This window comes from Malaya genurostris, chromosome 2 (assembly GCF_030247185.1).
Source record: "Malaya genurostris strain Urasoe2022 chromosome 2, Malgen_1.1, whole genome shotgun sequence".
Classification (NCBI taxonomy): domain Eukaryota; kingdom Metazoa; phylum Arthropoda; class Insecta; order Diptera; family Culicidae; genus Malaya; species Malaya genurostris.
The window spans coordinates 12,506,151-12,578,239 of NC_080571.1; the positions used below are offsets into that span (position 1 = coordinate 12,506,151).

A 72,089-nucleotide genomic window follows, 5' to 3' on the forward strand; every position below is an offset into this window, starting at 1 on the left:
ATATCGAGGTGGTAGACGAGTTCGTGTATTTGGGCTCACTGGTGACCGCCGATAATGACACCAGCAGAGAAATTCATAGACGTATTTTGGCAGGGAATCGTGCGTACTTTGGACTCAGAAAAACCCTCCGATCGAGAAAAGTACGCCACCGCACGCAATTGACCATCTACAAAACGCTAATTAGACCGGTTGTTCTCTATGGCCACGAGACCTGTTGGTAGAGGACCAACGCGCCCTCAGTGTTTTCGAAAGAAAAGTACTGAGGACCATCTATGGCGGAGTGCAGATGGAAGACGGAACGTGGAGACGGCGTATGAATCACGAATTGCAACAGCTGCTAGGAGAACCACCTATCGTACGGACAGCTAAAATCGGACGTCTACGATGGGGTGGGCATGTCATAAGAATGTCGGACGACAGCCCAGTGAAAATGGTTCTTGAATCTAATCCGACTGGTACAAGAAGAAGAGGAGCGCAGCGAGCAAGGTGGATCGATCAAGTGAAGGGTGATCTCAGAAGCATCCGTGCCTTGAGTGGCTTACGACGAGCAGCCATGGACCGAGTTATGTGGAGACGTATGCTTGATACAGCAAAGGACACCCCAGGCCTATAGCTGTTAGGTAAGTAAGTTTCTTATGATGAAATAATGGTGGTTCAGAAAAGAAACTTTTATGAAGACGTTCGCGATGGAGAGTGACGAGTTGAGTTCAAATTCCGATGAATACCATTGCCTTCCGATGGATATCGCTGAATGCGATACTGATATGTGTTCTGTTGGAATCTCCTGCTTCTTCCGCTTGCGGTAACAAGCTTTGTATTTCGCTTGGAGATTTCTCGATCGTACCATAATGAACACAATGACAACGACAGCCAAATTCGAAATGAATGGCTTCTGAGCTGGTGCTATGCATTTTATATAGCAAATCTGCAGAAAGTTTACTACAAACTACAACTGGTTGAAAAATGGGCCGTATACAGTATAGTGAAGCAAAATTTCGCATAATTCTTTGGGTATAAAATTATGGTTCTAAATGGCACCTTAGAGAATTTTGATGTCGATTATTTCATTTTGGATTTTAATATTTTAGTAAAAGATACTATCAAAATGCTGTACGGGATTAATTTATGGCATCCCAGAAGAGCCAAATTATATAATTTTATAAGATATTAAACACTGTTGCGAATTTAGAACTGTGAAAATTGCAAAAAAACTGATCAAATTATCTTAGATTTGCCCTACACTGATAATTTTAATTTTCGATTTACAAAGAAGAAATCTTTATAGTTCTTTGGGTAACATTTAGAGCCATTAGAAGGGCTGATTTTGCATATCGTTCCACATTGTTGTTCATTTTTCAGTTCGCTTTCACATCTCATCCCAGTCAGTGGATAAAACTAAGCCGTTCGGAATGGAATAAAATAATCACAGTATTGTGTAGTGAGTGAAAACAGAACGATTCCGAAATGAGTTACAAAAGTTACCGCTCCCACTGGGATAGAATACAATTATTGTTGATTTCGGGCAGTGCAAAATTTGATCTTCGATCCGAGAACTTTAAGGTTTACTTAAGAAGCAAATGCATCTTGATCTCAAACCCGTGCATAAAGTTCCACTGAGAGACAAATCGAGAATCACTCAACAACAGTGATAGTTGTTCGTAAGAATCGGTTCATTCGAAAATAAATAAAAAATTTAATATAAATTCAAAAAAACTAATTATCATCTTCAATTACAATAACTCCATATCTCTATCTCGGTAACCGGCTGCCGAGATGTTCAGGAAAATAACTATAGGTTTAAAAACTAACATTTCGTTAGAAATTAACCAATGCATTTCGATTATTATAAATCAGATGCCTATTATGAATGAGTTGCAATTTTCATTTTTGTAGATTATTCTTCGAAAAGAATTGTCTTTGATATCGTGTTTCGGGGTAAGGGAGAGGCGACTAATAATGCGCGGTACATATTAATGCGTATTTCATTGGGAGCTCCTGTTAATGTTTATCACTGTTTTTTACGATAAACATTGAGTTTTGGTTCTATCAACTTTATTCGGTTACATTTCACCTTCCCTGTTAATTTCATACCAATATAGCAGACGTAAATAAGAAATCTGGTATTATCCTAGCGTTTCTGGATCGTGGAAAATATGCATTGTATCGTTTATTTCTTAGGAAATCACGTTTTTCTTGGTTTAGTAACAACTTTCAGACCAAACCGATATTATCGTCATTTATTTTAAAATTTAACATCAATTTTCAAGTTTTAATTGTGATTAGAAATTACACACTTAGTCGTGTAAATTTACGTTTTTATAGATATACATTAATGGAGTGTCTTAATTCACTTTACAAATCAAAGCATGTAAAGATAAAACATATCACTAACTTCACAACTAATTTTGCTGAAGTTTACATCGTATCTGACACAAAAATTATTTATACATGTTTATAGATGTAATATTGTGTCATCACTGAAAAATTGACGGTATGCTTGAATTTACGTCAATCGTAGTGTATAATGTTTGTATATTTATTATGGGGATCGTGCAGCCATAATGCAACATTTTCGTCTTTTAAACGCCGAAAAATTAGACCAGCTTGAAATATCAAAACAGTGAATGGAGCAGTCGAAGCGGGAAAAAAATCTGATATAAACACAGTTCGAGAAAATCTTGTGATTTTACATCTTAAAAACAGCACATAAATGGAGCGTCGTATTTCATACAAATTTATATTTAAGAACATGTAAAATTGTGTTATTTGGAAATTACGTGTCTTGAATTCGAATGAAAATTACGTGTCTTGAATTCGAATGAAATGAAAGATCGATAGCAGCAGCGCGACTTGAACCGAGAAACATTAGATCACAAGCACATCGGTTACCTGACTGAACCGCAGAGCTCATATCTGTTCTTTGGATAATTGATAATTATGAATCCATACAGCGGCACTTGGTAGCCGAGTGCAAATTACACTCGGAGCATGTAAAATTCTGTGCAAGTTGAATATTGCATCAAATGAAAAATTAAGTATTTGTGAATTGTATCGTTTGTAGAATTCTGTCATCTGAAAAATTCATAATTTTTTTCTGTGAACTAACCCATTAAGAAATAAGAAATATCTTCAAGAAACAATATTTACAGTATCGAAACAGATTTTACCTTGTCATTATTTCAATAATATAAATGGTTGTGATAAGCCCAAGTTTAGCTAGTTCACAAAAATGCTCAACTCTGCATTATACGGGGCCGAGTGTCAATGGAAAATTCAACCTAGCCGCGTAACGTTTACTGTTATGATTTTGAACGATAATAACTCAGTCATATGTTGATGGATTGATGGATATAGCATTGAAAAATCGGTTTAAACCACATGGGTGCCAATCACAGAATGCCATAATGTCACTTCACGCCTTGCATTTCATTCAGGGTTGCCACATATACAGATTAATCTGCTTTTTATAGATATTTCAGATAAAATCGAGACCAAGTACTGAAAAAAAAATAAAAAATTTATTAAAAGAGATGGTAAGCACTACTACCAATCCCATCAGTTAATGACAGTTTCCATATGTTTACTTTTTCTTGCAATTATTATAGCGTATTTCTTCATGTTTTCTAAAATTTCTTCTTATAAGGGATAAATTATGGTCTTGGTCATTATGTAAGCTATTTAAATAGGAAGTATTGACAATTACTTATTAATATATGAAAGAGAAAATATACAAAGAGAAGCAACCGACATTTCTCCTAAAAATAAAGATTTAAATGTGGCAAATCTGATTTCATTCAGCCAGCGACTGCACCATTAAAGAAGGTGACAAACGATTATAAATACACTCTCCTACTCAATGCTTGATCGGAGAAATAGGTATAAAGCGAGAGAACTAGTGTTTGATGGACAGAGAAGATGTTTGGATATAGGGTATCGGTCGGGTGACGGCCAGGATGTAGACCATGTTCGATGTACGTTGCTACTATGTCTGTGAGTTTTAGTGTGGCTAAAGCAAGATCAGAGTGGCGAAATGGTAGCGCGTATGCACGGAATGCATAAGAACGCAGGTTCGAGTCCTGTCTCTGAGCGTATCTTTTTCCAAAAATTCATCTTTTCTGTTAGTTTTTCTTTCACTTGGCTTCTCCAATATATATTTCCGCTCAGTCATTGCAAAAACTGAACGTTATCTTTTCTTCATACCATCTGAAATATGTTCAACTTTTATGGTACAGTTTTCACAAATATAGAGGTTTTTTCTGAAAATTGAGGTTTTCTAAAATGTTTAGTATGAACGAGCATTAAGGTGAAATTCAGTGCCAAAATAAGGCGCGCAGCATTTAAACCGCATGAGTTGTACGAATCATCGCATAAAGCGTATCGCGTAAAACCAACACATATAAATATATAATATTTCCAGCGATTGAGTGCAGTAGGGTTTCGACACGTTTTGTTCAATAGTAAGTCAGGTACCTACTATGTATGGATATAAATCATAAGTATTTTTAGTTGTGTATGTTCCAAAAACCAAAATTCTTATTCCATGCCATCAGAAATATGATCAGATTCTTGTTTTGAGATATTTAGGCCCATACGAGTCCCGATGTTCAACTGAATGAGTATAAAAGGTAAACCATGGTCAAAAATCGAGTATTTGTTCGTGTGCTTTGGACAGAACTGGACGTTTTGGAGGACCTTCAACCAGTAACCGCAAAAATTACCCTTCTCCATGGAGTAAAGCTTTAATTGCTCAGGTTGTGCTATCATTCACTTTCCGGACATCGTGACGAGCAGTCGGCTCCAAAAAGCAGCAGCAACAACTGCTTATAAATAATCGCATTCAGCTCCTGAATACTGGATCTGGATTCGGGAGTTGAATTTTATATTGGATTTTGGATTCTGAGCTTAATTTCAGGATTAAAATTTGGTCTAAGAATTCAATTTCAGAATTTGTTTATGTACAATCCATCGCCACCATATTATATCAGTTTCTGAAGTGATAACACCTTATTATTTGTATTAGCTAGAATACGTAATTGTCGATGAAACCAATGTTTGAATGTATTAGTTTTATTAATTTGCGCCTGTAGATCAAATATAGTTCAGTTGTTCGTTATAACCCGTAGAATAAAGTAGTTGCTCTCCTAACTATCGGTGGATTTATTCTCATCATCCAAGGCCTACATCACCATCGTCCGAGACGATCACTTATCTCGGAACATAAGGTCCTTCGAACCGGATGGTCGAAGACACCGAGGAATCAGAACCAGTGCATTCGGCTTGATTTGGATGCTGGTTGGTCATTTTCATCACTTTATCACCACATTTCAATGCATGGAAGCGTCATTGTTTTCGGCTGTACACGATTGAGACGCTACAGTACTGGCGGGAACAATGGATAACCAATAAAGTCGGCTTGGGTTGGATCATCAAACGGAAGATATATAACATTACGGTTGGCATAATACATCAAATATTACAAGTTTTGGTCGGTTTGGGATTTTGCGGAAATTATTGTTGCTCAGGTAAAAATTACACAGTATATGTCCCAGCCGAAGCTTGGACGAACAATTCGATACTATACCATCTTATTTTATCACTGCTACAATCCAAACTTACACAATCTTCGGTACATAACCACTGGAGAACTCGACTGTTCGCGCTAAGGGCAGATTCAGCACCGATTCGATTCTACGTCAGCACAATTACGCTTTCGCCAAGGACTTCGTGGGATAATAATTCTTCAAAAGTAAGTGCTACATTGTATATGTCCTTGTCGAAGCTTGGACAAACGATCTATACTACAACTATTTGTTTCCTTTCTGGTTGTTCGAGACTTCTGCAAAATGTCAAAATCAACATCATCGAAAAAAGGACCGTCATTGCGGGCCATTACTACTCGATTGAAAGGACTGCAAGCATCATTCGATAATATACACGGCTTCGTTGAACGGTTCCACGATGACGTCACACCAAGTGAAATACAAGTTCGATTGGAACGCCTCGATACACTATGGGAACAAATAAACGACACGATAAATGAAATACTGTCACACGATGAATTTTCAATAGACCCCTCGGCGATAATGGAGGAACGGAGTGTATATGAAAATCGATTCTACGACGATAAATCCTACTTAATGGATAAGTATAAATTGCTAAACGAGGCACCAATTCTTGATCAAACCTCAAGAACAAATGTCTCGTTTGCGCATGGTTCTGCTCCGCATGTACGGCTTCCACAAATTACGCTTCCAAAGTTTAGCGGAAACATGGATGAGTGGATAAGTTTCAGAGACTTATATACGTCTTTAATTCACTGGCAGACGGAGTTGCCTGATGTTGAAAAGTTACATTATTTACGTAGCCAGTTGCAAGGTGAAGCAATGGCGGTAATCGAAGCACTACCGATTACTTCCGCAAACTATCTAACAGCCTGGGAACTGCTTGTGAAGCGGTATTCAAACTTCAAGATTATAAAACGGAAGCAAATTCAGGCTATTTTCGATCTGCAGTTATTAAGGAAAGAGTCTGCTTCTGAATTGCATTCATTGTTGGAAGGCTTCGAAAGGATCTTAAAAACATTAGATCAGCTGGTACAACCTTGTGACTATAAGGACCTGCTGCTTTTACACATCCTAAGTTCGAAATTAGATAGTAATACTCGCAGGAGTTGGGAAGAATATATTTCAGCGAAGGAAACAGAATCTCTTAAAGATCTCATCGACTTTCTTACGCGTCGTGTTCGAGTGTTGGAGGCATTACCGACTAGAGGATTAGAACAACGGTCAGAACCTCCTCAGCCAATTAAAAGACAGCGGCCCTTCCAACAGCAACAAGCTAGTTATAGTGCGGTTCATCAGAATAGCTTTAAATGTCCGGCTTGCCCAGAGTCTCACCCTTTGTACAAATGTGCCGTATTCGGGCAGTCGTCTGTTTCGGAAAGAGAAGGTTTATTAAGGACCCATTCCTTATGCCGCAATTGCTTTCACAAGGGACATCAGGCTAAGGACTGCAATTCGAGAGTTTCATGCAAGAATTGCAAGGCACGACATCATACCATGGTTTGTTTTAAAACGCAGAACAGTAGCAGAATAAGGCATGATGTTGAATCTACGCAGAACAACACATTGATTGACTCAGTAGAAGTTCCCGAAAGGAAACCTAATTCGGTTGGAGCATCGGAGCAAAGGGTAGCTCATACGGCAGCGGTCGATAATTCTGAACATTCTTCGCATTGCGTTTCGACACCCAAGGTATTATTGGCAACGGTGATGGTAACGGTACAAGACGAAGCGGGATACCATACTACTGCAAGGGCATTGTTAGATTCGGGATCTCAATGCAATTTCATTTCTCGTCGGCTTTGTCAACAATTCAAGCTACAACAAAACAAGGTACAAGTTCCTGTAGTTGGAATTGGTCAATCAGAAATATTGGCCAAATACGAAGTACAGTTGACTGTTTCATCCAGAACAAGGAACTTTTCGCGATCACTGCCATTACTAGTGCTCCCGAAAATTACGGTGAAGCTTCCAATTTCGGATATCGATGTTGCCGATTGGAAAATCCCCAACTACATAAGGCTTGCAGATATAGAATTTAATCGATCAAATCCAATTGATTTGATATTAGGCGGAGGCTCATTTTTCGAAATATTCAATACTGGAAAGCTCATGGGATTGGGCGACGGCTTACCAAATCTGGTTGATTCCGTCTTCGGCTGGGTAGTGGCCGGAGAATATACAAAAATATCATACAACTCTCCTAGGGTTTGTAACATAGCTGCAACTACACCTTTGGAGGAACTTCTTCCCAGATTTTGGTCCTGTGAAGAAATCCAATGTAGTAATAATATGTCGCCGCAGGAGATACGATGTGAAAGACAATTTACAAGAACAACCCAACGAGAAGTCGATGGAAGGTATATCGTGACCTTACCGAAGAATGAACAAGTTATGACGAAACTGGGAGAGTCCAAGGAAATTGCATTGAACAGGTTATTTGCATTGGAACGGCGCTTGAATAATAATCCGATACTGAAGGAAAGATACGACGAGTTTTTGAAGGAATATTTATGTTTGGGACATATGAAAAAGGTTGATATCAATGCAGATTCCCATCACAAACGCCTTTACTTGCCACATCATCCTGTCGTAAAAGAGAATAGTACCACTACTAAAGTCAGAGTAGTGTTTGACGCATCCTGTAAGACTACCACTGGTGTCTCCTTAAACGATTGTTTGATAGCCGGACCAGTTATTCAGGACGACCTTCGTTCAATAATATTTCGAAGTCGAACGCGGCAAATTATGGTTGTTGCCGATGTCGAAAAAATGTTTCGGCAGGTTTTGATCGCAGCGGATGATAGGTGGTTGCAAAACATACTATGGCGATTTGATTCCAACGATACTCCATCGACGTACGAACTGATTACAGTAACATACGGAACCAAGTCTGCGCCTTATTTAGCCACACGTACATTGCAGCAGCTAGCGCAGGATGAAGCATCGGAGTACCCTTTAGCATCCAAATCTGTACGAGAAGACGTTTATATGGACGATCTTATTTCGGGCTCTAATGATATGAAATCTGCATTGGAATTGAATAAGCAACTAGTTTCCATGATGTACAAAGGAGGATTCCATCTAAGAAAATGGGCTTCTAATTGCCCAGCCGTACTTCAGGGCATACCAAAGGAAGATATGGCAATACATGATTCGGCGGTACAGTTAGACCCTGATCCAGCTGTAAGGACATTGGGACTTTCTTGGTTTCCTGGAACGGATGCACTGAAGCTGCACTTCAATATACCAATCGTGGAAATCACAGAAAGGCTCACGAAGCGGAAGGTGTTATCTATCATTGCGATGCTATTTGATCCCATGGGATTAGTAGGAGCTGCAATAACAATGGCCAAGCTGTTTATGCAACTTCTTTGGACTTTGCCCGGAACGAATGGTGCCCGGCTAGATTGGGACGAATTGCTCCCTTCAGCAATCGAATTCGACTGGAGGAGGTATTACGCTCAACTGCCAGCTCTAGATAACATCAGGATTCCGCGTTGTGTGGTACTGCCTAGAACAATTGAACAGGAGATTCATGTCTTTTGTGACGCCAGTGAAAGGGCATACGGAGCCTGCCTTTATTTGAAAACTATAGATACATCTGACCAGATGATGGTTTCCTTGATGGCTTCAAAGTCACGGGTCGCACCTTTGAAGACTCAATCATTTCCACGGTTGGAGCTTTGTGGGGGCTTAGTTGCAGCGGAATTATTCGAGAAGGTTAAAACGGCGATAAGATTCGAAGGGCGAGTGGTTTTCTGGTCCGACTCTACGACAGTCTTGCAGTGGCTGAAAGCTCCTCCTGCCACATGGACAGCCTTTGTAGCTAACCGTGTTTCAAGAATTCAAACACTAACTGAACTAGGTCAGTGGTTACATGTTCCGGGGAATCAAAACCCGGCTGATTTAATATCCCGAGGAATGTTTCCAGAAGAAATAGTGAACAGCGTATTATGGTGGCATGGACCGAGTTGGCTTAGAGAAGATTCATCTAATTGGCCTGAGCAGCCGGAACTATCTTTCACACAGAGTAACCATAATGAAAGGAGGCGCACATTAGTGGCACTGACGGTATCAAAGGGAAAGGAATTTTGCAAGGAATATATACAATCATTTTCTAGTTATACTGATCTTCTTCGGAAAACTGCATATTGGCGTCGATATTTCACCAATTTGAAACATAAGCTGGACGGTAAGAAATTGAAGGTTGGCTTTCTAACCAGTGAAGAGTTAAAGCAGGCAGAGTATGCATTAGTTCGCCGAGTACAAGAAGAAACATTCGAGCAAGAGTTGAAAATGCTAAATAAGGATGGATGCGTATCTCGTTCTTCGAGTATAAAATGGTTCAACCCGTTCATCTCAAAACATGATCAAACTATTCGAGTTGGTGGGAGGCTGTCTCATTCACAACAAACAGAGGAAATGAAACACCCTATGGTGTTACCTGGGAGACACCAATTTACACGGTTGCTGATATTGCATTATCATAAACGTTTATTACATGCAGGACCTCAGCTACTTCTCGCAACAATTCGTCTACGATTTTGGCCTTTAGGTGGTCGCAATATTGCGCGAAATATAGTCCATAATTGTGTAACATGCTTTCGTTTCCGTCCAACGGCTATTCAGCAATTCATGGGAGATTTGCCATCAGTACGTGTCACACCTGCTCGTGCTTTCTCTAAGACAGGTGTTGATTATTTTGGACCCGTTTTCTACCGACCTGGGCCGCGAAGAGTCGCAGTTAAGGCATACGTATCTCTATTCATTTGCATGACAACAAAGGCGGTACACATGGAACTGGTATCAGATATGTCTTCTGAAAGATTCATTCAAGCTCTTCGTCGGTTTATTTCTCGACGAGGAAAACCATCTGATATGTACTCCGACAATGGGCGAAATTTTGTTGGAGCGAGGAATCAACTTTTAGAACTCTTACGGAATCTGCGGACGAAAGAATACTACGAACCGATTATGAGAGAATGTTCTAGTGAAGGAATACACTGGCACTTCAATCCCCCCAGTGCCCCACACTTTGGAGGATTGTGGGAGGCAGCCGTTCGCTCAGCAAAAGCTCATTTACTGAAGGTGCTTGGGTCGAATCCAGTTTCGTTTGAGGACTTACAAACTTTACTTACGCAAGTGGAGGGTTGCCTGAACTCTAGACCGATAACAGCGCTTTCTGATGATCCTACCGACTTGGAACCGTTAACTCCAGCTCATTTTCTCATAGGGGCATCATTGCAGTCTGCTCCGGATCGTGATTATTGTGTTATTCCTGAAGGTCGACTACGATACTGGCAAGCAGTTCAACAACGCCTGCAACATTTTTGGATTCGTTGGAAAACCGAATATTTATGTCAGCTACAAGGACGTATGAAACGCTGGAAACCTCCTGTACGCATCGATGTTGGAAGACTGGTAATCGTAAAAGATGATAACTCTCCACCGTATCGATGGACACTAGGCCGTGTTTATGAAGCACATCCAGGACCAGATGGAGTGACACGTGTGGTGACAGTTAAGACAACTAGCGGAGTTTACGTACGTCCTGTGGAGAAGTTATGCTTACTACCGACAGCTACTGAAGAAATGTCAACATGAGCTACTGAAGAAGAAGTAACTTCAGGGGCGTGGGGATGTTTATGTACAATCCATCGCCACCATACTATATCAGTTTCTGAAGTGATAACACCTTATTATTTGTATTAGCTAGAATACGTAATTGTCGATGAAACCAATGTTTGAATGTATTAGTTTTATTAATTTGCGCCTGTAGATCAAATATAGTTCAGTTGTTCGTTATAACCCGTAGAATAAAGTAGTTGCTCTCCTAACTATCGGTGGATTTATTCTCATCATCCAAGGCCTACATCACCATCGTCCGAGACGATCACTTATCTCGGAACAGAATTCAAAACTAAGATTCTGGAGCTGATTCATAATTCTTGATTCCGGATCTAGGTTTTGGAATAGATTTTTTTGATAATTTTTTTGAACTGAATTTAGTAGTTCCTTCGGAATTCAAATCCATGGTTCTGATTCAGAAATTCAGTTTCAGAACCCTGGAACAAAATTCAAAATATTTCTTTTAGATCTGGATTCTGGAACTAAATTTTAGATCTCAACTAGGAACCTAAATTTTGATTTTCTGAGCAAGAATTTAGGAGGTTTTTGTGTAGCTAAATAGTGATGACATAAAGTACTCAACAGTTGTGAACATCGGATAAATTACATAAATCAAAATTGAAATATTCCCAAAAAATTAAATCTACAAATAACATTATTGCAAAATTCACACAAACAAACATGTAAATTTTATCCATAATCACGTCCTTTAGTTATGTCAGTGACATTACCTACCTTTCTTTTTATTAAATCCTCGCTAAATTTGCTTGCTGGGTAGTAAAATTTGCACTGTGTGCGGTATGCTAACGCCATTTTCTGCCTGTAGCACACCGTGTTCACTTGAGTATATTAAATACCAATTAGCTGCTGATTTTGATTCTTCGGTAACTAGCAAACCAATTTAGAATGATCGGTGATTGATTTTTCGGGCCTAATTTTAAGTGCTTGTATCTCTGTGATTTGTTGATCAATGTTCCACATTAACTTGACATTACTTCAATATTGTACGCTGAAGAATGGATTGATTTGTCGACGGAGTAGTATGCATACTGGAATCTCCATTCACGAGCAAAACGGTAGCTCACTATAAACTATTTTCCAACACAGGCACATAGCTACTACTATTAAACTACACCATAATCATGTAACCAAATTGACATGGTCCGACCAAGCAAAATATTTCGACCACAATATATGCTATATATATCTTCTATTGAATTGATTCACTGTTTATATAATTATGAAGTTCGTGCGAACCGTAATTGGTAAAACAATTGCCCCAGTTAGGAGTTAGCTACGGGTTCAAATTCTGTCCCTGCGGTAACATTTTCGCGGTTTTCATTACATAATTGCATTCTCATGTCAATTTTGCAATTTGTTTTCCCCGTTAGATAATGATCATAATAATTTTCTATTTTGCTATTCTTCCCCGTTTCTGATGAAATTAGATTTGGAGTGCGAAAATAGCCTTCTAAAATACTCTAAAACTTGTTGGCCTTAGTCCTCAACGGTGCGAACGATGAACAAGGTAGATCAAAATCGTTCGTTTTGACCTGGTGTCCGTCCGTCCGTCTTGAAGCAGAACTGCTCACAGTGCGGATTAATTCAACACTGAAGTAACGTCCCACAGCAAAACTAAGAAAAACAGATTGAAAAAAGACGACGGAAGTTTGATTTGTCCTTCAATATACTGTCAGCTGAGATCATCATGGCGCTGATGTTCCCCCAAAGGCAGCGAAAGAGACAAAAACAAAATCTCAAATCAACGTGTGACGGCAAAGCCGAAAGTGAAGATAGACTTGCGATGCGGTGTGTGTTGTTTTTTCTATTGAATGCTGTGTTGGCTAATTAAAGCGAAGTGCGCTTGGTTCTTCTAGGTAATTAGACTGTTTCTTTCAGGTGTTTTCACATGCAGGATAGTTTAATTTGAAAAACGATTTCCCCGGATAGGAGCTAGCTACGGGTTCGAGTCTCGTCTCTGCGGTAGCTTTTTCGCAAAGTTCATTACATAGTTGTATTCGCATGTCTTTTATACCATCTGTTTTCCTCGTTAGATGCTGATCAAATTTAATTTCATTTTGTGTTGTTGAACATTGAAACATTGTTACAAATTCCATTATTGTCCCGCTTTCGATGCTTTTATTGATAGTGGAATGCCTCTAGTAAGTAAGAATTCGAAAACCGCATCTTTTCAATTCTGCTATTTATTTATGCAAGTAAAATTATAAACCGGGATTTTCATATCACCAATGGCCTACTTTGTTTACCGAAACCAACTGCGAGCCACGTGTAAACAGCCAACCATAGTGCAGAAACTAATGAAGCGATCGTCGTGGCAAATAATGGCAACAGCAGTGAAGTTTTTAATTAAAACTTTTTCTTTGCACATACCCCTCCTTTTCTTAACAAACCACCACCTTGTTTGTCTTTATGGCAGCCTTCAGAGTTAGCAATGCAAGTGAAACAGCGCCAGTTTATTCTGTTACTATTTAAGTTTTTGTTTTGGATTTTGATATTCACTGGAAAACGGTTATTTTGTCGATAGTAAACAAGCGATAAAAAGTTTTATCACTGTGACACAACCTTCGCCATCACCAGCGCCACCAGCACCCTCGGGTTTCTTATTCAATTTGTTAGCATCGTGCGAGAATCGGGTGGGCAAATGATGCATTTCGCTAATGCTTGATTCTGTCATAATCCGAAGTGAAACTTTCTCTCGCTCTCTCCCTCTTTCACTCAAGTCACACGAACCTTCATTGCTTAATTTAGGGATGCTAAAGTCCACATTCGGATAAGCACCTCGATTTGTGCCCAGACTTTTAGAATCAACTTTCCAAATAACTTCGTTAAAATTCACCGAAGCATAGCCGTTCATGGCTGGCGAGGAAAGAATTTCTTCGGGAGATCCACGAAAAACTAAACTGACACATTCACACACACACACGCTTGAGAACAGCTTGTTCCCGCTTCCTTCAGTGCGGCAGCGGAAAATGGAAACACTAGGGAAAATACTATTCAAAAGTTTTTAATGGGCAAACGGTTCGGAATGCTGCGAAATGAGAAAAACACAAGCAGGGCGAGACGAAAGTAGGAAGCTGAAAGAATTGTGACGGTGCCAAAGTTGTACTTTTATTTAAACAATATACAGCGTGGAAAAAGTTGGTTAGCATTTTGCACCGAGGGACAGTGATTCGAATCATTAAAAACGTGGACATAAATCAGTCGCTGCCAAACCGTTTTTTTAATGCATATAGTCGTTTTTAGGAATTTTTATACAAATATATACCGCGTAATTTGATTCTATCCCTAATCCCTAGTTGGCCTACTTTGACAAAAAATAATAATTTTTTTTTCTGAAGAGATGGAAATTTTTTTCTTCTACAAAGTTTTAGAACTATTGAAAATAATTTTCTTTATCAAATATACCAAAAGTCTAGGTCGCACCGTTTCGGATATACAAAGCGTTTTTATGGCAACCCCCTTAAAATCAGTTTTTTATTCATAACTTGTTTGAGTTATTTTTTTATGCATACTTTCTTTGGAATACTTAATTGAAGAAAATAAAAAAAATCCCATAGTTTTGTTGAAGGTAGTGCTTAGGTTCGTTGTTTCCTGGCAAAGTTATACAACATTTTACCTTTTTTCACCTGTGATAAAACCTTACATCGAAGCGAAATATGCAACTTCATGCAACTAATTTTTACAAAATTTATAGGAAAAGATATGCTCAATACTATAAAAAAATCTAAGTGGAGCTCGATGGAAATTTTTTGGGCCTTTTCAAATTTAGTTTTAGTTATTGAATTATGAGAACCCCCTTAAAACTAGTTTTCTAATCGTAACTTGTTTCAAGTTAGTTTTTATACATACTTTATTTGGAATAATTGTAGAAAATATAAAATCCCATAATTTTGTAGAAGATAATGCATAGGTTTTTTTTTCTGGAAAAGTTATACACCATTTTACCTATTTTTACCTAGGAAACCTTGTACTGAAGCGAAATATGCAACTTAATACAGCAAACTTTTACAATACTTATAGGATTCCTAATCCAATTTATTTTCCAATGAGAATATCCTGAGTATTATTCGTGTAACTCATTTTCACTATGCTATGCTGATACCATGAATGGTTAAGAAAATGGAGGGCGTCACGCGTCTGGTATTTCTGTAACTCATTTTTGCAGTGAGCGTAGAGGTGGGCAATTCGCTCTTGAGCTATTCCAGTGAATCGAATCTTTAAAGTGAGCTGATAGCTCACAACTCTTTTTAAAAGAACCGCAGCTCACCATTTCACCCAGCCATCTGACACCGGTATGTGAGCACCAGCCATTTGAAAGTACACCGATTACGTTGAACCCCTCGCGTTTCGAGCTTCAAACACTGCGATGTTTTGATACTCATCGCGATTCTCAAATTGTGAAAATTACCTATACTTGGTGTCCCAAAACACTGTCTGCTGTATTTTAACTGAACCGACAAGTTATTGTGAGAGAGTCGACCCAAAATTCACTCATTTTCGTGCACTAAACGAGGTAAACCGTAAAGCAATTGCATTACTGATTGTTTGTTTACGTTTCAATCAGCTGATTTTGAAGTTCCGATTTTGATCACATCAAGATGGCGTCGTGACAGAGGGCCGATTTCACCGCACTGGTAAGCAGGGATGCCAGGTTCATAGATTAATCTGTGTTTCACAGATTTTCAACCTTTTGCCTGGATTTCAAAAATGGTACAGATTCTCACAGATTTCTGAAAATAGTCACAGATTTACACAGATTCTGAAATCGATAATAGATTTAAAAAAAAATATCATTGTTAAACTCTCGTTTCGGAACCTAGAACCTGTGAATCGTTATTGGAAGACTCTTCGGAACAATCCTAGCGTGAAATACGAGTCTTACGAGTCAAACTTGATTCCTGTATGTCATCCTCGTTCTCGAACATATCAGGTGTACCTCAAGGTAGCAACATGGGTCCACTTCTGTTCACGCTGTTTTAATGACACTATTTTCTGCTCGATAGTGGCTGCAAATTAGTTTAGGCCGACGATTTGAAACTTTACCTTGAGGTACGCTCTATTGACGACTGCGTGCGTCTTCAAAAGCTTCTGAATGAATTCGTTATCTGGTGTCGAAGGAACTGGCTTATCGTCAGCATAGCAAAATGTCAGGTCATAACATTCCACAGAATTTTGAAATCATTACTTTTTGACTATAAAATTAACGGACAAACGCTTCAAAGAGTTGATCGTGTTTATGACCTTGGTGTTATGTTGGATTCCAAACTCATTTTTAATTTACATCGTTCCACATTAATTACAAAAGCAACTCGACAATTAGGATTTATTGCTAAGATCGGACGTGATTTTAAGGATCCTCAATGATTTTCAATGACCGTAAAGTGAAGTTGATCGAGATAGCTGACACCCTAAAGATATCAAAGGAACGTGTTGGACATATTATTCACGAATATTTGGATATGAGAAAGCTTTGTGCAAAATGGGTGCCGCGTGAGTTCACAATCGATCAAAAACAACAACGAATTGATGATTCTGAGCAGTGTTTGGAGCTGTTATATCGAAATAAAACCGATTTTTTTCGTCGATATATAACAATGGACGAAACATGGCTCCATCACTTCACTCCGGAGTCCAATCGACAGTCAGCTGAGTGGACTGCACGCGATGAACCGAACCCAAAGCGTGGAAAGACTCAACCATCGGCCGGTAAGGTTATGGCGTCTGTATTTTGGGATTCGCATGGTATAATTTTCATCGACTACCTTGAAAAGGGAAAAACCATCAACAGTGACTATTATATAGCGTTGTTAGAGCGTTTGAAGGACGAAATTTAAAAAAAGTTGCCTCATTTGAAGAAGAAAAAAGTTTTGTTTCACAATGCACCGTGTCACAAGTCGATAAAAACCATGCTGAAATTGAACGAATCGGGCTTCGAATTGCTCCCTCATCCACCGTATTCTCCAGATTTAGCCCCCAGTGACTTTTTCCTGTTCTCAGACCTCAAGAAAATGCTCGCTGGTAAAAAATTTAAGAGCAATGAAGAGGTAATCGCTGAAACTGAGGCCTACTTTGAGGCAAAGGACAAATCGTACTACAAAAATGGTATCGAAAAGTTGGAAGATCGCTATAATCGCTGTATCGCCTCTGATGGCAATTATGTTGAATAATAAAAACGAATTTTGGCAAAAAAATGTGTGTTTCTATTAAACGATACGAACTTTTCAGCCGAACTGTTTAAATCCCATAATTTTGTAGAAGGTAATGCAAAGATTTGATCTTTTCTGGAAAAGCTATACATCATTTTACCTATTTTTACCTTTTGTACTGAAGCGAAATGTGCAACTTAATGCAGCAAACTTTTACAATACTTATAGGAAAATATATTCATAATCCAATTTATTTTCCAATGAGATTATCCTGAGTACTATTCGTGTGACTCATTTTCACTATGGCCATGCTGAAACCATGAATGGTTAAGAAACGGAGGGCGTCACGCGTCTGATATTTCTGTTACTCACTTTTACAGTGAGCGTAGAGATGTTCAATCCGCTTCTAAGCTATTCCAGTGAATCGAATTTTTAAAGTGATCTGATAGCTTATAGCTCTTTTCAAAAGAACCGCAGCTCACCATTTCACCGCACTGGTAAGCAGGGATGCCAGGTTCAATGATTAATCTGTGTTTCACAGATTTTCAACCTTTTGCCTGGATTTCGAAAATGGCACAGATTCTCACAGATTTCTGAAAATATACAGATTTACACAGATTCTGAAATCGATCATAGATTTTCAAAATTGATCACAGTTTTGCACCAAAAGTTACAGAGCGGTAGGAAATAGTGAGAGTTTTTAGATTGTCACAGATTTTTGAAAAAATGACCTGGCATCCCTGCTGGTAAGATGAAAACAAGCTACGTGCTGAACGGATCTTCGGCTCTTGAAGAGCGAGTTATAAATGAGAAGAAATGAGTGCATGAGCTTTTATTCGTTCGTTTGATGCGGGTGCGACCGGTTAATGTTGTTTTAAATAAAGAGATGGCTTTTTGGTCAATTGGTTTCTCGTCAAAACATTTATTTTTCGTTAAGGGCCAACGTTTCGAAGGTTCTACCTTCATCTTCAGGGCAACTGTAATTTTATGTATTGTTTAGTCACCAAATTTTTTTCCACAAAATACAATAATTATACAAAATGTACTCACAACGACTACAAATATTTTTCGTAGTATGGTGTAACATTTATAATAGTTGATTGAAAAACGGCTACTCTACACTAAAACACAAAAACGAGACATACGAATTCAATTTGTTTAGAAATTTTGATTCGAATTATTTGTTTTGCCAAGAACTTACACAAGCACTTCCCACGCACATCGACTTCGATTGAGCACTGAAATATTGCAAGCAGCGAATATGGAAGACAGTAGAGCAAAAATTAGAGTGAAACAGATGAGAAATGATAGACAGCGAAATCGGAGGCGAGATTGACAGTTAATGTGTGTGAGAGAGCAACAGACCGGAGCATACAGCATTCAAATTATGCGTGTCGGTTCTGAAGTTAATGGTTGAACTGTCAGTAAAAATATGGCACATTTCTAATATTTGTAACGCATTAGTTATGTTTTCTTGATCGAGAATTCTGGTTTTGTTCAGATCAAAACTGTGTTCATTGTCGATCATATGAACCATCAATGCGGTTTTTTTTTGAACTCATCTATATTGCTCTCTGTATTTTCGGAATCCGACAATTTGAATTTTTTATATCGTTGTATTAATGAACGATGTCCAGACAACCGTTGTTTCAGTTGCTTCCAAATGTGTATCTATCCTTCTTTAACAGATTGAATGAGCCATTGTCAATAAGAAATCTTACCTCTCACTCAGTAGGCTAAGGTACATTCAGGGATGCCACTTTTGCGGATATTCTCAAATATGACATAATAATAATTCGCAGACAAGTTAGTTCGCATATCATTGTTCTTTGTGCATCAATGACTTCGATCATGCATATGAAAGAAAAATGGAACCTCCAGTTCAATCTAAATGAGCTGATGAGCTGATACATTGAATCGATAACCCTTTAGTGAGCCGATCAGTTCGGAACTGCTCACCGGTATGAGCTGCTTCGCACATCTCTAAGTGAGCGTCGCACGATCAACATATCGTCTTAAAAAAAGCGCGTAACTCAATTTATTTACACGTTTAAAAATAAAAATCTCTTTGTAAAGGTTAGTACTTTTACAATACTTTTTCATATTTTGTTTGAAAAACATATTTACATTTTTTAAATATGTGTTGAACTTTTGATAATTTTTCGGATTTTCAATATTTAAAACTAACTTTGAAAAGGCATAAAAAAATTGCAAATACTGAAGGCGTTCGAGCAAAAGAAGTAGGTTTCAGTTCGGGATGTGGCAAAAAAGTGGGCACTTCGAAGGCAAATGTTCTTCGTGCTAAAGAACGTTTGAATCTTCGAACCTATAAGAAGCAGAAACAAGCAAAACGTAGTCCGAAACAAGAAGCATCGATCAGTTCCGAGGGTTCGAAAGCTGTACAATACGATTCTTGCTGGGAATTTGAACTGCATAATCATGGACGACGAAACCTACGTGAAACTCGATTACAAATCCTTGCCGTTACCACAATAGTATACGGTGCGAGAAGGGCAAGTGTTAAACCAGTCCGAGACATCGATTGAAGTCGAAAAATCTGGTAAGAAAGCTATGGTTTGACAAGCAATTTGTAGCTGCGGTAAGATTTCGAAACCCTTCATCACCACTGCTTCAATGAACAGCGAAATATACATCAAGGAATGTTTACAAAAACGAATTTTACCCGTTATTCGAAGCCACAAGGATCCTGTTGTCTTCTGGCGAGATCTTGCTTCTTGCCACTACTCGAAATCAACGGTAGAATGGTACACTACCGAAAATGTCACTATCGTCCCAAAAGACCAAATTGCCCACAACTTCGACCAATTGAGGAATTTTGGGCATTAACGAAGGCACATCTTAGGAAACATGTCTCGGCAGCCGAAACCATTCAACAGCTCGAAAAAGATTGGAAAAAAGAGTCAAAACTTGTCGCTAAAAAGTCTGTACGGAATTTAATGAGGAACGTTCGCAAGAAGGTGCGTCTACAATGGCTAAGTAGCAAATGTTGAGAATATTATTCTGTTGTTGTAGTCTAATATTATCAGTATGTCGAGAAAATTTGAATATCTAACACTTGTGAATTATTTACAGCGAAATCAAAGTGCGTCCATACTTTCTGGGACAGTATTTACAATTTGCTAAAATTGCGCGTGCAAGCAGAAGCTTGTTTGTGCGTGTTTACGCGCACTTTGTAGTAGATTTTTAGGTAATACAGGTAGATTCTACGTAGATAAAACCAAAAAACTGTTTTTAAAATAAAATGAACATATCTCGAAAAATATTTTTTTACATTATTTATATCTTCAGCAAAAAAGCTTAATTTGTTTTTTTCTTCAAAATGGGATAGAAAACAAATTTTTTTGTGAAAAAAATTTTTTTGTTGGAAATCGCTACTACCCCCTTAACAAAAATTAACGTGCCACTTTCAAAAGAAGCATAATACAATATTGTAAAACTTCTTTGAAGTCACGTTAGCTCTTAAAAATCAGTGAAAGTCAGTACTGACTTTTGACCGTCTTTTTCCATGTTTGGACCACTGTGCGACGGATCATCCGAGCGATTTCGTCCAGCTCGGATTCTCGGCGGTCAGCAGTTATTGTTCAAGTTCGAAACAATGTTTTTTTCTTGCTGAATAGTATATTTCAAAAACCGTCACAATTTTCTTGTTTCAAACCCTGTTACTGTGTTGAAAGTTCGACAGTCCAAGTGGATTCATTGTAAGTCGCTTTTATCCTTCTTTTATACGTTTGATAAAAAAAAAGTACGAATAAAACTACAACCCCCGTGAACCAAGTTTAATAGGAAATTTCGTTACACAGCGTTCAAAACAACCTGTTACTGACCATTTCCTCGCGGTCGGAAGGTTAAATTTTATTGCCGGCTTCCTGCCTTTCGTGCCTTTCGAAGGCCACCGGGGTGATCCACGGGTTCGAGCAGGAGCAAATCGATGCCGCAGCTGTTATTTATTGCCACTTGGATTAAGGAGTTTTATTGTGATTTTCCGGGCTATCATCGTGGTCCGGTCGTATATCCGTGCAAATTTATGGAATATTGATCGGGCAGATTTCCCCGTGGAATGCGAGGATTTTATGCAAATGGTCTGGAAGTGAACTAATAAAGTGTTATCGGGGCGTCGTAAAATTAGTGACCCCTCGGAGCAGTAGCCGGTCGGGTCGGTCGTGCTACGGAACCATTTCGGAGAACGCACTGTGAAAGGTCCAAAGTAAATATTCATCAGTAACATCAGATTTCGACCTACGGAGGCACATTTTCTATCTTCATCGCCATCATAGATGCCAGTTTACTCAGCCACGATGGATACATTTGTTATCGTTCCGAATTCGTTCGGCATTGAAGGGATCAAGTCACGCTACCTCTAATAACCTAGTTGGATCATGGCATTGTAATTTATATCTACTTCCGCTGAGTTCAGCCGGACTCAGTTCAGCTTCACTGTTAATGAACAAACCATTATGCTGCATTTATGGTGATACAGCCGAGCAAATATGTAACAGCGATTAGAAACTTAATCAATTGTGATAGAAAAAACTCGCTACACATGGGACGGAAAGATTCGCGCTGGATGTCGAACTTCATGCCACCAAGAAGCATCCGAACCCATTCAACCACTGCGCCATTTCCATTATCTATTATTTAGCGACGCGATTAACTCTAATTAATTTCCCCGGCCTAAAACTCTCCGATGGAACGATTCCGTCGGAGCGTGTAACAATATATCGTAAAGGAAATTGCCTATAATTATTTAACTGTTATGAATGAGATCACTCTTCCAGTAGCCGTCTTCGGGTAACGAATTCCGTGCGTGCATCGGTCGATTATTTTCCGACCCGAAGAGGTATAATTCATCTACAGATACCCTACCACTGCAGTTAGTGTTACGGTCGAAACACTCGAGCTGACAATCGCTAATTTTAATAATTTCCTGAGAACAGGTTTTACCAGGAGGAACAACTTGGCCGCTGTCTCGCGTGCTTGATAATTATATGCGCCTAACGGAATTTATAATTTCCTAAAGTGCAAGAACATACATCATAATTTGATGGGTTGAGGAACCATTAGGATAGTTTTATGCAGAGTAAATCAATTTCATATTCAAATTTTATCATGTATTGATGGGTCCCTTTAACGTGTTCTTTACTTGTTTCTCACTTGATCGGTGCAGTGATGCTAGCTTGTTACAATAGCGATTCCTGATTTATTTTAGCATTAAAAATGCCTTTCTCTTCACTATACGAGGCCGGATGTCAATTAAAAGTCCGCGCAACCTTTTTTTGTCATAATTTTAACGTTCAAAATTATGACTCAGTTAATGGATTGATATAATTTAACAACCAATCGATTCGGGAACTTTTAACTTAAACATGTATGACAACATCGTTTCAGTATTTCAATAGCATACTATTGAAAAAATTATTAGAATTGACCTATGTTTAACATTCACCAATCCTAGTTGTCCAAAATGATGTCATTTACTTGCTCGCCATGGGAGGCTTTGCGTCATGCATAAAAATACCGCACGCATCGTTCTGCGTAGTATGCAGAGAAATCTATAAATATACACTGCAAAACATTTCTTTGTCTAGTTGATGCTTGCCTGTGAACGAAACAAGTAGCTCGTCGCTGAATTGTCGTTTGAGTATCTTCCCAAGTAGCAAACATTGTTCTAGTACTGATTATATTAACTCTTCTCCCAACGATTATGCGATTGGAAAAGCGCACTTTTCTTGTATGATGTGCAACAAGTTTCTTGTTTCATATGTTTCACAACAGTAATATTTGCTAAGTGGAAATCGGAAATGAAACTACTCAAATGATATTGTCGTACAGTCAGTTGAAAAACCGGATGTGAAACTTAATCCATTCAGGTTTTTGAGTTGGTTTCACAAGCGGTAATATGAATGAATTTTACATCCCTTACAAAAACGTGTTGAATCAATCGTCTAATATATCTAACAAAAACAACCGATATGAAGCAATTGTGAAACATGCCAATTAAAACAAGGGTTTTATCTCATCCAGCTATTAAAGTACCGAATCAGCGTGGTTACCGGTTCTTATGAAATATTCCGCGTATTTAGTAAATTTTTGGTCGATTTTTGGCATTAAAAATTAGAAATATCTTCACTCTACGAGGCTGTGTGTAAATTTAAAAACTTGTTTTAATCCACCTAGTGGTGTAATGATGCCTTTCTCATTTTCATTTCTCCAGTATATTACAGCAGAAATTCTCCGAAACACTACAATTTAAAAACAGTTTAGAAAATAGGTTTGCTGATTTCTGTTGCATAATACTACTAAAGAGTGTCTCAGAAAATGTGGACGCACTTTGATTTCGCTGCAAATAATTCACTTACTTTACTCTTACTCTTTCAGTCGTAGACCACGCGGGTCTCTGCTGTATACAGGAGGCGTCTATATTCAACTCGGTTCATGGCTGTTCGCCGCCAGCCTCGGTAGCTGCGAAGGGTCCGCAGGTCGTCCTCAATTTGATCGATCCATCTTGCCCGCTGCGCGCCTCTTCTTCTTATACCGGTCGGATCATTATCGAGAATCATTTTAACCGGGTTGTTCTCCGACATTCTAACAACTTGCCCGGCCCACCGTAACCGTCCGATACGGTGGCCGTTTGGACGAGAGTTGGTCCTCCCAGCAACTGGTGCAGTTCATGGTTCATTCGCCTTCTCCACGTACCGTCTTCCATCCGCACTCCGCCGAAGATGATTCGCAACACCTTCCGTTCAAAAACACCTAGTGCGCGTTGATCCTCCGCAAGCATTGTCCAGGACTCGTGCCCGTAGAGGATAACCGGTCTAATCAGCGTTTTGTAGATAGTTAACTTCGTACGACGGCGAATTTTTCTCGATCGAAGCGTCCTGCGCAGTTCAAAGTAAGCACGATTTCCTGACAATATGCGTCTCTGAATTTTTCTGCTGGTGTCTTATCGGCAGTCACCAGTGAGCCCAAGTACACGAACTCGTCGACCATTTCGATTTCATCACCACCAATCAGAACTCGTAATGGGTGGTTGACGTTATCTTCTCTCGAGCCCCTGCCTTTCATGTACTTTGTCTTTGACGCATTGATGTCTAGTCCGATCCGCTTGGCCTCAGCTTTCAGTCCGATGTACGTATCTTCCATCTTCTCAAAGTTGCGTGCTATAATGTCAATATCATCAGCGAAACCAAGTAGCTGGACGGACTTTCTGAAAATCGTGCCAGTCGTGTCTATCCTCGCTCTTCTTATCACACCCTCCAAAGCAATGTTGAACAGCAGACACAAAAGACTAGATAAACTTCAAGATCCTTGACACAAGTGACTCTTTCAATCGCTGCATCATGGAGGCAATAATCAAACCGCAAAGGGTCTTTCTTACGAGTGAATGTGATAATAGAGCATTTGCTAATGTTTAAAGTCATTCGGTTGATCTCGCACCACCTTGAAAAAATCGTCAGTTGACGCTGATGGTATGAAGCATCCTCTGCACTCTTGATTATTTGGTATAACTTCAAGTCATCAGCAAAAGATAGTCGTGGGCCTTCTAGTGAGTAATTTACATCGTTGAAATAAAGGAGGAAAATCAGTGGACCGAGATGGCTTCCTTGAGGTATTCCGGAAAAAGCAAAGAACTCCTGCGATAGACTGTCATTGATTTTAACCGCCAGCCGTCGATTGCAGAGATACGATTGCATCCATCGAAGAACACTGGAACCGAAACCCAGCCTATCCAGTTTGGCGATCGTGATAGCGTGATTGATTTTATCAAAAGCTGCGGAGAGATCCGTGTAAATAGCATCCGTTTGGAAGCCATTAGACATAGCATCCATTATGTACGTCGTAAAAGATAAGAGATTAGTAGCAGTGGAGCGTTTCGGCATGAATCCGTGTTGAGTTTCCGCGATGTATTGTTTACAGTGGTCGAAAATTGGCTTAAGAACTACAAATTCGAACAATTTAGCACTTGAACATCTTTTCAAGACAACTGCCGGGATACCGTCGGGTCCAGGCGAGTGTGAAGGTTTAAGTTTTACGATTGCCGTTAGTACAGCGTCGATGTCGATATTGATTAAATTCAAAGACTGGCTCGATATGGGAACATTAAGAGCCGCTTGAGAGATTTGGTATGGGCTTAAGGTCTCTCTAGAAAAGACACTGGAAATTTTTTTCCTAAACATATCGCTTATCTCTTGCGTGCAGGAATCAGTTTGTTGTTCGTAAAACATGGTCGAGGGTAGGTCCGATTCCTTTCTTAGCTTTCTAAGCCGCCATTCTTCAAGTATTTCTTCAATGCGGTCCTTTTTGAACTTTTCAAACGTATTAGCTCTGCGGTTTGCCACGGAGCCTGTTTGGAGGGCTGGATAATTCGCTTTGGAACGTATTGATCGATTGCATACGTCATAACGTTAGAAAAGGTTTGAGTCGCAAGATTAACATCGTCGTTGTCAAGAATTTCACTCCAGGTCAAGTTAGAAAGAAAAACAATGATACTATTGTAGTCGGCTTTTTTGAAATTGTAGCTGACGATGCGAGAATTAAATCGGTCGTGCGACGATCCATCTGATTCGAGTACAATGTGGAGCGGAGGGTGGTGTCTAACGGATTTCACCAGAGGAAAGGGTGCTGCGATAATTCTGGGTGCACAATCGGATTGGCTCGAGAAGCAGAGGTCGAGTATTCTGCCATTCTCATTTTGAACGTGATTCACTTGACGTAACAGGTTGAGACTGTATCGGTCAAGCAAGTTCGTGATACCAGTGTGGAAGGAAGAATGCAACGCATCTACATACAGAGAACCGTCGGAAGCGGGGAGCATTTCAGTCCGGGAAAATTGAAATCACCGATAATAAAGATCTCATCAGTAGGTCGCATATGAACGGAAGTTATTTCGTCTATCGATTGTATATGCGTATCGATCAGTGACAGGTCACGTATCCGGTCCGGTGGAAAATAAACCACACAGAGAAATAATGATGAGCTATCACTCAAACTGATCTTCACACATACCTGCTCAACGTTGTTTTCAGAAGCGTTTTGCAAAAGTTGTGCTTTCAAACGACGACGAATAGCAACAAGAACTCCACCACCGATGATTTTGTTACTATTGCGGGAGCTGCGATCGGTTCGAAATACTTCGTAGTTAATATCAATATCATCAGCGAAACCATCAGTTCGTGCTGGCATCTCATCAGACACAGTCGACAATTGCTTACGGTCGAGACGATAGAAACAAAGACAATACAGTGTAGTGAACAATAGAGTGTACGAAATGGGCAAATACGATTTAACAAAGCCTGAAACTTGGCCTACAAGGCCAAATTCAATTTGTATTGATTTCAAGCGCTGCAAAGTTAGACCAGCAGCAACCGAAATTGAAATCTTGCTTAAGGAACGAATGCATCTAAACGTTACTGATGTAAGTGAGATTCAATTCAACAAGGCGTCTAACTGTGTGTACATTATGTTCAAACGTGAAAAAGATGCAATTGCATTTGCTTCGGTTAATAACGGGGTGCACAGTATTGATCATGACAATGTTAAATATAAAATCCCTGTGTACATGGTGGATAATGCCATAGAAGTACGCGTGCATGACCTTCCCCCGCAGACCAGCGAGGGGTATGTTCGGGAATGTATGTCGCAGTACGGTGAAGTTCTTTCCATCGAAAGGGAAGTATGGCGGAATTTTTTTCCGGGTATCCGGAATGGCGTGCGAGTAGTACGTATGCAACTACGTAAAGCAATTCAATCTTACATCATTTGTGATCAAGACGGGATACATCCGTGTAAAACGCTGATTACGTATGAAAATCAACTGGTTACATGTCAGTTTTGTGAACAACCTGCACACTACGGCAAACCTTGCACTGAAACTGCAAAAAGGACATCTTTAAAAAGGACAACCGCCCAACAACGGAAACTAGTGAGCGCAGTACTCCTGTTGTACCATCAAACCCACCAACAACTGCAATTAATGCACAACAAGGCGCGTCTACAGCAACTAACAACCAACCCAAGAATGCGAATTACAAGGAAAACGAAGAAAAAACGGAAACCAACAACGATACCACCGATGCGGCAATGGAGGACGAGACGAGCCACGAACAAAGTGCCCCTCACTCATCGCAAGATAAAAATGGAAGCTCCTCTCCCCCTAGAAAAAGGGTGACAACGAGATCCAACGGTAAAAAAATTATTTTATCTAATAAAAACATGGCTCATTCGGCCACGTAAAGCTTGTACGCAAATTGGCCTGAATAAAAAATTTTTTATAAAAAAAAAAAAAAATCAGCGAAACCAAGTAGCTGGACGGACTTTCTGAAAATCGTGCCACTCGTGTCCATCCTCGCTCTTCTTATCACACCCTCCAAAGCAATGTTGAATAGCAGACACGAAATGCCATCACCTTGCCGTAGCCCTCTGCGAGTTTCGAAGGGACCCGAGTTTATCCCCGATACTCGAACAATCGATCCATTGTAGCCTTGACCAATCGTATATAATTCACAAGTGTTAGATATTCAAATTTTATTCGATATACTGATAATATTAGACAACATCAACAGAATATTATTCTCAACATTTGCTACTGACCCACTAGCTAGCTGGCGCACCTTCTTGCGAACGTTCCTATTTAAATTCCGTATAGACTTCTTGGCGACAAGTTTTGACACTTTTTTCCAATCTTTTTTTAACTGTTGAATGGTTTCGGCTGCCGAGACATGTTTCCTAAGATGTGCCTTCGTTAATGCCCAGAATTCCTCAATTGGTCGAAGTTGTGGGCAATTTGGTGGATTCATGTCTTTTGGGACGAAAGTGACATTTTTGGTAGTATACCATTCTACCGTTGATTTCGTGTAATGGCAAGAAGCAAGGTCTTGCCAGAAGATAACAGAGGCCTTGTGGCTTCGAATCATGGGTAAAAGTCGTTTTTGTAAACATTCTTTGATGTATATTTCGCTGATCATTGAAGCAATGGTGATGAAGGGTTTCGAAATCTTACCGTAGCTACAAATTGCTTGCCCGACCATAGCTTTCTTACCAAATTTTTCGACTTCAATCGATGTCTCGGACTGGTTTAACACTTGCCTTTCTCGTACCGTATAATATTGTGGTCCCGGCAAGGATTTGTAATCGAGTTTCACGTAGGTTTCGTCGTCCATGATTATGCAGTTCAAATTTCCAGCAAGAATCGTATTGTACAGCTTTCGAACCCTCGGAACTGATCGATGCTTCTTGTTTTGGATTACGTTTTGGTTGTTTCTGCTTCTTATAGGTTCGAAGATTCAAACGTACTTTAGCACGAAGAACATTTGATTTCGAAGTGCCCACTTTTTTGGCCACATCCCGAACTGAAACCTCCTCCTTTTGCTCCAACGCCTTCAGTATACGTTTATCCAACTGAGGGTTAGCAGCACCTTTTTTTCAACCCGTTTTCGGTTTATTCTCAAAGGTGTTATCCTCACCGAACTTCCTGATTGCATTTCGCACGGCTTTTTTCACTTACTTCTTTCATTTTTGCTATCTTTCTCAGTGACAGTTCGCGTTCTGTGGATAATTTGTACACAATTTTTCGACGTTGTTCTGCTGAATGTCCACGCATTTCGAAACAAACTAATGAAAACGATTGAACAACTGCACAAGTAATTAGATAAGAGTGTAAACAACAGGACGCAGCCATAAAAATTGACAGATTCTGAACCATTGCGAAATGGCAGCGGGTTTTGGTTGCGTCCATACTTTCTGGGACAGTCTTTACATTAATACACTACATTTGAATTTGTGTGAGAAAATGAAGTGAGCTACATTTTATCATATTTGATTATTATTGCCGGTACTTCCGGAACCGAAAGCTGGATATCGGCGTAGTGACATTCGGTTCATTCAACCATACACTAACATGAACTACAAATTTATCTACGGTTCTCTATGACCATTTGAATTAAAAAAAAATGTACCGGTATTCGGACTCTGATAAAATTCAGCAAATCATTTATGGAACTATCAATGGTTTATTTGGTTACTGAGTGTCATGATTTGCAAATTAGAAAAAATCACTAGTCAATATAAAAGGTAGCTTATGAACAAAGTATTCTTGAAATTAACATTTTTATTCTAAGCACCCTGTCTCCGGAACAAGCGGTTTGATCCGAATGAAAATTGGGATATTTTTATGGCATCTTAAGAACTTCCATCTCCGAGAAAAGTGAGTGATAGTATTTTCACAGTTTTAATAAATTATTTTAAATTTTTTTTCTGCATATCGCCCTGTAATTCCAGAAGCGGAAGTCGGATCCAAATGATATTCAGGACCTTTCATTTGAATCTAAGTTTGTGAAAATTGGTTAAGCCTTCTCCGAGAAAAGTGAGTGACAATATTTGTCAAACACACAACACACACACACACACACACACACACACACACACACACACACACACACACACACACACACACACACACACACACACATACACAGACATTTGCTCAATTCGGCGAGCTGAGTCGGTTCAAAAGTCGATTTTTGCAGTTATTGTATAGGGTAAGGGCTCCCTATTTCATCTCAGCTCTAATTTCCATTTCATTCCTTCACCTCATAACTTTGAACATTAATCATACCTTTCATCGTACCTGAACAAAACTGTGGAACGTTTTAAAACATTTATTCAAGGTTTTGCCACACTTTCCAATTGAAAAAAATAATTAAAAAACCTTCAACGATCGCTTTTTTCATTTAAAATAAACTGACTTTTTGATTTAGGAACTACTTTCGTCGGAAGTTTTACAATTTATCATGTTTCTGTATATTTACTAATCGATTCGTCTCAAAATATGATCACTATTTCACATAATTATACCACTATTTAATATTGGATGACTTTATAGTTAGTAATGTTCACTTTCCACTTGTTTATTAAACGATTAAAAACTTCTTAAATTACCTGATGAGCAATGAAAGCAATGAAAAATATGAGATGAAAACTTGCACTTAATTCACTTGATTACGCTTTGTTTTCATCTCATTTCGTATCGCAAGGTTGCCAAATTTTCTCATAATGTTAAATAAAAAAAATATTTTTTCTTCTTTAAATTATCATCAACAAGTATTTTTTCGTATCCGTGGCAATAGTTTAATTATATCATTGATATTAATATATAAATAAAACTGTTTCGGATTCTAATATTACCAAATAGAACGTGTTAAATACTAATCAAATAACCATTGTGGCAAATCTAGTAGCACTGGATTCATTTCGCTATACGTCCCCATAGCACTGTTAAGTGTGTGTGCGTTTTACCGGCTGTGCACAGAGATGCCAGATATTTTCCTAGAAAATATGTATCTGCACTATCTGTTTTCACTAATAAAATGAATAAAATTCAAATTCAAATCAAATTCAAATTAGTTTTAAAGTTTATTATAAATGTTTATCAGTGTTCATCATCAAATATTTGCACAGAAGATTTCCCTTTTAACATGTGATTTGTCCGTTGATTAATAAACTTTTAAAGAAGTACTGCAATCAAATACTAATAGATACTCAGAGAGAAAAGTCTAACCTTTTACTTCTCACTTTTTATTAACCTTTACAAATCTGTATTAAATTTAGAAAATCTGTAATCTGATTTAACGAACGCGAACGCAAAACTCTATACAATACAAATAAATCTGTATGAATGGCATCTCTGGTTCTGCATTTTGTTTTTAGAATGACTAATGCCTAAATAGTAACAATTCTTTTTTGTTTTTTTTAAGTTCTCCAAATTAACTGCAGAGTAAAATTTTAAATTTGAAACGAAAGGTAATAAAAACGATCTAAAAAAATTTAAACGTCGAAATAATTCCAAACTGTTTTTTGAAATATCGTGTGTTGTGTCATAGTTGGCATTAGGTTTAAGGAAAATTCTAACATTTTGAACCTGAGAGTGTAATAGTGGAATATTTTGGTTTTGATTGCTGTCGCCATTGCTAATTTATGGGATGAATAAAGGATCAACGATAGGATGAATATAAAACCTTTGAGATGAAATTAGGAGCACAGTAGTGAACATATCAGAAGTATTTTTAGCGGAAAGTGAATAAATTCCCAATGTGGAGCAAGGCGAATTAAGCAGGAATATGAAAAAAAAATCGTAGTGATTTTTGTGGCTAAATCAAGTTTTCAAGGTAACGTCCTTACAAATGAGATGAAATAGGGAGCCCTTACCTAGAATTTTTATAAGAGAAAGGCAAAAATGCAAAACTAACCGCGTAACCTTTTTCTGTCATAATTTTAAACGCTCATAACTCAGTCATTTGTTGATTAATTTATATAATGTAACAACCAATCGATTCGGACACATTTAACTTGAACTTATGAGGTAACGCTGTTTAAGTATTTCAATTGCATGCCATTGAATTTTTTTTGAAAATTGATTTGAATTTATGTTTTCACGAGCCAATCACAGCAGCGCAGCGTAAATGATGTCATCCTCTCATCCGATTTGCGAAGTATGAACTATCACACAAAAGGGAATCTATCAATATATGCATGAATACATTTCTGCTCACACGGAGCTCACAAAACATTCAAATCGTCATTCAAAATGACGGCACAAAACCGGTACGCGTCGGAACGTGTGGTACGGAAGAAGCAAACATGTGTGTGTGTATGTGTCAAATAATGTCACACATTAAATAAAAACTATCATAGTCCCATAGGTTGCTGTTGAATTCCGTCGTACTTTCATAGGGTAAAAGGGGGTTTAAAATATCAGACCGTCATTTAGAGCAACAATGCAATAAAGGGTAAAATTCTTCTAGATTTGGCACAAAACTGATTTAATTTGTAGGCTATATTTGTAATTTACTAAACGAACCGACTTCGGCTATACTGGTTCCAAGTTCCCGGTTCCAGAAGTACCGGAAATAGTGGATGATTTGATCGATTTCCATAAACTTAAGCTCAAATAAAAGTTTAATTTCATCCGGGTCCTATTTCCGGTTCCAAAACTACTAAGCTAGTTAACATTATTTTGCTCGATTTTTCAGTGTTAAGTATGGAAAAATACTCTTAAAATTAATATTTTTCCTATATTTGTCTGTAAATTCTGAACCGGAGGTCTTTCCCGAAATTAGATCGATAGAGTTTCATGGAATTGTACCTTTGAATTGAAATTAAGCCATTGCAATTGGACGAGCGGTTACTCCGGAACCAGAAATCAGATCTAAATAAAATGCATTAGCAGGTTTCGACACTACGGTGCCTTTCAATTGAATTTAAAGTTTAAGAAAATCGGTTAAGTTCTAAGAAAATCGATCTATTTTTTTATTTGCTTTGCTCCGTGGAAATTCGATGCGTAAAAAAAATAATAGCAGGCTTGAGATTTGAGTTTAAATGAATTTTCATATGAATCTAAGTTTGTGATAATCGGTCAAGCCGTCTATTTTCGTGATTCTGTGCACCTCATTTGCATTCGTAAAAAATGGAGGACGCTTCAGAATTATTTACAGAATCTTATTCTGAAATCTTCGAAAAGCTTTATTTGCGGTGGAACAACAACATGAGCAAATCGGTGCTGCCTAAAACAAGGCTAGTTTGAATAATTCTCCAATAATTATAATTTTAATTTTAATAAAAGCGGTTTATGTTAAGCCGTCAGGTCGCGCTAGCAGCTAAACATAAGCTGCTACGCACTGATTAGTCAAAGACGAAACGTAAAATAATTGTGAAAATGGGTATGTGCACTTTGCATAAATTTGGGAGTTACAAAATAAGCTTTTTTCTTTCTTTAAATTATCAATTGCTGCACTTGTTCCTGTACTCGTTCCTATACTGGTCTGCACTTGTTCCTGTGCTTTCTGTACCTTTCACTGTACTTTCTGAACTTGATATTGTACTCTCTGTACCTGTTCTTGTACTTTCTGTATCTTCCGTTTTTTGTACTTATTTCAGTACTGGTTCTGTATCTTCTGAACCTGTTCTTGTATTTTATGTTTCAAAATAATGAATTTCTAGCATTTTAAATATTGTACTTCTATGGGAATAATGTATCCAATACAAACTCATCTCATTCATTCGAATCCATCGGTAAGAGTGTGATCTTCTGTCTCTGGACTTTACTTGACAGGTTCAATCCATCCCTAATCTGGTTAATCGATAACAAGTTGCATAATCAACAAATGAACACAATTACTAAATAATTACAAAGTTTAAAACAAGTAGCCTATTTAAATATGATTCCATCACAATTCCAGGATAAACCACTCACGCTAATCAAAAATGACTTCGTCACCGGCTTTATTTGTGTCAGTCGTCTCACGTGATCCGAGTGTTTTATCCATTAAACTAATTGCAGTACGGAAGCTACGGGTTTCTGTTTTGTCCAATCGTTGTCACGTGATGATTGTACGAAAAAAAAACAAACAAACAAAATTCTTCGTCAAACTGCTTGTAAAGAGCGGAATAACCGCGCGAAAATTGCGAAAATGATTTATTACGCAGGTTGGTTCGAAGTTAAGGTGAATGACGTGAAGAGTGACACTTGATTTACGACTCGGAAGAAAATTTTCAAACGCCTCTCCAGCGAGGGTTGTTTATTACGCACGATTTGGCAACACTTTGGCAGTCAGGCACAAACAAGCCAGTGTGCCGTGGATTAAGGGCTTAACTTTGATTGTTACTAGAGTGCGTGATTGTTCCGCTTCCCGCTGTCAGGAGGATCAAATTTGTCCAACGAACCAAGCGAAAGGAATTCAATAAATAATCTCATCAAGGCTCCTTGAAAAGCAAACTTTTTGCGTGACGAGATCCCATCGCCTACCTTGATGTGACTGCTTGACGGTGACTGAAGCGAGCGTTAATTTTTGTCTGCCGTGAGCGTGGCGAAAATTTGTTTCCAGGAAAACGCCTAATTGGCAAAAGTTAGCTGGCGAATTTTAACACAGTAATTAAATTTGCAGTAGGCTAATGTTGGTACATCCCGGTGGCCCCACCCCCTCCGGCCGGAGCAGGATACTTTGCCAGGATGTACCACAGACAATGGGACGAAATGATTTCCGGATAGAATAGCTATCATCGGTATTCGATTGGTGCCGTGTACGTTTGTCTGTGAAGTTTTTGGCCACCGTGAAAGGTCCCCGCTAGCCAGGTTCCGGTGGATCTTATTACAATAGCGTAGAATAATTTGTTTTATAATCGGAACCGGAATTTTTGTGTTACGTTGTGCTTCCCCACTAATTTCCGAACAATACAGCGCAACTTTGGAAGTTAAACTGAGCTGCGAGTTTGTTTTGTTAATTGTAGCGACAGGAGATAGGTTCTGCTAGCTTCGGTGCGATGTAATTTTGCTAAATAAACAGGAAGCAATATTCCTGGAACGAAACAAAGTTTATGTCAGAGATGAGTTTGACAGAATTAAGGGTGAAAGGGTTATACAAAAATGTGAACAGGTCCATTTGGATTTTTGATGGCCGATCGAGATCTCATATACTAATAAATCAGTCGTTGCCAGATAATTTCAACACGTTCTTGAAACTACGTGAGCTATCAGATACCATAAGGATAGTTATGAGCCCACAGAACACGCGAGCGCGAAACTTTGCAGATGAAGAAAACTCCGTCGAGTGCCGTATAAGTAATGATAAGTGCGAGTGCATTTCGGAAACGTGTTTGACCATACTGATGAAATTTCGGATGGGCTCTTGATGCCGATTCACAAATTTTTATGAAACCTGGATCTGTTAATGTACGCCAGTGAATAGATTGTGTGTCTGGCAATAACTGCTTCGTAGGAATGATTATTGCGTCGGTTTTCTAAGATTGCTATGGCGTACTATTCGCGGACTATTTCGAAGAAAGGGAGGTGTTCAACAGCTTTACTAGAAGGGTCAAATCGCAACGAAACAGTCTCACGTGAAGCGAAATAAAATTTTGTTCGTGCAAGACAATGATAAAACCAACGATTTAAGACTCACAATATTCACCCGATTCGGCTCCGTCCGCCTAGTATCTGTTCCCAAACCTGATAATCGGCAAATTAAAAACTCAGCTCACGCGACCTGCATCGCATCGAGTATACCAATACGAGAACATTTAAAAGCTTTTGAATATTGTTCAACGTACGTCTCGTCAAGCTCCTGGACGGAACAATTTATTGGAAGTTTGACCGCAAAAATTCAATTTCGGGTATTTGCGATAAATCGTATTATTATTATACTAGCTATGTTTGAACAGAATACCCAAGTAGCACGTTAAATTTCTGTCCTGTATTTTTCTACTGATTGTGCAATTTATCAAATTAGTTTATATTACTATTCTAGTGGCTGTTGTGTTATGGAAAAAGCGCAATTTTTCTGTGTTGTGCAACATATCTTTAAGTTCTTTCGTTGTCACGAACATTTATTCACAATTATTGTGCAACTGATACAAAAACTCATGCATCGATCCCATTACAAATGCAGCAATTAAATCAGCAAAAAAACAATTGTGAAACTCATGGGAACGACTACGTAATGTAAACAAGAATTGATTTGATGTTTACAAAAACATAGCAAACATAATTTCTAATGAATAAGTTTCACATTTGATTTTCAATACAACTGCCCGTAACACAATCATGGAACTTTAAAAACATTCTGCACATAAATAATTGGTAATACTACATATTGTAGAATTGATCTTTGATGTTTTAGTAATTATAAAATCGACAACGAACTGCATTTTTATAGAACGTTAGCCTTGGATGCGTGCTCAGCACTAGAAAGTAATAACTAACCTGATACAAATAATAGTAACACAAATAATCACGATATTCACTTTAAGCCGTTTGGAGTTGATTAGTTGTTTAAAAAAAATTCCTTCTAAATCCACCTGGAGGGGCGACAATGGCTTTCTATTGCCATTTAAATAGCCTCATTAACACATTTGTAAGAGGATAGTAGGTTTCGATTCTTTCTTCTACAAGAAATTTTGTTGTTTTGAAAAACACTGGAATTTGTCGGTTACGTTACATATAACATTACATCTCTCGAACCGAAAATATTCGCCTCAATCCTTCCAAATTAAATTGCCATTGTTAGGTTTCAAATAAGTTTATCAAAATTCATTCAGTCATCTGTGAGAAAATTCAACCGATGAACAATGTGAGGTTGGTCGGTTACATCACTTAAACTATTATATCTTGAAAACCAGAAGTGACAATCATTTGGTTTTCGAACTTCATCCACAATTCAGTAGAAGCTTTCAAAACAACGTGTTTTGTCGGTTACATCACTTGTACCATCTTATCTCCGGAACCAAAAGTCACAGCAATTTGATCTTCAATCTCGATTAATGGCTCATCAGTAGATTTTAAACGAGCATAAGCTTGTTGAAATCGGTTGAGCCATCGCTGAGAAAATTGAACGGCAAAAACAACACGTTCTGTCGGTTACGTCACTTATACCATCATATCTCCGGAACCAGAAGTTCAGTGACATTTTCCGATCTTGCCGAACTGAGTCGAACCGTATATAACACTATGGGTCTCTAAGGCTAACGTTCTAAAATTGTTTTTCCCAGCAATTCTAATACCTTTCTATAGAGAAAGGCAAAAATCATTATTCAAGTACTATTTATTGTTATTAAAAAAATATTGTGTGGCTTTTTCAAAAGTTTGAAATTTTGAAAATTGCCTTTTTGGCTCTTTCGACTTAATAGATTCCTTAAAAGATATTCCAGCTGATTTTATTGTTAAAATTAGTAGCGTGCAATTTTTCATGAAAAAATCAGCAATTTTGTAGCTGTAAAACCTCCCCAAAGTAACAAACAACGAAAATGAAAACGTTGGGGTCTGGTATTTTATGAGTAGGAAGTGTGGGTAAAATTTGAAAAAAAAAATGGTTCAGTAGTTTTAGAATGACGATGGTCACGGACTTTCAACACCTGATTTTGAGAAAAACGCGTGTACATTTTTTTGTCTACAAAATCAAAGGAAACAATTTACTACTCAAGGGAGCCCGTAGGATCAAATATTTCAAAAAAATCATATAATCTTTTATAATTTGTTATAATGAAACATTTCAAGAATGTTTTGTCAAGTGTTTAAGTCGATCGAAACGGAAATCTTGGGCCTGTGTGCCGAGCTCTTACTTCTTCGCAGTATGAAATAAGCAAAGATAAATGCCCATAACTTGCTGAGTATTGTTCTGATTGGCTTGAAAATTTCACAGAATATTCTTAAAATGTTTTACTATGACAAAATACGAAGAAAATAATAAATGATTTTTCAAAAGTGTTAGAGCCTACCCGTCCCTTAAGGGCATTCGAAACTCACAGCAGAGTACAATTTCAAGTTGAAGACATTCTTCCGACAGAATCAGCGATTCAATGTTATTCTAATTATATTTAAATCTTCCCTGGCATCTTAAAGCTTACAGTGTGCCTAAAAAATTATATTTTTGAATGAAAAAAAATTAAACATCAATCGATCATTTAATTATTTTTCACAATGAAAATGAATATGCAATTAAATGGGTTTGCAATAGAGTTCTTGAATTTTCATCGCTGAAATGACAAAAAAGTAATTTTTCCTCCTCCACGTTAGTTCTCTACCAACGTCCTATCCGTGATTGACGCTCGAACTCAATTTCGTCCGTTTGTCAGCTTCCAACATGTTACGTAAACTATGAAGCCAAGCAAGCATTGTAAACTAAGAAGAAGTACATACCCAAGAATTTTTGTTCGAACGTAAACTGACCAAATCTACAAATCAAAACACTCTTTAGTTCCGCAACCGGAAGTAGTATGCATAACAAATTCAGGTTCACCGTAGATAGGTTCAGTTTGAAAGTCCGTTTTTACAGTGATAAAATAATCTTTCTGTATGAGAAAGGCAAAAACGGATCTTTTTCTCTTAATACGACTCGAGACTGTTCAAAACTGGAAATTTTCTTGTTCTTATTGCCATCTGGACGAGGATCAGTTCAGATATTACGATCATAAACAACGTGATTGTAATGCTGCTATTGTTTTCCCCTCCAAAATATACTAAAAAGTACGTTGCTGGTTTGCATGAAAATCATATAGGCTTATAAGTAAGTATTCAGTTTTAAAAAAAGGTTTTCGAATAAAATGCAACTGACAGAAACGGTAATCAAAAAAAAAAATCATTGAAAGTCAGATATTCTTGAAACTCTGAAGGAATAAATAAACTCATATTTGCGATGTTTCTGCAAAGCAGGTTTCATTTATCTTCATCTCCTAAGTTCAAAGCCCGCACCTTAGACTTAACGCCACCCGATCAGCAAATGTGCTATTTATACTACTTTTATTAAATGTGCCAGACTTTTTTTGCTTAGTCAACGCCTGGCTGTGATCGAAGCCGGCAGTGTGACTAGTGAGTGGTGGACAAAACTGAGTTACATCTGGCTTATGCGTTATATCGAAGCTGTTGAAAATTACAGCTCTGGATTTTATAGCTCATAGTTGCTCTGACTGACTACATATGGATTTATGCTCAAACGTTCGACCTCCACAAATGTAATATGGAGTGTAGGCTTCATCATACGATCTTTGTATTCACGACTGCAAGTTGATTCAATATACTCCGATCAATCATCACATAGCAGTTTCTAAGTTGAGTAAGCTGGGATTCAGCGGTTTATTTTTGAATTGGCTTCAATCATATCTATCTGGCCGCGAAATGACAGTGAAAATAGGAGAATGTTCGCCGTTACCTCTGGAGTTCCTCGAGGAAGTCATCTTGGACCGTTCATATTTTTACTTTATCTCAACGATTTAAATTTTTCGATCAAGTGCGTGAAATTATCTTTTGCTGATGACTTCAAACTATTTCATATTATCAAATCAACAACTGATTCAGAGTTCTTACATGAGCAATTGGATAAATTGACTAATTGGTGTTATATTAATGGAATGGTTTTGAATGCCTTCAAATGTTCAGTCATTGCTTCTAGTCTTGACTACAATATTTCTCGTACGCAGATCATCGGGTAAAAATCTGGTTGTCCTTCTAGAGTATAAGTCGCATTTCAAGTAGCATATTGAATTTACTATCTTCAAAGCCACCAAGCAGTTAGGATTCATTTTACGCGTTATGAAAGACTTTGAAAACTTTATTGCGCTTTGGTGCGCTCTACGCTTGAGTATGTTTCGGTTTCGGTTGGTCACCCTATTACCAAAATGATATCCAACGTATTAAAGCATTTCAACGCAAATTTATCCGTTTCGCACTTCGTTGTCTTCCATGGAGAAACAGATGTAAACTGATTGACCTCGATTTATTATCTATCCGCCGCGATGTTTACAAGGTAGTTTTTGTAGCAGATCTTCTTGAGTCACGAATCGATTGCTTTGAGCTCTTACAGCTGTTACAATTAAATATTCATCGTCGCAATCTTCGCACCTATTCCTTCACTTGGATTCCCCGAGCTAGATCTAACTACGGACTCAACGAACCCTTTGCTTTTGACTTCTATCTATCACGTAATTTTATTAGAAAGCTGTTCCCCAGATTGTGGTCTAATTAGAATTTGTTAGTTTTAGTCTAACAAGTATAATCAATATTGAATTAAGTAGAAGAAAGATGTGTCATTTCGATAATTGTTATCTGTTGATGCAAAAGATGAGGAGGTTTTATGCCTGTTGGAGAGCAAGTTTGACAGAAACTAACTCCAGGGGGATTTTCTCCACTTCTCAAAACCAATATGTAAAGGAAAGTCATATATTCACCAAACTAGAGTCGAACACGTTTACCCTTCAACGAGATTCGATAAAGTTTCGATCAGCATACTAGTTGATAAAATGTAAAAACCTCTATGCAGTCAAAACAGCTAAGAGACAGAGAGAGCGCAAAAGACAAGACAGTTGAAAATATGAAGTGTTGTAGTGTAGACGTCATTAGCATGTAAGTTAAGTGTTAAAATTCAATGCTTAGAAATAGCTTACGTGACAAATATATGTTTTTAGATAGCCGCTGAGGATGACCGAACACCTTAGTAGGTCAAACGTCCGGTTAAATGCACCGATCAGTTATTATTTTCACCGGAAAAAATCGATGACCGTCCTTATAGAGAAAAATCAAATATCTAGTGTGCCTGTCATTATTTCAATAAAATTAAGTTACTTTTACAATATTTTTCTCTGCGAATTCACGTTTTCCCTAACAAAGGGAAATCTCGAAAACTACTTTGAAGGACTCCTTTGGTCCGAAGGTCCCTTTCGGAAATCCAAAAGCAACGAATTGGATAAGAACCTATTCAGTAATCTTTAATCAGTTCACTTTTTTTTAAATAGTGGTTTTAACCTTAAGATCATTTGCCTCTTCGGGCCAGAAAATTTTTTTACCACATTTACGAGGTTGGGAGTCGAACCCAGGTGGTAGCTGCGGGAAAGACATTGACTTACCCATCACACTATACCCGGCCCCCTTCAATTCATTTATAAAAAGTGCAAGCAGAGTACAATTTCAAGTTGAAGACATTCTTCCGACAGAATCAGCAATTTAACGTTATTGTAATTATATTAAAATCTTTCCCTGGCATCTTAAAGCTTACGCAGTGTGTCTAAAAATTATATTTTTGAATTAAAAAAATTAAAAATCAATCGATCATTTATTTATTTTTCGCAATGAAAAATGAATATGCAATTAGATGGGTTTGCAATAGAGTTCTTGAATTTTCATCGCTGAAATGACAAAAAAGTCATTTCTCCTCCTCCTCCACGTTAGTTTTCTACCAACGTCCTATCCGTGATTGATGTTTGCAACGCTCGAACTCAATTTCATCCGTTTGTCAGCTTCCAACATGTTACGTAAACTAAGAAGAAGTACATATCCAAGCAAGCCAGCCAGCCAGAATTTCCAGCTTTATGTAATATGCGTGGCGTGGTAAATCGTCATAGCAACAGGTGGCACAGACACTGTAGTTTGCGAAAGCAACGAGAAATCTAGTGAAAATCTAGCGTCGGTTACTGTGAGAATGCTATGAAATGATTAAATCGTTTACTGTTCCATGTGACATAACAAATTACACTCGAAATTATTGATGACAAGTAATCCACGTCAGCTGACAATTATGAGAACAGTTTAAGCTCTTGCTTCAGATCCGAAATCAAATGGAGATGTCAAAATTCGAAACTACCTCCACTACCACCATTCTACTGGCCGGAATTGAGGTTAACATGTCCGCGAGAAAACGGGGCATTTTTCCCGCTAGACATCCCGCGCGCCGGAGTGTCTTTGCCTGAGTGACAGATTTAATTCCACCGTGAGTGATGGGAACATGACACACGGTCGCAAGCCGGTCTGCATGGGAAAACAAAGACGAAATGGTGCATTGGATCACTACCCGATGTGAGACTTTTGGAAAGTTCTTCATTGCAGCCAGCTTCGTAACGTTTCACATTAAGATAGGATCCGAATTTGATTGAGTTGCGAAGGGCTGGATGATGCGGGGAAGTTCCTTACAAAATCGTTACTGATTTAATTCGAGAATTTATGCTAGGAAAGAAAACAAAGTGAACTATTTTATTTTCAATTCATAACCCGATAGTGAAGAGTATTTTCCTTGTAAGAGTCTAAATCTAAGTAATGCATACTTTGTTAGTTAATTATCTTTTTTTTAAAAGGTCACGAAAAATGTCCAATAACTTTTAAAAAACACATTTGTTTCACTCAGACAAACAAAAAACGGACGGCTACCGGGGGTCCTACCTCGGATCGCGAGTACGTGAGCAAGAAAAAAAAACAAGACCCTTCGAAAAAAGAAAAACAAAAAAAATGGAAACAACTTTGTCATCCCGTCAGCGGCGACAGCCGACAGGAACAGGGACACCGACAAGATTAGTATCCAGCTTCCAGAAGCCAACACAGCACACGGGTGTCACTATTTTACGGGAACGACTTCTCTATCCTCCAAGCTTCATCCGGTGACGGTGGCGCTGACTGACTGGTTTATGAACCGACGACGGTGGAAGGCGTCGGGAAAACAGTAGACATCCTCATAAACAAAGCAACAACAACAACAACAAAAAGGAGAAAAAAAAACATTCACGACACGTCTCCGCTGCCACACGGAGCTAACAAGCCGAAGGGTCGCGGCGCTCTGAAATATGGTGGACCATTTGGAATAACATCATCATCTACACCGTCGGGTTTACAAATTTGGGAAAGTATGTTATTGCACTGTTTAGACAATGGATTCGTGTACTCCGGAGGTTTTTCACGTGCCGAGACAGACGCGTGGGTGGGCTGATGGGATGGGATCATCTTTTTTTTGTTTTTTCCATTTCATCAAAATTAATGGAGCAATTTTCTTGCACGTTAAAGACAAATTCAGCGAGTCACTTATTCGGAATAATTGTGAACACAAATGTTAATCAAGTTCAATTATCGTAATGTTGCAAAAAACTAAAAATTATCGTAATGTTAAATAACTAAAATCAATAAGTGACGTTTTGCGGTGAAGTCTCGGTGGAACTAAACTCATGAAGCACGGAGAGTCGAGATCGAAGAGACGACTGCCATCGGAATAGGATGTATGATCCTACACGTTTCTCCACGTTACTTAGAGCAATCCGTACAAAAATTTTCTGAACCTCTCTATCATCGAGGAACCGGAGTACCTCAAGGAAGGCACTTGAAACCGCGAATGTATGTTCAAATTATTAATGATCAATGACGGAATGGGGGATCAGCGCTGAAAGTATTTTATGTGCCAATAAGATGTAATTTCGGCATCGGAATGTACATAAATTTACTCTACTTGGTTCATACAAATAATCTGGAAAGCTTCTCTTAGATATTGTTCTGAAGGTCTTCTATTGTCTCGCGCTAAATCTAGATTCTACAGTATAGTCGGAAAACATCGGTGTGTTGGGAACTCAGACAAAGCTTGATTGAGTTGTGACATAAACGCGAGAGTGACGTAGGATTGCATTCGAGATGTGTAGTCCTGAGAATGGCCATTCGGTTTCGGAATATTTCGTTTGTAATCTTGGAATTGGACCGGTAGTTTAAGACAGTTTTCTAAATTAACTTTTTATGTTAATTTTAGGGTCCTGAAAAGTCACTAGACTTTAGAATCCTGGAAAAGACTATTTGATCACGGATGATTACGTTTGTATCCCAAGAAGTAAGGCACCATTCCAAGTCATTTGTGAGTTCGAGCCTAGAAGAAATCATTACATAAATATAATCCTAACACAAGTCGTACAATCGCTCATATATTTCAATATTTCATATATTTCAATACTTTAGTGAAAGAAACTATCAAAATGCTGCACTGGATTCAATTTCTGCTTTCCGAAGGGCCAAATTGTGGAACACCATTCGAACATTTTAGTCCAACGCGAAGCAGTCAAATACGAGCTTTATTTGCGCTCGTTTGGTGCGAATTTTTCGCTAAGAAAGTGCGCAAAGCTAATCAAACTATTTTAGATTGACACTAAACTGATGATTTTCGCCTCCGGTTTGCAAAAACGTAATCTTTACGTAACATTTAGAGCCATTAGAACGACCGATTTTTGTATAATGTTCCCACTTTTCGTTTTCTTTTTCTCACATACAAATGACCAGCAGCTCGATGACGCAATCGCTCGAATTCGATTACTTTATTTCGGGTAAACATATTTCATAGAAAGAAACTATCGAAATACTGTACGAGATACTTTTCTGACATTCAAAAGAACCAAATGATGAAATTCTCTACAATATTAAAAACTTTTCGGAACATTTATCTGGAATGCGTTGCAGCCAAATGCTAGCATTTGCGCTCGTTTGGTGCGAACTTCGTGCCGCGAACAGTTATTCTAGATTTGAAATAAACTGATCATTTTTATCTTCGATTTTCAAAGAAGCAATCTTAATAGTTCTTTAGATAACATTTAGAGCCATTAAAACGGCTAATTTTGTATAATGTTCCCCATCGTTGTCCACTTTTCGTTTTCTCCAATACAAACGACCAGCAGCTGAATGATGTAATCGCTCGAACTGCTCACAATGCCGATTTGTTTGATACCTAACCAATTTTGGTTAAGAGACTATATTTTCACTATTCAAACAATGTTTTGATAATAAACGTGGAATTAGGAACAATCTTACAACTTCTTCCCTTCGTTTCGTGAATGAATTAATTTGAATTTTGAAAATGTACCCAGGTGAGCATAGTCAAAAAGACGTAGTCCTACGTCGAAAATCAACTATTCACTATTGATTTTTTGCAAATACGATTCTCACATGAAAAAAAACCGAACATTCTCTTCGATGATATTTGAGAAAAAAAAGTTCGAACATTGAATATATCTGATATTATTCTCGAACAGAGATATTTGGAAAGAATACATGATGAATGAATTCAACGATGAAAAAAAACTGAACCTTTATGAAAATGTTCAGAGCAGTGAAACGAAAAATAGACTGTTTTAATCCATCTAGTGGTGTAATGGTGCCTTTCTTTGCAAGTTTCATTTTAACGTTTTGGATAACTGTTTCCGGAGCCGAAATCGGGAGACTGTCACAGTTGCAGTAGTTTCAACATCTGCTTCGGAAATTTCATACTTTTTTGTGCCGTCAACTATATGAAGGTTAAACATTTTTACCTCTCATTATCCTGGAAGTCGGATCCGGATAAAATTCGAACTCATTCAATAGGATAACAAATGAATCAAAATTCGGCCGGTTCAGTCACGGTTAGTTTGTATGGTAATAATAAGGCCTTTCTGTACCCCGTGTACGAAATCGCACACGGTGTGCTTCGTGTGTAGAAGCGGCGTTGTGTTTTCTTCTTCCGTTCCACCGCTTTTAAAAATGGTTTAAAATTTTGGACATTCGTCACATTGTAATTTTGAAGCCGGTAGTCAGATACAGATGAACTCATTTTTTCCGTGTTTGGCATCACTGCTCTGCTTAAATGCTTATAATGATCAACACTCTTGATCCTGTAATTCCGGAACTGGAAGTCAGATCCAGATGAAATTCAGAAGTTTTATATGGGACTATAAAACCATTCATTTAAATCCTAGTTTGTAAAAATCGGTAATGCCATCTTTGAACAAAGTGAGTAAGTAATTTTTACACTAATCACCCTGTAATTCAAAAAACGTAAATCGGATCAAGATGAAATTCAGGAGTTTCCTATGGGATCATAAGACCTTTCATTTGAATCTAATTTTGTACAGCCATCTCCAAGAAAAGTTAACACACAGATTTCCATTGTTTTGCTCATTTTTTTTCCATAATTCAGGGAGTCGTATCCAAACAATATTCAGGAATTTTGGATGGGACTACAAGATCTTTTATTTGAAATTAAGTTTGCGGAAGTCGGTGCAGCCATCTCCGAGCAAAGTTAGTGCAAAAAGCGTTTCATACACACATACACAAATGCACACACATAGACATTTTGCGTACTCGACGAACTGGGTCGAATGGTCGAACAAAAATATAATCACAAAGCTGCTTAATGAAAAGTATTACTCAATTTAGCTTGACTATAGTTTACAGAAGTAACAGGAGCGCAGGTTTTTTGCTACGCCAAGTCAAACACTGTGTTCAAACATGCAATATACTGCGCTCCTTTTTCTTCTATAAATCAAATTCATGCTAAGTAATGTTCTATTAGGTTCAATCGAAATAGTGCAGTGTAATCAATCAGCTGGAATTAAAAGAGCCTTTCGTCGCAATAATCACTATTTGGAATGAGGAAAAATATTGATGTTTGTATTGTCCTTACTGCAAGTATCGAAAATATCACTATCATTACTTCTCAGTTGTGATCCAGCTGCGAATTTATTCAGTAGAGATTTTATTATTGATGAAAATATAATAATTAAATTTTGCCGAATCACTTCGGTGTCGAATAGAAGCATAGTGGAATTTCAGTATCGAAATACCATCGGAAACTCTTTGTTGAAATCGGTTCAGCCACCTTGGAGAAAATCAAGAAATTTGGTACAAATACAGAGAATTTCTATTATATTAACATATATTTGTTTCCATATTTTTTTAGTTGAAAATTGATTATGAACTAAATTTACAAAAAACCGAAACTTGGAGTTCACTGACAATCTTAATAATTTTGGTAAATATACCTAGACTCTAAAAATAATTATATTTTTGTATTGGACAAAAGATCTAAACAATTTTTATGCACCACCCAAACGCAAATTTTGTTTTAGATTTTCCGTAGAATCTCAAAAACATCGGCAAAAGATCGGAAATTTTCAAATTTCCGATAGATATAGTGCGTTTCAAAGTTTCTGAAAATCAAAGTGAATATATTGCAACCCGTGTTGATTTCATCTATTTCATAGAGACGTAGAATTTCAATTTTAATAGTAAAATAAGTTTTGTGACAACACAGAAATTTTAAATAATTTCAATGGCTTTGTACAATAAGAAATAGAACGTAAAAGTATAAGAATTTTAATAGTTAATAATTTTTTGAAAAATACTAATCCGTGGCAAAAGAAAACAAATACATTTTTAAAATAATGCATTGTTTGATTTTTTTTTGTTTTACAAGCAATAAATAATGTATTAACTTATAATTAATGTATAGAACTCGAAAATTATTTGAATTTTTTAATAGTAAATTCCACTCGAAAATCTATCATATACTTGTTTTACAATTCAGAAAAAGTAGAATTCCGATTTTAGCACAAAAAATCTCACGGAATACGTAATACCTGTTTGTATCTACCTAGTGGTGTAATGATGTCTTTCTCATATCTCTCTTATTCGAATATAAAAAAGAAATGGTATTCTTCAAACAATTTTGTTTGATTTTTAAAAACATGAAAGCTAGTGCATGATCTAGTGTAACCTACAGAATGAAACAGCTCTCAGATCGGATAGGCCCTTTTTTTTCAGTGAAGTCAGTTCCACTATTCCAGGTATTTTTGAAAATGGAATCGCCCCGAATATTGGCTTTGCGCCTTTGCGATTAGCACTAACAGGTTATCTACCTGCAGCTTACATTTGTCTTCGTCTCGAAACACAACCTCTCCATTTGAATGCTTTTTTAATGAATGAAATCCTACACTTATGTTAGTTTTGTATATAAAATTCATAGGGTGATACTTTTTAACCAACAGCATGAAACATTCTTTGTGATTGGATTTTTATCATTACTACTACCATTATAATTATACAGTAGAGTGCCAATATTTTCGGATCATCTCTAATTTCGTAAAGCGGTAGGGGGGTAAGTGGTGTCAGCCGGCGGTGAAAGTCATTTAGGAATTAACCTTGTTTGTGCTAGGACACATAACCAATTTCATTATGTTTACGTTTCGTCTTAGCCTCGGCGGTTTATGTTGAACTGGTGGCATAACAGTTCAACATTGACTGCTATGCACTGTCGAGACGTAAATATAATGGTGAAAGTTATAAATTTAGAACGGAAAATCAAGCCTAGGCGGACTCATATAAGCGTGAACAGTTATTTTTTTTTTGAAAAAAAATCTACAGAAATCGGAAACTTATTTTTTTAGCCAAATATCTTAGAATTACTTGAAACATCGAAATAACACCATATCTCGACGTTCGATTTCGGGGATCTCAAAATTCAACGTCCGAGAGTCGATTTTATTCAAAAAAAAAATAGAGTTGACTCTCGATCTCGGCGTTTCATGCCTGAGAGCGCCATACTTGCAAAAAGGCGGGTGGGTAATGTCAGAGACATAACTGGACTCCCCTTCGGCACATTTTTCGCAAAAACAAAGAAGGCTTCACTTGATTTCGATTACTGTGAATTTCACACAGCGAAAAGTGCACAAATCTAATCAAACTGCGAACAACAGCTTTTTCACTAATGGGCGGTCCTAACGGCTATAAAAATATCAGCATATAGAATTTTAATTTCGATTATTTCATTTCGGATTTGCATTTCATTGACAGAAACTATCCGGATGCTGTACGGGATTCATTCCTGCCTTTCAGAAGGACCGATATTAAGCACTGTTCGGAACTTTCTCTCGAACGATTTTTTTTGTACAGCAGCAGATATTTTGTTCTCTTCCTCAGAACGCGTTCTGATTGGCTGGTGTTGACATGGGTCAAATGAGACAGGATTTTCAAAAGTGTACTATTGAAATACTTCAACGCTGTTGCTATACACGTTTAAGTTGAAAAATTTCGATTCTAATGGTAGTTAGATTATATAAATCCTTTCACGTATCACTGAACTATGAGCTTTCAAAATACGAGAAAGGCAAACGCGCCTTATGAATTATCCTCTTTGATACTCGTTTATACCAAACATTTCAGAAAAGTTTAATTTTGAACTATTTGAGATTATGTCACACAACTAAATATTTTTTCATAAAATTGTGATCATATTTCCGATGGCATGTAGCAAAAATTATGTTGATTCGTTAGATACAACAAGAGATATTCACGATCAAAAATTTATCACTCTCTCAGAGGGTAAGTTTTGAAAAGGCACCCCATAGTAAAGTAAGTCGTATTCACGACAAAAATCAGTCGGTTGGCTAACAACAAAGTTATGACTCGATAAAGTTGAAGTTTTCAATATTTTATATGCGACGTTGATGCCACATGAATGCAGATAGGGCATAAAGACTGTCCCAGAAAGTATGGACGCACTTTGATTTCGCTGGAAATAATTCACAAGTGTTAGATATTCAAATTTTTTTCGATATACTGATAATATTAGACTACAACAACAGAGTATTATTCTCAACATTTGCTACTTAGCCATTGTAGACTAGCTGGCGCACCTTCTTGCGAACGTTCCTCATTAAATTCCGTACTTCTTGGCAACAAGTTTTGACACTTTTTTCCAATCTTTTTCGAACTGTTGAATGGTTTCGGCTGCCGAGACATGTTTCCTAAGATGTGCTTTCGTTAATGCCCAAAATTCCTCAATTGGTCGAAGTTGTGGGCAATTTGGTGGATTCATGTCTTTTGGGACGAAAGTGACATTTTTGGTAGTGTACCATTTTACCGTTGATTTCGAGTAGTGGCAAGAAGCAAGATCTAGCCAGAAGACAACAGGATCCTTGTGGCTTCGAATCATGGGTATAAGTCGTTTTTGTAAACATTCCTTGATGAATATTTCGCTGTTCATTAAAGCAGTGGCGATGAAGGGGTCCGAAATCTTACCGTAGCTACAAATTGCTTGCCAGACCATAGCTTTCTTATCAAATTTTTCGACTTCAATCGATGTCTCGGACTGGTTTCACACTTGCCCTTCTCGCACCGTATAATATTGTGGTCCCGGCAAGGATTTGTAATCGAGTTTCACGTAGGTTTCGTCGCCCATGATTATGCAGTTCAAATTCCCAGCAACAATCGTATTGTACAGCTTTCGAAACCTCGGCCCGATCGATGCTTCTTGTTTCGGATTACGTTTTGATTGTTTCTGCTTCTTATAGGTTCGAAGATTCAAACGTTCTTTAGCACGAAGAACATTTGACTTCGAAGTTCCCACTTTTTTATCCACATTCCGAACTGAAACCTCCTTCTTTTGCTGGAACGCCTTCAGTATACTTTTATCCAACTGAGGCAGGACCTTTTTTTCGACCCGTTTTCGGTTTATCCTCAAAGGTGTTATAATCACCGAACTTCCTGATTGCATTTCGCACGGCTTTTTCACTTACTCCTTCCATTTTTGCTATCTTTCTCAGTGACAGTCCGCGTTCTGTGCACCATTCGTACACAATTTTTCGACGTTGTTCTGCTGAAAGTCCACGCATTTCGAAACAAATTAATGAAAACGAATAAACAACTGCACAAGTGGTTAGAGAAGAGTGTACACAACAAGACGCAGCCATAAAAATTGACAGATTCTGAACCATTGCGAAATGGCAGCGGTTTTTGTCTTTCCGGGATCCATACTTTACGGGATCTTTATTTTGAGCTTGACAAGAAACTTGTAACAGGAAAAATCAAATTTCATTAGTTTTTTCTAAACGGTCGTCAATAATGACATACTTCACAAAATTCGAAGGTGTAAAATTTATCGAAATCGGTCAAGTAGCAGCTGAGCTATGATAGCTCGAATTTACCGTTCCAACTTTTTTCCAGGCTTGGTGCTTCGCTTAACATATTTAGGCTTGGTGTTATTAGTGTTATGAGACATTAGTGTCAGACGCGAGATTAATCGCAGTATTTTGTCAATAATCGTGGAGTGAAAATACGTTATTAAAATTTGAACATTTGCTTCATCACCTATCCGCTCGTGAAAAGTTTCTTCCCGCTGCACCAGCTGAAATACCATTTCGAAAAAAAAACTGCCATCCAAAGCATTGAACCGAACCAAAGCCCTCGTCAGACAAAATGCTCCAAACTGTAACCTATGACATCCACTCAACTATTGCATCAATAATGGACAAAAGGGAGATTTGTGCACCCATCGGTTGAAAAACGCTTGATTATGACTATAATTTTATCTCACTCAGGTAAAGCAATGCGCATCTCTCACGCTTCCGGAAATTAGATCCCTCGTTGGTTACAAACACTCCAATGTAGAATGAATAATTCAGTATACGCTAATCAGTAAGCAAATGCGCTATAATTTTAGTTGTAGTGATCAGTCATTAATTTCTCCACTTGTGTTATTTTTTTTAATAGTTTCCCTACAGAGTGTGATATAATGGCAACACTACGTGTTTGTATTTGGTGTATGTTTTTTGTCAAACTAATCCCTTAATTTGTTTTGCTCGGTATAACACAGTAGAAGTCTTCACGAACGGCAGTAAAAAGGACATCCCTAACCAAAGTCAATGGAAATCGTTCCAGTCGGCGGTATCCAGCAACAATATGCAAACTAGAACTACTTTTCGATTAAACCGATTCCTGGTAATGCTGATTCAATGAGGCAAGTCAATTTCACAAGCCTTTTGATAGAACAATTTTTCATCCAGTTTCACATAATCAACAGTAATTAGAACCTTTCCGTTCAGCTGGGCCCCGCCCTGCTACAGTTTAACCATTGTAATCAAGAGACTAATTATCAATTGCGCTCAATAGCTGCAATAAATTTTCCCTGCACCATTGTTCCGGCTGGACGCTGATGGACGGAGTAGCTGCCCGTAGATGGAAATGGACGCAGCAATTCCAAACGAAACCCGGTGGTCGTGGTTGTAAATCACACAACACGGCTTACAGTAGCAGTAGCTGGTGCCCCCGCGACGGTTCAATCTGACTGGTGATTCACATCCGACCACCGAGAAGGCTACCAATATGGAAACGATACTGTCCGTGTCGATATTGGTCTGAGTAAATCCACATCATACAAGAGAATTTATGGTTTATCCTTTTCGAACGCACTTGGACTTCACGCAAGGATCACCCTCCTGTAGCTCGGTGAATTCATCGCTGCAACACTGGAACCATCTGCTTCATCACCGTTTGAAATTAATCACGGGGATTCAAGGGTATTAGCTGCATAACCGTCGTGCACATGTGTCCTTGAAAGTCTTTCCACGGATTTTTTGACATTGGCATTCAACCGCAAACCGCTTAAAGTGAAGAACGCACCTGCCTTCGTTCCCAAACACTTTTTTCAAAGCATTGATGGAAAATATGTCTAGCTGACTACATTTGAATTCCCATTAAACTAAGCGCTTGAGGCACTAAACCTTAACTTCTGGATTCGGTATCCTGCCCAAGAAGTTTTTCGTTTGCGTCGTAGCGGAACCCACCTGTTTTTTTTCGGTAGTCGATGGATACAAAGTTGTCTTTCTCATCTATTCACTCCAATTTTCGCATTGCGGCACGTGTTGGTCTCTAACTTCATCTTGTACGGATTTTCACTCCATCCATCCGGTATCAACCGGGGGACGGAAACATTTCTAGAAACAATTTTCCTCGTTAGCAATGACAAATGAACGAAGTTGATGTAATTGGTTTTTGATTAGACATTGTCGTTCATCAACCCACCGGATGCCTAGGGTTAGAAATACATTGCTCGAGTCAAAGCCAGTTGTCAGATTTGTGCCGAACTCATAGCCTACCAAGAGTTCGCATGAAAATGGATTTTCTGCTGATTGTCGCATGGTCGGTTTTAACAACCAAAGTCATTTCCATTGGTTATAGCTGAAACACAATTGATTTAATTATCCAATATACATTATAATTTACTTTATCAGTTCACAACTAATATTTCACCTTTATAACCAGATAATTGAACAGAACAAAATTAAATTATGGGAGCACAACAAAAAAAAAATTCCTGACACACACACCCTCATTCCAATTCACGGTGCGAAGCAGTTTGTCGGCGGGTGAAGCCCCAAACGCAAATATTTCCAACTACAACACAAATACCCGAAATGATCAAATCACCGAGCGACTAAGCCTCTACTATTTACAAACCACTCGACGAACATTGCATTAATGCGGGAACGATGGAGGAGCGAGAGGAGATCTGTTTTACACTACACTAAATGTGATGTGGTGAAGGGGGCTTCCAAACTTTCCACCTTGGCAAGTATTCGTCAATTTCTAGTTTTGCTTGTGCTGATTCGTTTTCCGGTTCCAGTTCGATTTTTTTCAATCCAGACACCGGGACGCACCGCAGTTGGTTTTATGGAAGCCTCTGACCCGCTCGCTACAGTCGAGCCATTGCAGCCAGCGCTCATCAGACGTCCCGGTCCTGTGTGCGAGATCGGTGATGAGGTCTTCCAACCCGCCACCGCCGGCAAGTATACAAAACGTTTGGACAATACCGGCATTGACTTCTTTCCTGCTTCCAGCCCGCAATCGGTTCTATTGTATTACCAAAACGTCGGCGGTATGAATACATGCCTGACCGATTACTTACTGGCATGTTCGGATGAATGTTTTGATATTATCGCGTTAACGGAAACTTGGCTGAGTGATAGTACCCTCTCTACGCAAGCATTTGGCACCAATTATGAAGTTTTCCGTGGCGATCGTAACCCATGCAACAGTTCGAAGAGTTTCGGTGGTGGCGTGCTCGTTGCTATTCACCGCCGCTTGAAAGGACGGCTAATTATTAGCGCATCTGGGAGTTGTGTCGAGCAGGTATGGGTGCAAATTAAACTGAGCGACTGTTCGTTGTTTCTCTGTGTGGTTTATATTCCACCGAATCGGACTCGCGATTTATCATTGATTGACTCGCATATTCAGTCATTAGAAGATGTCATTGCTGCCCATATGCATCCGGCAGATGAAATACTTATCGTCGGTGATTTCAACTTTCCAAGCCTGAAATGGCTCACAGCTTCCGATGGTTTTCTGTTTGCAGATCCAATGCATTCCTCGTTTCACGCTGGTATTATCAACTTGCTTGATCGGTACAGTTTTAATTTACTGCGTCAAGTAAATCACGTTAAAAATGAGCACAATAGAATCCTCGATCTATGTTTTTCAAGCAACTCGGACTGTGCACCTAAAATCAGCGCAGCACCCTCTCCTCTGGTGAAGTCCGTTAGGCATCATCCTCCTCTGCACATTGGGCTTGAATGGAATCGATCGTTGAACAATTGCAAGATATCTCACATCGTCAGATATAATTTTAAAAGAGCTGACCACAATAGTATTATTGCATTTCTTACAAGCATTGACTGGAGTGAAATTCTTGACAATGGCGATGTTAATCTTGCAGCTCAAACATTTTCCAACGTTCTGATGTATGCTATTGACCAATATGTCCCTAAACAAATTAGTAAGCCACCCGAACAAGTACCGTGGCAAACCGTAGAACTACGACGACTGAAAAGTTTAAAAAGGACAGCACTAAAGAAATATTCTAAGAACGGAGGTTTGTTGCTCCGGCGAAACTACGTAGAAATCAACAAAGTTTACAAAAAGACAGCTAACGTTGCTATGCCAACTATTTACGCTGTGTACAGAGGAGATTAAAGTCTAATCCAAAATCATTCTGGAAGCACGTTAACGAGCAAAGGAAGGAGTCAGATCTTCCTTCATCTATGTTTTACAATGAACAGACAAGTTCTAGCATGCAGGAAATTTGCGAAATGTTCATGAGAAAATTCTCTGAGATATTTTCTAGAGAAATCTTAGCACCTTCCCAAATCACCCAGGCGGCACTTAACGTTCCCGTTTTGGGACAGTCAATGAATTCAATGAACATAAGCGCAAGTTCCGTAAAAACAGCAATCGCAAAAATGAAGTCTTCATACTCTGCTGGACCCGACGGTATCCCGGCAGTTATTTTGAAGCGATGCTCTAGTGGTATTATAGTACCTCTATGTCTTCTGTTCCGACTGTCACTCATGACTGGAGTATTTCCTGATATCTGGAAATCTGCTTATATGTTTCCTGTGCACAAAAAAGGAGACAAGAAGAACGTCGACAATTACCGTGGTATCACCGCTCTTAGCGCCATTCCTAAATTGTTTGAGCTTATCGTTTTGGAACCTATTTTTAATCACTGCAAGCAGTACATCGTTGAAACTCAACACGGGTTCATGCCGAAACGCTCAACGGCCACTAACTTACTAACTTTCACGACGTTTATAACGGATGCTATGTCTAAAGGTCATCAAACGGACGTTGTCTACACGGATCTCTCTGCTGCTTTTGATAAAATTAATCACGCTATCACTATTGCCAAATTGGACAGACTGGGCTTCGGTTCCAACATTCTTCGGTGGATTCAATCGTATCTTTGCAATCGACGGCTGGCGGTTAAGATCAATGAAAATGTTTCCAAGGAGTTTTTTGCTTTTTCTGGTATTCCACAAGGCAGTCATCTCGGACCACTGATATTTCTACTGTATTTCAACGACGTGAACTTTTCATTGAAAGGTGCACGATTATCTTTCGCGGACGACCTAAAGTTATTCCAAATTATCAAGACTCTTGAAGATGCCTGTCTCCTTCAAAGTGAGCTTGAAATTTTCTCCGAGTGGTGTGAAATTAATAAAATGTCGCTAAATATCAGCAAATGCTCGATTATCACCTTCACACGAAAAAAAACACCAATTCGTTTCAATTATTGTCTTCGAGGATCAGTGATTGATAGAGTCAATTGTGTCAAAGATCTTGGCGTTCTTCTCGACGAACAATTGAATTACAAGCAGCATATTTCGTACATCGTGGCAAAAGCTTCTCGTTGTCTAGGATTTGTCATGAGAACCGCCAAGCAATTCACAGATATATATTGTTTGAAATCTCTCTACTGCTCGCTTGTACGGTCAACACTCGAATATTGTTCGTCAGTATGGAACCCTCACTTCCATAATGGAGCTTTAAGACTTGAATCAATACAGCGCAGATTCGTTCGTTTCGCTCTTCGTCGTTTGCCCTGGAATAACCCTCACCAGCTGCCTAGTTATGAAAGCCGTGCGATGCTCATCGGACTCGATACTCTACAAGTACGCCGAGATCTGTTCCGTGCAATGCTGATTGCCGATATTTTGACGAACAATATTGATTGCCCTGCACTACTTAGTGAAATCAACATCAACGTTCGTTCTAGAGCTCTTCGCAACAACAACCTCCTCAGAATGCCTCTACGTCGTACTAACTACGGAATCAACGGTGCCGTTATTGGATTGCAGCGAACCTTCAATGGCGTATCGATGGGATTCGATTTCCATTTTCCTCGTAGCAGAATAAAAGCGAATTTTTTGAATATTCTTAGAAATAATCATTAGGACTTTAATTTGTCTGTTGATTAAAATATATAAATAAATAAATAAATAAAATAAACTAAAAAGCAGTACCCCGACGTGTTTTTGATGTCCTCGATTTGGCATCATTCCTAGTGCGAAGCCGGAAGATAGCCCTCCCCCCCGTGGGAGACGGGGTGGAATTAAGCGCATCACAGCATAATTTAAACGTCTGTGTGATGATTATTTCAATAATTGAAATATGTTCGGAGTTGTTTTTGATCATTGGGAAATTGTATGTTGGAAAATCTCGTCGGCATTAAAGGGGCAACTGAATGCATTTAATTATTTTGACGATGTGCTAATTTGTCTACCCGAATTTATGTGATCTTCTGTAATTTACAGAGAGCTTTTTGCCGAAGGATTGATGTTTGTTGGCGTTTAAACTACACAGAAAGAAATATTTTGTTACTTTCATTTGCATGCATATATTTGGAGCAGTAAAATGTATGTAAAGATACTTAACTATTCTTTATTTTTCAATATATTTTAAAAGTAAAATTAAACGTAAATTTAAACATACAGTCTAATTCATTGAAAAATTAATAAGTTTCAATTTAGTTTTACAGCGGCGATGGTTTTCAATCGTATTTTAGATTCATCTGATGTTCACTTCATAGTACTATTGATTTACATGTTGTGTAAATTTCATGCTATTGAATTTCATTCCGATCCGACTTCCGGTTCCGGATATACAGGACGCACAACGCACAAACAATTATTATAAAATGTACTCACTATTTTCAGAGATGACTGAACCGATTTTCACAAACTTAGATTCCAATAAAAGGTCTAATATTCCAAATTTCATTTGGATCCGACTTCCGGTTCCGGAGATACATGGTATTATATGAAAATTTGAGAATAAGTTTGCACTCAATTTTCTCTGAAACGGCTGAACTGATTTTCACAAACTAAGATTCAAATGAAAGGTCCTATAACAATTTTATCCAGATCCGACATTCGGTTCCGGAACAAAAACGTGATAAGTGAAAAACTACCAATTTCATGAGTATTTTTTCACGAACGATGGTCGAAAAAGGTACTTGTTAGTTTGTGGGCATAAAAACTTAATTCGACACTACTGGTCCCCATTCTTCTTGTTCCGCTAGCTCCGAAAATAACGAAGAAAAGCTCCAAAAATGGAGCTCACTTCGATTTCTCAGCGATGCTTGAACCGATTTTCACAAAATTAAAGCTCATATTATCTTTAAAGCTACTGTGAAATTTCATCCGGATCCGACTTCCGGTTCCGTAGTTACAGGGCGATGAGTGTCAAAATTTCCACACAACCATATAGAATGACAATATGTACAACACCGGTACGTGCAACGTGGAAGAAGAAAACACAAAACGAACGATGCGTGCTTCGTACGGATGTCTTAGGTGATATTGATAAAAGACGGTGCTGCGGTTTGAGCTATTTTATGATAAGTGCGACCGGAAGAATAAAAGAACGTCAATGAATTGAAATTTATTTAAAAAAAATGCAATTTACACAGTCGGTAATGCAGTAATACCGTGCCGGTGATGTAGTGATGTCAATAATAATAAAAATAATAATCCTACTGCATGTTTTATGCTGCTGATTCATTGCTGATTTGTATTCATTGAACAGTTGTTTTTTGAGAATCTACAGTAATATTTTAATGTTATAGTAATACTAGCTGAATTACCCGGCGTTACTCGGAAATGTTTCGTGAAGGGAAGGCCGAAAAAAATTCTCGAAGTTGTCCTGCTTAGTGAAATACTCTTGTAGTGAAACATAACTTAGACGACAACCCGATTGAACAATACTCCGTTCATGTTCAGATTGCGAATGATCAGTGTCCCATCTCAGATCTCACAATAATCATAATTTTCATGGTATTCTCGACAAATTGGGTATATTTGAACACCTTTTGTTAGAAACTTTTAAAACACCTTTCTCTCTATAAATACCTTCTTAGCAACCTCCGAGTTTCATATGTATATGTGCTTGTAACGTACTTCCGTACTTCCTCGTCACATTCAATTTACAATACCTTTGGCTTCCATGGCTATGAACACTTGCTACTCCCTCCTCTTTATAATTTTTTTAACATCGTTAATTGCTCAAAATTTTCCATCTGATAATGATTATTTCATAACGAAAGGCTGTTTAACATCATAACTACATTCGTACTATAGAATAACGTTTTTATATAATTTATTTTACCAAAGCTTTAACCATTTTGGTCATTCATCGGGGAGGAAAACCTATAGAATAATGATTCAGTTAATACAAATGTTTTTGTAAACTTATTTCCATCACCTTGAGTCGACAGTTTTCTCAATTTACATAATAAACTGCACATTTATTGTATGATTTCGTCAATTCAGATCAATGTTGAGAATACTTATTCCCCCTCCCTCTTGTGAATAGTTTTGTGAACCTCATTTAGTTGCTAGAAATATACTGTACTCACCCTCAAAACAACCTTATAATCAATTTTAATTGGACTTCCATTTTGACGGTGCACTTACTTAAGATTTCCTTCATGATTACACTGAGTAGTGTAGAAAGTATCTGTGCTTTTCAAAAAATATTGATTCCCACCTTTGGTACATGTGCCAAACTCGGTGACGATTCGTTTATTTGTTTCGTAGTTATGCTGAGACTTAAATACACTCGCATTCATAAACAGATAAAGATTATTTTCCCTTAGTTCTTTGAATTTCCCGGCAAAATGGAACCAGATCCTTTGAAATTATTTGAAGAAAAATACGACCTTGAAACTCTTGCCACTCTCTTGTTTTATAAAAAATGGGAGATTAAAATTTATTTTCAAAAACCCCTCCTTCTAGTCTAAATGTCGATTCACTTCAAATTATATAAATTTCGTTATTGACCCTCTCCCTCCACGTTAGGGACACTTCCTACATACTTTCCCCCTGAAAATGTCGTAATGATCATCTCTGAAGAGCAAGAAGTATCTGTGGAAAATTTTATAGCAATCCGTTCAGTAGTTCCGGAGTTGTGCCGTTACAAACATTACATCGCCTTTTTAGAGGGACGTACTACATCCACCCCACACGAATACCTTAAGTTGCACAAAAAGTATCTATGGTCTACAGTATCGATTCTCGTCAAATTAAATAAATTTTTCCATGACCCATAAAAAAAACCCTTACCAATATCTCTGATGAGCAAAAAGCAGCTGTGCCAAGTGTGATAGCATCCGTTGAGTAGTGTTGGAGGTATTTCGTTACATGGCCCTTTTTGAATGAACTTGCTACATCCACCCCCCATATATATCATATCTAAGGTATGGAAAATGTTTGCATGATCTTCAAAAATTATCGATTCTGAGTTTTTTCATAGCCTCCCCTGGTTAATGATACTTGTTACGCTTCCTCCTCTACAAAAGTACCTTTATGACTATTTCTGAAGAGCAAGAAATAACTGTGCCAAATTCTATAGCAATTCGTGCAATAGTTCCGGAGTTCTGCCGTTATAAACATTACACCCCCCTATTAAAGGCACTTGCTAAATTCATCCCCCATTAAATTATATCTACGGTATGCAAAATGTTTCTAAGATCTTAAAAAATATCGATTTTCGTCTATTTATATGAATTTTTTCATGACCCCTCCTTGTTAATGTCACTTGCTACGCTCCCTCCCCCCATTAGAATACGCTTATGATCATCTCTGAAGAGCAAGAAGTACATGTGCCAAGTTTGATAGCAATCCGTTCAGTAATTCCGGAGTTATGCTATTACTAACATTACAACCCCCTTTCTACCTTTTTATATATATTTTTTATTGCTACATCCACCCCCATATAATCATTTCTAATATATGCAAAATGTTTATATGGTCTTACAAAAGTATCGATTCTTGTCAAATTAAACAATTTTTTTTCATAAGCCCCCCCCCCCCCCTTTTAAGGATTCTCACTACGCTCTCTCCCCTATTAAACTACTCTTATGACCTTTTCAGAAGAGCAAGAAGTATCTGCGCCAAGTTTGGTGGTAATCCGTTCAGTAGTTTCGGAGTTATGCCGTTTTAAACATTACACCCCCCTTTTAAAAGGCACTTGCTACATCCACCCACCGTATAGTCATATCTAAGGTATGCAGAATGTTTCTATGGTCTTTGAAACGTATCTATTCTTGTCAAGTTATACGAATTTTTCCATGACCCCCCGCTGGTTTATGGCACTTGCTACGCTCCCTCCCCTATAAAAATACTCCTTAAACGATCTCTGAAATGCAATAAGCACCTGTGCAAAGTTTGGTGGTAATCCGTTTAGTAGTTCCGGCGTTACAAACATACAAACTTACATCCATTTTTATGTATATAAATGAGAAAGTCATCATTACACCACTACGTGGATTAAAATAGGTTTTTCTGAGAAGTCTTAGCTTCAGCTGTTCAAATGGGCTTTAAAGGTAATTTTTGGTAACACATCAATTAAGCTTGGTTCGAATACGAGTCAATTTAAATACAATTACCACTGCTTGTTTTGACGTCGTTGTTTTTTAGATAAGGGAGTTTGTTCGTAATCTGGAAAGAAAGAAATTAAACAAGTTTGAAGTTCAAAACGACATCGGATTTTTTGTTTGGAACACGAATGAATGCTTTGAAAAAAAAATTATTACCTATATCTTGAGCCGCTGAACATGTCGTTCCGATTGTTGATTGTTGAAAGTAACCTGAGAAAACTAGCAATTTGGTGCCCGGAAAACCCGCAGATCACAAAATTGCAATATTGCAATTGTTGTTTCAACTAAAATGCTGTTGATTTAACCAACCTATCTGCTGATTTTGTTATAAGTATTCAGATAAACGAAAAAGGCTGTATTCAAATTCTGTCACTTGGCTGAGAACGAAGACAGCAAAACGCAAAACATCATTTCATTTTAGAAATGTTTCATATTGAAAATTTCCAATGGCCAATGAACGTCATTTATGTCAGTTACGTAGTGGCCGTTTCGTGTAGGTCAAAGTATGCAGAAGAACATAAGAGTTAATTGTAAAACAAGTTTTCCATGTAAAGAATAGAAATTCCTACAGTATAAATGTTTTAATTTCATTTGCGAATAATATATTTTCGGACAGTTCATGCCAATGTAATTTAAAACCCTAAAAAATTGCTGCTATAGTAAAGTGATCAGTGTTGGTGACTACCGAAAATTTTACAAGAACTCGAGTCTCTCAATGCATGAACCGTGAGAGAATTTTGCTACATTTCTTCGCTCCACTTCATACTCTGAGTATTTCACGGCCCTTCAAAAATATACAGTCTGATGATGATCGTTGCTGTGTGGAATATCCCAAGAGAGAATCGCAAGTTGACTAATAATCGCAGAAAATCGAATCGATGATTCAACTTGATGATTCTCGTACAAGGTTGCAATATTTCAAAACCCTTTTTGCATTCATGGTTTGATGTGCAATTTATTAAAGTGGAGTCCCAGTGGAGTCCTTGTGTGGAACATTCACAGACATTTTCATAGACACAACTTATACAAAGGTTATATGCCCATAGTTAGAATAAGCGGCAATAGTGAAATGATTCTATCGCAATTATCCACTGCCCATACAGAATCGGATCGCGAAACGAGAATAAGCGACCGTTTGTTGCTTCAGAGAGAATCCTTACAGCAGCGAGCTAACCTTTGATTCTCAGACAGGCCATCGAGAGAAAATCGCTCTCGCACTGGTGTCTATTCTATTTTAAATGAACCATGCCGGTTTTTTGTTGCTGCGATTATATCCGTCTCTCTTTGATGGCACTGACTGGATCGTGTGAAGAGTTGCTAGTGAGCATTCTTGGATACGATAAAAGCCATCCTTGGTTTCAATGCATCCGCCATTTTATTCGCTTTAGTTTCTTAATGGTGTCCGGGAAAAGAAGAGGAGAGGAGAGAAATCAAATCTACTGAACAAGGTTCCTAAACACACAGACGCAAAGGGAATTTAGGGAGTCAAGGAGGATGATTCAAAATCTATACGCGTCCCACTATCCTCAGGCTTTAAGCCTAGAATCACAATTGTCAAAGTCTGGGGGAAGGGTAATCCGAGGGAATTATGCATCTACCAATGCAATGAAAAATGATTAAAGATCATTTTTAAAAAGAAAATAGAGAATTGGAATTGGTTAATATTTTCTGCTAACAGGACAGTGTCACATGCCGATTTTCACAACCGATTTTCACAAACTTAGATTCAAATAAAAGGTTACATCTTACAGTTCCATAGCCTGCTATTGAATTTCATTTGGATCCGACTTCCGGCTCCGGAATTACATGGTATTATATGAAAATTTGAGAAAAAGTTTGCACGAGTTTTCTGTTCCAGATCAAAATTTTTTTTGGGAATATCCAACAAGTAGGCGGGATTATTCTGCGTGTAGTACTGAATATATGACTATTCACTACTGAAAAACTTGAAAACAAGATTGTAAGCATAGTTAAAATATTAATTTTGATCGAGACGATGTAGTTGTGAAAGATATGGTGGAAAAAGGGTGATTTATTTTAAGTGGTTTTTGTTGAAATAAACTACCACATGTTTTGTTCGAATTTTTACAATTACTTCCCTCTGAACTGTATTAAAATATTTGGTCAATTTATATTCAATAATAATTCGAATGGAAGATCGGGTCCAAACATTTGGGAGCTCCAAGTCTTCATCATCAATCTGATTACCCATTGAAATCGAAACAAATTTTGTTGAAAAAAAATTTGCCTACTCAAACAAAACAATGCGCATTTCCCAGGCCTCGTTGAGTCTCCTGAAATTAGATCTTCAGTTAGTGAAAGAAAAACACTTTAAACAAAGTGCAAATAAAATTATTTGATTGGCAACGTCTCCAGCATCGGGTAGTAAATCAAAATTATTGTATTGACTCAGCTGGCGTCGGCTCGGCTTCGGTTATGTGGCTGCTCCACATCAGTTCACTATACAGGAGACATAACATACAGGAGACAGTACCCTTTCGGCAAAATGGCCTATTCGGCGAAACGACTTTCGGCTTAATGGCATCGACCAAACGACTTTCTACGAAATGGCATTCGGCGAAACGACTTTCGGCGAAATGGCATTCGGCGAAACGACTTCCGGCGAAATGACCCGCTTCCGTTTGACATCACTTACCGTACTATTTGTACATCTGAAGTACAATTGCTTTGATGGAGTAACATCTTCTCAGCTCTTATGAAACATCATATTCGTAAGATAAAAGTTGTTGACTTTGGTCGTCAAATTGTCGATAGTTTCATGAGGGATGTTTTCTCTTTGTCACTTCAGCCAGTGTTTGATTGCTCTTCACTAACATCTTGCTAACGCTACAGTGCCCCTCTATTCTCCAGATTTTAGGTATTGACTATGGCCCTAACATTGTCAAATCAATATGCCGTTTATGAACCACAACTTTCAAAAGACTATGTATGAAATTTAATGACATTTCGATTAGTTACACAAAAGTGCAGCCATTTAAGTGTAGGTACTTTGAACATTTTCCTAGCAGTGGATTTAAAACAATTTCGTGTGTAAATTTATCATTGATTCCTAATGAAAACTCTACAAGCTCAGCAATGGCTTCAAAATTATCATCCGGAGCTGAATGTAATCGTGATTTTACAGACCCCAATGAGGGTACAAGCTCTGGTCGTTGAAGTGGTTTCTCCAGAAAATATAAAAAAGTTCATAAAGTGCGTGAAATAGCTGTGGCCATAAAGAATCAGAAAACAGTGTGTTTATAATTATGCTTGAACATTTAATCATGAGAAAGTTCTTTTCAATTAAGGCGCCACGTTTGCTCACAGTCGATCATAAACAACAACGTGTTGATGAAACAGAGCAGTGTTTGGCCATGTTAACAGAAAATAAATTAAATTTTTCGCTTCGATATGTTACAACGGATGAAACATGGATCCATCACTTCACTTCAGAATCAAGATGATCATTATTTGAGTGAAATGCATCCGTTCAGCAGTCAGCTGGAAAGGTTATGGTTCCAGTATTTTGGGACGGACATGGCATAATCTTCATCGATTATCTTGAGAAAAGGAAAACAATCAATAGCTAATTGCCCATAGCGTTGTTAGATAGATTGAATGGAAAAATCAAGGAAAAACGACCTCATATGTCAGAGAAAAAAACAAAACAATGCACCGACTCACAAGTCTTTAGCAACGATGGTTAAATTGAACAAATTACTCCTCGAATGGCTCCCTCATCCTTCATTTAGCCTATATCGAGCCCCCAGTGACTTCGCTGACTCAAATAAAGACCTATTTTGAAGCAATAAATACAAATCTTTCTTGATGCACGACATGGCGAGAATTTAGAGAAGCGTTGGAATGATTTTCTCTTGAAGAATTTCCATTGATTGATGAATAGGATTGATTTTTGGCAAAAAAAAGTTTTTATTAGTTAGTCACATGACTAACGCAATCTCAGGCCGTATTCGCATTGCTTTTTTTTAAGATAATTGCGAGAATCTGAAGAACTTGTCTTCGATTTCAAAAATGTTTGTGTCTGACTATTTTAACAGTCGTGTTCTTAAAAAGCAACACAATATCAAGAATTTCATTGCAATTTTTACTGTCAATCAATTAGGATTTGTATAGGAAATTTGAGGTTTTTGTAATACATTCCGTGTCCATGATATGCGTTTTACGCCATTGCACTCTACAACTTCGTCTGAAGCACGCAAATGCAAACGTGTCGACGATGTTTCAAAGCAAATTCTACTCCTTCGGGTGCATGTAAAACGACAACCAAGTGAACACACAATTTAGTCAGACAGACAGGGAAGAAAACTTTCAGTTTTTGGTAAAAATGCTGATCCGTTTCTAAAATGTGAAATCCAATTGCGTTTAATAGCTTCATTCTTCAATTCCGAAAACAAAACTTAAAATCAATCGCATTGTTAAAAAATGTCAAACCTGATTCGGCAAATTAAATGCGAAAAGTTCAATTACAAAAAAAGTCAAAGTTAACGAGGCAGTAGAAAGTAATCCCCCTGCCAGCAAAACGAAAGAAAGTTATTTCTCGATGTAGCAACAATTTTAGTCGGAATTAGTTTTTGTTTGTACTTGTGTTCCTGTTTCGGTCCGACCTCCTACAGGTGTTGTTTTCCGCTCGAGAGGAAAATGCATCGGTGATTGCATTTTACTGGAAGGACGAAACAATTTGGCAGAAGCAGAAAGTTTGCCAGTTTTTTTTCTCATATGCTGATATGCCATCGCTTTCGGACAGTAAAGATGATTACTTTGATATTTGTTTTATTTGATATGAAATTTCTGATCGAAATTCGCCATTTTCCTTTCGGAGTGAAACGCTACCGGGCTACTAAGATTGTCCAGGAAAATTTGAAGTTTCGTGTCTAAGCTAGAATCTGTTGGCATGATTCGAACCCGTTTGAGCGCGAGGTGTTCTCAAGTACCCCCATCAATTACATTGTTTACAAACTACTTCGGATAGCAGCTGCCACACCGGCAAGCGCGAAAATTCGAACTCGAAAGAACGAACCCCTGACAGCAGGTAAACTTATTCATTCCGATCAAGGGAAGCAAGCACGGCCACCCTGGAATGTTTCGACAATCCGGCATCCGGGGGAAGCGCATGATACTTACACATAATGCCACGCTTCGAGAGTGCCAAACATGTACGTGATTGTCAAAACTTTTAAATAGCTCTCAACATGTTCTTGCAAGTACTTCCCTGCACTCGAAAGATCAAAGCAGGTCTGCCCTTTTTTTTGGATGCAAACATTCATTGCATTGCACACCATGCAGGCGCAGGCAGACCACGACGACGACGCTCGAAGAAGAGTAAAAAACTCGTAGCTTTTCGTTCGTACGTGTTCTGACAGTTGCCATTCTGAGGAGAAAAAAAAAACGATTCCATTATTATTGCACTGCCATGCTATTCGGGTGGTTTATACTTTTTCTCCCGGTCCGCTTCGAGTGCTGTTTGATAGTTGTGTGCTGAAGCATAAATATGTGTCGAGAAACAATTATTGAAAGTAGAAAGTTGGGTTGTTTGTTTTTTTTGCTGTCATCTTAACCTCCAATGTCCGGTAGAATTCCGGGCATGAACGTAAACTTGGATTCATTGCATTTCAAATCAAAGACTGAGTCAATAAATGTCACAGTTTTCAAGTTGTGGAGTAGATTTTATTGCCAGATGCTGTTTTGGTTGGTAAACGACTGGACATTGCGCAATTCAGGCCCCAATGTGGTTCTTAGCTTCTTGTCCAGTAACTCCTATCCCTACCTCGCCGCGGTGCCGGCTGGGGTACGAGGTACCATAGGAAAGATCGGGTACGGGCTCGAAACAGCGTCTGTTCTCCATGTTAGGAGCGACTGATTACCGTCCTTGTGTCAGTGTGGGACTCTAAACAGTGCTGACACGATGGCCCTCCGGCGAGAATGGAGGTTGGTGCAGGCCTAACAAGCCGCCCGGAAAACACTTGTTACGAATAATCAGGATATGAATACGACTCGGAATAATCGGCAAAGACCTACGCAACGAACAAAGGACTACGATTGGAAGCTTGGCACATGGAACTGCAAATCGCTTGGCTTCCCAGGATACGACCGAATGCTGCATGATGAGCTTCAAATCCGCGGCTTCGATGTCGTAGCACTGCAGGAACTTTGTTGGACGGGACAGAAGGTGTGGAAAAGTGGGCATCGAGCGGCTACCTTCTACCAGAGCTGTGGCACAACCAACGTTCTAGGAACTGGATTTGTAGTGTTGGGTTAGAATGTGCGTATTGAAGATCAAGGGCTGTTTCTTCAATTACAGCATCATCAACGTGCACTGCCCACATGAGACGAGAAGGAAGCATTTTACGCGCAGCTGGAACGAAACTACGACAGCTGTCCACGGCGGGATGTAAAACTTGTCATCGGTGAAATGAATGCTCGGGTAGGCCAGGAGGCAATGTACAGGCCCGTGATCGGCCTGGAGAGCCTGCACGCGGTAACAAACGACAACGGTCAACGATGCGTAAACTTTGCAGGTAGTTCGAAGCACCTACTTCCCCCGCAAAGATATCCACAAAGACACCTGGAGATCACCTGATCAACATACGGAAAACGATTCTTCTCAGACGTCATCAATGTCCGCACTTACCTCAGTGCCAATATTGATTCTGACCACTAGCTTGTCGATCAAAACTGTCGACGTTGCACAATATTCGTCGCACAGGAACGCCGAGACTCAATCTCGAGCAGCTACGTAGCATTTGTACTGCAGAGGAATACGCGCTAGTGCTACCAACGGAAGAGCAGCTTGGCGCGGCGACTCTTGAAGACGGTTGGAGGAATATAAGATCCGCCGTGAGTAGCACTGCTTTAACCGTACTAGGTCGAGGTTATCGAATCGAGGAAATGACTGGTTTGACGGCGAATGTCAGCAAGGGCGAGGATGCTGCAACACCGCACTAGAGCGAGCGAGGAACGATACAGACAGGCGCGGAACAGACAGAACACGGTTTTCCGGAAGAAAAAGCGTCACCAGGAAGACCAAGATCGCGAAGCGATGGAACAGCTGTACCGCGCAAATGATACACGGAAGTTCTATGAGAAGTTGAACCGCTCACGTAGAGGCTACACGCCACAGGCCGAAATGTGCAGAGATACCAGTGGTAACCTTCTCATGAACGAAAGTGAAGTGATCGACAGGTGGAAGCAGTACTATGACGAGCATCTGAATGGCGAAGCACAGGTTACAGAGAACGGTACAGGAATCAATCTGGGTGCACGCTCAGCCGACGATCTGTCGTCGGTCGGGAATCTGTTCCCAGCCCCTGATCTGTCGGAGATAAGTGAGGAGATCGGCAAGCTGAGGAACAACAAAGCCGCGGGCAATGACCAGTTGCCAGGCGAGGAGAGGCACTGGCTAGAGTGCTGCACTGGATGATTTCTAGGATATGGGAGGAGGAGATTCTACCGCAGGAATGGATGGATGGAGTGGTATGTCCCGTCTACAAAAAGGGCGATAAGCTCGACTGTTGCAATTACCGCGCAATCACATTGCTCAACGCCGCCTACAAGTACTCTCCCAAATCCTTTGCCGTCGTCTATCACCAATAGCTAAGGAATTCGTAGGGCCGTACCAAGCGGGATTTACTGGAGCCCGCGCCACTACGGATCACATATTCGCGATAAGACTAAGTGCTCCAGGAGTGTCGTGAATACAACGTACCCACGCATCACCTATTCATTGACTTCAAAGCGGCATACGACACAATCAATCGAGAACAGCTATGGCAGATCATGCACGAATACGGTTTCCCGGATAAACTGACGCGATTGGTCAAAGCATCGATGGATAGAGTGATGTTCTACGTCCGAGTATCTGGGACGCTCTCGAGTCCCTTCGAATCTCGGAGAGGGCTACGTCAAGGTAACGGACTTTCTTGTATCTTGTTCAATATTGCCCTGGAAGGTGTGATTCGAAGAGCGAGGATTGACACGAGTGGTACGAGCTTCCGAAAGTCCGTACAACTTTTTGGCTTCGCTGACGATATTGATATTGTGACACGTAACCTTGAGAAGATGACGGAAACCTACACCGGACTGAAAGCTGAATCTAGGCGTATCGGACTGGCCATAAATGCGTCGAAAACAAAATACATGAGAGGAAGAGGATCTAGAGAAGAAACACTATGCCTCCCACCACGAATATTGATAGACGGTGACGATATAGAGGTGGTTGACGAGTTCGTGTATTTGGGCTCACTGGTGATCGCCGATAATGACACCAGCAGAGAAATTCATAGACGTATTTTGGCAGGGAATCGTGCGTACTTTGGACTCAGAAAAGTCCTCCGATCGAGAAAAGTACGCCACCGCACGAAATTGACCATCTACAAAACGCTAATTAAACCGGTTGTTCTCTATGGCCACGAGACCTGTCTACGATGGGCGAGACGAGTCTACGATGGGCTGGGCATGTCATAAGGATGTCGGACGACAGCCCAGTGAAAATGGTTCTTGAATCTAATCCGACTGGTACAAGAAGAAGAGGAGCGCAGCGAGCAAGGTGGATCGATCAAGTGGAGGGTGATCTCAGAAGCATCCGTGCCTTGAGTGACTGGCGACGAGCAGCCATGGACCGAGTTATGTGGAGACGTATGCTTGATACAGCAAAGGACACCCCAGGGCTATAGCTGTTAGGTAAGGTAAGTGTTTTGGTACATCAAATCAGATATTTTAAAAATAACATTGAGTGTTTTTGTCAATAAAAGAGTTTTCCAAGAGTTCGTCCAAACTTTCTGAAAGTGTCAAACAGCTCAAATTCAAACTACCTATGCAGTAGTTGAACAGGAAACGCTCAGCTGTTGTGGCGTTTCTCAATCAGAGTTAATTTCGTATTTGCGAGCCGAACTCTATCAAATTGAGTTGACTTTTTATTCAGCAAGCAATTTGTAGATGAGGGTGATATAAAATACAAATCACAGTGTAATCCTTCCCAACACTCTTCTTGGACACTTGAACAAAAACGAAATTGTTTGGTTGAGCATCAAACTTTGATCTCTCATCAACCTGTAATTCCTAAATCGTAAGTCGGATCGGAATAGAACTTAATAGGATCGTATAGGACCACAAGGCTTTTTATTTGAATCTAAGCTTTTAAAAAATCGGTTCAGCATTCTTTCGAAAAAATGTGTGCATGTTATTCCACATACACACAAAAACACAACCTTATTCACATAAAAGGTAATAGAACTTATTAACAGGTCGCACCACCGAAAATGAAATACAGGGTGCGGCTGGCGAGCTTTCCAAAAATAAGATTTTTTCTTTTGAAAATTTTGGATTTTAATTAGATCTCAATGCAAATATCTCAATTTCATACATATTGTCATTGTCAAACTTGTTCAGTTTGGTCTATAATTTAAACATGAATCGGTTGAATTGTTTGCGTCCCATTTCTCATCAGTGTTTAATGCAACTCCCGTTACCATTTCTGAAATGGAATTGGCTGTTTTTATTATTACACCTAAAATGGTAACGAGTGCTACTAAGAAACTAAAATTCCCTCAGTTGTTTTTTTGTCGCACTATTGCTAATTTGGCTGAACCGCTTAGCATAATATACAACCAATCACTAACTGGTTCACGTTTTCCCGCTATTTTGAAACATTTGTTTATGGTCCCAGTTTACAAAAAAGGAGATAAGCGTAATGTGGCAAACTACAGTGGAATTGCTAGCTTATCCGCTGCCCAAGCGTTCAGTGACAACGAATCTTTTAAGTTTCACCTCTACTTGCTTTGAAAATTTGGAACTTGGACACTATATATATATATATATATATATATATATATATATATATATATATATATATATATATATATATATATATATATATATATATATATATATATATATATATATATATATATATATATATATATATATATATATACACTGATCTGAAAACAGCTCTTGATTCGATCAACCACGACATTCTCATAGCTAAGCTATTCAAACTTGGGGTATCTGGACGATTTACCAATTGGCTGCAATCTTACTTGACGGATAGAACTCTCTGTGTTAAGCTCGACTCGACAACGTCTTCTTTTTTTTTATATCGTTTATTTATACCCGGCTTTAACCTAATTTTGGTCGTTCGCCGGGTTCAGACGTCTTCGAATTTCACAAATTCATCTGGTGTGCCACAAGGTAGCAACCTAGGCCCATTGTTATTCATCCTGTATTTCAACGATGTGATGCTACTACTTCAGCCTGGTTGTAGGATTGCATATGCCGATGATTTGAAACTGTATTTTGTCGTTCGTGCCACCGAAGAATGCATCCGTCTTCAGTCTACTTTGGACCTTTTTTGTCGATTGGTGTCATCGGAATAAGCTAACTATTAGGGTTTCGAAATGTATAGTTGTGTCGTTTCATCGTATCAAAAAGCCAATTATGTTTGAGTATAATTTTAATGGAGCGATCCTCCAACGAGCTGTAGGTGTATTGCTTGATCAAAAACTCACTTTCAACCACCATCGCAAAAGCTAATCGACAATTGGGTTTAATATCGAAAATTGTAAAGAATTTCACTGACCCGTACTGCCTAAAAGCATTATAGGTACTGTTCACTCGTCCGTCCAATTCTAGAAAACGCATCTGTTGTTTGACTGCCCTATCATTTGACGTGGAGTTTAAGGATTGGAAATGTACAACGCAAGTTCAAGTGCCATCAAGCTAGTTTTGTGGCTAAGTTATTGAATGATGAAGTTGATAGCTCTGAGCTCCTCTCCATGTTGAATTTTCGAGTTCCTCCGAGAGTTCTTCGTAGTAGTACTTGAGTCAAGTTTTCATCGCACTACTTTTGAGTATTTCGAACCAATAACTGCAATGATTCGAACCTTCACGATTGTCGAGGAGTTCCATGAGTTTGGAGAACCATCCTCCCGGTTTATTTCACTAATTTAGTCACGAATTTAGTTATTTGTTTTTATGTATAGTTTTAAGTTTATATTTCACCCAAAAAAAAAAGTCTGATGGAGCTAATAATAAATAAATAAATGAATAAATAAATAAATAAATAAATAAATAAAATAATAAATAAATAAATAAATAAATGAATAAATGAATAAATAAATAAATAAATAAAATAATAAATAAATAAATAATTAAATAAATAAAGAAATAAATAAAGAAATAAATAAATAAATAAATCGCTGGCTAAATTGAAAGAATTATTTTGATCGTTATATCGATTCCAATAAAGATTTCATCAATTTCCTCAAATTTTTTGTGTTTTACCTTTCTCATATAGAAAGGTTATGCAATCGCTGTGAAAACCGACTTTAAAACGAAGGCCCTGAAGGCCGAGTGTCATATACCATTCGACTCACATCACAAAATGTCTCTGTGTGTATGTGTGTGTGGCTTATGGCTCTTGAATTTCATTTTGATCCGACTTCTGGTTCCGGAATTATGAGGAAATATGTGCAAATTTATTAAAAAATGTGCACTCAGTTTGGCTCTAACTAAGAAGCAAATAAAAGATTTCAAAGTTCTTGAAAAAGTTCCCGAAAAGTTGATCAAGATCCGACTACCGGTTCCGGTATTACAGTCCGATTAGTGATAATTTTCAATTTCATGAA

General features: G+C 38.4%; 1 protein-coding gene across 1 annotated transcript; it reads left to right on the top strand.

Annotated features, from left to right (window-relative positions):
* Positions 1-5,843: 5,843 nt before the first annotated feature.
* On the top strand, positions 5,844-53,734 carry LOC131426915 (uncharacterized). The gene is made up of 3 exons (XM_058589678.1): positions 5,844-9,386; positions 52,878-53,660; positions 53,714-53,734. The coding sequence occupies exons 1-3, from the start codon at positions 5,844-5,846 to the stop codon at positions 53,732-53,734; spliced, it is 4,347 nt and encodes a 1,448-aa protein (XP_058445661.1).
* Positions 53,735-72,089: the final 18,355 nt, after the last annotated feature.

Bases quoted from the DNA above. Each gene is read 5' to 3' on its own strand.
- LOC131426915 (XM_058589678.1), top strand. From the start codon at position 5,844: ATGTCAAAATCAACATCATCGAAAAAAGGACCGTCATTGCGGGCCATT. The intron at 9,387-52,877 runs GTAGCTAACCGT...TTTTCAATCCAG, and splicing joins CTGCCACATGGACAGCCTTT to ACACCGGGACGCACCGCAGT. The intron at 53,661-53,713 runs GTAAATCACGTT...ATGTTTTTCAAG, and splicing joins GTTTTAATTTACTGCGTCAA to CAACTCGGACTGTGCACCTA.